General features: G+C 37.0%; 1 protein-coding gene across 2 annotated transcripts; it reads left to right on the forward strand.

Moving 5' to 3' along the window:
- Window positions 1–12,978: 12,978 nt before the first annotated feature.
- LOC146004629 (uncharacterized) lies at window positions 12,979–51,167 on the forward strand. Of its 2 annotated transcripts, XM_083143519.1 has the most exons (4): window positions 12,982–13,064; window positions 22,781–22,899; window positions 28,306–28,727; window positions 50,105–51,166. In XM_083143519.1, the coding sequence occupies exons 3-4, from the start codon at window positions 28,336–28,338 to the stop codon at window positions 51,093–51,095; spliced, it is 1,383 nt and encodes a 460-aa protein (XP_082999645.1). In that variant the 5' UTR covers window positions 12,982–13,064; window positions 22,781–22,899; window positions 28,306–28,335; the 3' UTR covers window positions 51,096–51,166. The 2 variants fall into 2 exon arrangements, with proteins under 2 accessions (XP_082999646.1, XP_082999645.1); XM_083143520.1 differs by lacking the exon at window positions 22,781–22,899 and having other exon boundaries at window positions 12,979–13,064; window positions 50,105–51,167.
- The last annotated feature ends 20,922 nt before the right edge of the window (window positions 51,168–72,089 follow it).

The following is a 72,089-nucleotide window of genomic DNA, read 5'->3' on the forward strand; positions in this document are numbered from 1 at the left end:
TTGTGCGAGTCGACTCATGAGCGCTCGCTCACTGAGAAGAGTCGTTCAAAAGAGTCGTCAAGCTTCTTTTTCTCGAAACACATGCCTGAAGAGGAGGAAGGGGGGTAGGAGGTGTTGAAGCACATGATTGTATTTAAATAAACGAACACAACGGAATATATCAGCCTCTGTCCTTCAAGATTAATAAATTGTATTGCATTTTTGTGTATGTGTGTGTGCGTGTAGCCGACTAGATGGCCAAGATTCTGAAGTAATCGACATTTGATCTTGTCACAGAAGTTCCTGGGTTCTAGTCCCGGTCTGGGCAAGGATATTCTTTATGAGTGTCCCTTCATCTATATCATCACGCATCATCCTCATCGTCGCGATTACTTAAAATTTGAAGAAAAGCGGCATAAAATAAGAAAAATACAAATACGAGTCTGTGTGTGTGGATATACATATGTGTAAACAGTAAACACACACGCACAAACAAAATTTATTGCACATACTTGTTTTCATTACTCTGCCTCATGAGTGAGATTTTCTATATTTGTATCTTGTTTCAGTTTACATTTCATGCTGCGGATAATAAAATTATGCAGTACGATAGCATACACAGAAATGCTATATAATTATATCAACCTTTTATTAGTAATAACGTGCATTTACATATTCTTCCTTTTTTTGCATTCGATCACTGGTTTTAATATCGCAACAAATGTGAGAAAGCGAGTCAACAAAATGCACTCCAGATCTGCGCTGCGACACATGCTTGCATTTCCACGAGCATCGCTCGTTCACGACTCTTGAAACAGCACGAAGAGTCACAGCACAGTCCCACGACTCTTTCCCCATCATTCGTTCACGACTCTCGAGACGGCACGAAGAGTCATTAAGCACCTTAACGACTCGCTCGCCTTAGCGACTCTTCTCCTCCCTCATCGTTCACGACTCTCGAGACGGCACGAAGAGTCATTAAGCACCTTAACGACTCGCTCGCCTTAGCGACTCTTCTCCTCCCTCATCGTTCACGACTCTCGAGACGGCACGAAGAGTCATTAAGCACCTTAACGACTCGCTCGCCTTAGCGACTCTTCTGCTCACTCGTCGTTCGCTCGCGAGTCGCGAGCTCTCTTACACAAGGCGCGGCGGCGGCAGTCTCGCCAGCAGACTGGATCTACAGTTTAGAGTAGGATCCACCCGCTCGCTCTCCGCGGATGGCTAACAGCTGTGTTTAAGAAATATATATCGCTCTTGAACATTATCCATGTCCATAGCTTTTTGTTGTTCTACAGTCATTCAATATAAGTTTCTGCCAATATCATAATGTATGATCGAATTTCTATAAAGCGGGCCAAATTATACGTATGTATTTTTTTTTAATGTTGCTTTCTACTAGTAAAACACCTTAACACGTAGGCTCACCGCAGATGGCCAACAGCTTTTTTTTTACTTCGCTTTTCTGTCACTTTTTTTGGGTAATCGCGAAGATCAGGATGAGTAATGAGGTGTACTAACCACTCCACCATGGAGGCCGGCGCTTTAGAAAATAATTAAAAGTAACAATCGCTTTCCACACTAAGTATTTTGTGTTGCAAATTATAAATTACTCCCCCCCTTTTCTGATTCACCCTAATAGCATAGTGGTTAACGCTGTCATGTATTAAAATGCTTTGCTTGGCAAAAATTGTTATAAGTCCACTTTTATGCTCCAATAGGCTAATCGGGTCTCCCCGATGGCGTAGTGATAACGTCGCCGGTAATCAAGGGGTACCGTGTTCAATACAAAGTGGAGGTTCGGATCCCACTTTAAACTGTAGGTCCAGTCCCGACTATCCTATCTGCACATAAAGTGGACTTGAACAATAACAACTCAAAATAGGCTAATCGGAATATTGTAATCAAGAGGTCTGTGCCTAACACCTTCCCAAAATTTTTACAAGACTCCCCTAATATTTTTTACTAACATTTAATTTCTTGTAATTTTAGCGCTAATGGTTTGGCCGAACTTGAAATTACAGGACAAATTTGTTGGCTGTTCTTCGCTGCCCGTCATGGGCTGGGGTTGCGCGCTCTCTCTCTGCAAACAACAGTCGCGAGCTCGCGAGTCGACTCTTTCCTTCGTTCAAAGAGTCGTGGCACACTTTAGCGACTCTTTGAACGAAGGAAAGAGTCGACTCGCGAGCATGCTCCTTCCCCTCTCATCGTACACGGCACGTTTCTGCCCGCTTCACTCAACTAGGGGTAGGGAAAAGGAACAGAGAGGACCCCCCCCCTCCCTCTCCTCTCCAGTCCCCATTTTCTGCCCGCAGAATCGACTTGCTTTCTTTCAAAAATTCCGGCCGCCAGGCGAGTATACACTTGCGCATGCGCCTTCCTCGCAAAATTCGTGGAAAGGCGAGGGAATAATGGAATAATAGTTGCTTGGCGGGCGGAGGAGTCGTGGCACACATACGACTCTGAACGTGTCGTTCAATTCTGGTGAACGAGTCGTTCACCGCTCACAAGAGAGAGTCGTTACTTTTGAACGACTCGTTCACGAACGACCCATCACTAGTTTGTTAAAACTGCGAAGTAATCGTAATGTATGCGTAACCGCAAAGTAATTTGTATAAAGTGAAAATACTCGTTGAATTAAAGCAATTGTGTGTAAATACACGAAATTTAATAACAGATGCTATGTTTTACCTTACCTTCTACTGTATGTCACTGTTGAAACATATGCGGCAGAACTAAGGAATACTATTTTTCTTTTGTTGCAATTGAATCATGCAAAATGTAAAGGGAGCTGATTTTTCATGATTGATTGATTGAGTTTATTGGTAACACCTTACTATACCGGAGACGGATTTCTTCTTTTCTCTTTACAGGAGAAAGTACTTACGCAAATCATTTTCTGTAGCGTTGTTGATGTTCGGGAATGTAGTTTTGATCCATTTTAATGCGAAACCGTGTGGTTTTCTACGAAAATCTATTTCCGACGCGCTATTGCTGCTGCCGCCATTTGCTTTCTGCACGAGAGCACAATACGCTCTCGTATTTTCCGTATATGCTAAATTGAACGAAAGGAGTGCTAATGGAACCTAACCTAACAGGCCTAACCTAACCTAGTAGGCATACCTCGTCCCCGTGATGCTTCGTGAGGCTATCGTGAATTTTTGGGGCTGCCAGTGAAAGTTTGTGGGAAATAAGGAACAACAGTAAGGACCCGTTATTGTAAGAAATAGACATTGTTTTCGTTAGAAATTCATTATTTCACCTAAAGAAATGTTCCGCAATGCAGAATAGTACGTTAGCAATGTAAAAAATTGCGAAATAAAACATTGATAGGTGTCTCCAGTATAGTAAAGTAGTACCAGTTTATTTTACTTCGCGTTTTGTGCCTCTTGGCTAATTTGCGAAGATGGGATGAGTGATGAAATAGATGAATGGACATTCACAAACAACCAAGCCCGACCGGGATTCGAACCCGGGACCCTTGGCGTCGCAGCACGATATGCTAACCACCCGGCCACAGGATCGGGCAGCTGATTTTTCATGTTTGCCATTATTCGTAGCAGGAACGTCTACGTTTTCTTAACCTGTTCAAACCCATTAAGATTAACGTTGCCAGTTTCGTACAAACTGTTTCTCTTTACTCAACTTTATGCACAAATAGCCCTGCTGAGCAGCCATCATCTTATGCTAAGCACATTACATACACATTAAAAATAATACTAAAGAAATGATTTACACATTTAATGTCTCTTCTGTACTGTTTTCAGTACATCAACAGGTGTTTTGAAACATTTTCAAGCAGATATGAAAACAAATCGTTTATCATGAGGAATGATAATTTATATTTACAGCCAATATGTTAAAGAAATGGTAGGAGAGTTGTCCATAACAGTTTTTCTGTTCTACACAATGTGAAATTTAAATGAAAATGTAAAAAAGTGGAGGACAATATGTGCTTCACTTCAACAGAATTCCATTCTTTAAAGCAACATATGATGTGGAATGAAAAAAATGAAAAGATATGAACTATTTGCCTATTATTTTTTCTCTTTGCTGTACATTAGATCTACTGTAGGTGTTTGGTAGAAAACCATTCAGTTTCAGTAGATTTCTAAGAAAACAGTAGAGTACAATTGATAACAGTTGTAAATAGAAATTCCCAGCTAATCGGGCCACTATGTACCTCCACTGAGTATCGAACCTTGTAAAGTAGAATCTGAACAATTGGAATCACTAGCGAAAATTAAGTTCAAGGTTCACGGATTACAAATGTCAGTAATTATTAGAACAAACTTTTGAATGTTTTTGTGCTCAAAAATTGTTCATGCCTTGAACTTGGCCAAACTTTTAATTGATGAATAAAATATTGTCATGTTACATGCTACATTTGTACATATGAATTTGATTTCTGACTGAATGCACATACTACGGAAACATAAAAGATAGGCCTACATGTTACTTCTTTTTTCTTTAAGGACGATTTTCATGTCCCATGTTATACTGTATGGAATTCTCAGCAGACAGTCATTCATTGTTTGTTGCCAAGAAGATGGACTAGTACTGCCACCACCTGGCCAAAAAACAACAACATACATTTGCATTATCTATAAGCAGCTAGTGACAGCAACTTGGAGTATTGTAAAAGCACCAAACCGTGACATACCTAACCTACTCACACCTGCATCTGAGATCAGAAATAAATCAAACTTAACCAGCCTAACCTTTTCAGATGTTTGTTTTTGCTATCAGATGCATATGCTAGTAGGTTTGGTGTTTTTAGCATGTAACACCAAGCTGCTGTTAGCTGCTCATGTAATATCCATGTATAAGACAACCACTCACATCTAATTTGCTTACACCTCAAATTTACAGAAATTTCATTCAATGAGAATGTCAAGAAATTCTTAAAAGTTACACACATCACAATTTGATACACTCCAGAATATACCTTGCATTCCTGTTGATAACAAAAAAGAAATGTTGACATTTGTAACAATTTGGATTAGAAATCACAGAACGACTTGAGATGACCTGACCCCTCTCCGATTTTCTTCACATTTGGCATACTCACTAATTGAGGCCTCCTAATCACGAATCCGAAGTTAAAATTTGTCGGAAACGTCTAGAAATTGCAAAATAAGCGAAAATAAAGCGTTAGTTTTCGGAATGGAAACTGTCGATTTTCGAGAATTTTTTTTGTTTCACAAACAAATATGTATATTCCTGATACTACCACGACACCAAATTTTAACTATGTTTGCCTAACCTAACTGAACTAACCTAACTATGCGCCAATGGTTCGCAATTATTTCCAATTTCTAGATCCTGATACTACCACGACACCAAATTTTAACTATGTTTGCCTAACCTAACCGAAACTAACCTAATCACGTGCCAATGGTTCGCAATTTCTAGACGTGACCGACAAATTTTAACTTCAGATTCGTGTTTAGGAGGCCTCAATTAGTGAGTATGTCAAATATGAAGAAAATCGGAGAGGGGTCCGGTCATCTCAAGTCATACCTAAAATCACACAATAATGAAAGAACCAACCATATGGGATTATAGATTTCAAATAAAAATGCTCTGTTCACATATTTTTTTAACCTATTTATTGATTTATTTATTGCATTGATCTTCTGCTACTTTTGGCTAATCATGAAGATGGGGATGAGGAATGACATGTTTAAATTGACGAAAGGACACTCACAATAACATCCATGTCCTGGGAAGGATTTGAACCCTTAACTCCTGGCATCATAGCAAACCTTGCTAACCTCGATAACAGTTCGTTATATCGGAGACACATTTCTTCATTTTTACAGAAGAAACTACTTACAACGTTCATCGAGGTATTTTCTTTCATCCTGGAATCTATTTGATCGGGAAATCATGTATTTTTCAAGAGAAACATCTCAGCGACGCACAAGTGCCATTGCTTTCGCTACGTGAACTGGATGCTACATACGTTTGATGATGTAACCCCCTGTCAGTTTCCAACCCCCTTTTTTTAACTATGCTTGCCTAACCTAACCTTATCAGAAATGGTTTGTGGGGCTATCCGTCAGCTACCCATGCATAATGTACAATTTGCACACGTGACGAACACGATAGTAGGTATTTTTTGGTAAAGAAGGTTGGAAACACTGCATACCTACAACAGTAGTCAACCTCTGCCCACCATATTGTGTGTTACGGAAGCGAAAAAAGGAATAATAAAAACTACTCTCTATATGAAAAATTGTGTTTGTTTTTGTGTAAAAAGCATTATGGCACCTTGAACTATGTTTCACAATACACAATTGGTAAGTACGAACCATGCGAAACACAAAATATCCAATTTTAATGTGTCTCCGATATAACGAACTGTTACACTAACCTCTTTACCTATTTACACTAGAATGCTTTGGTGCACCAAATTAATTTTAAAAAAATCATGTTCTAATGCAATTTCCTCTCATCGTTTAAAAAATTACTAACCATTGTTATAACTGTATCTTTAGTCAAAACGAAAATAAATGTCTGATGAAAGGAGCGTGTGTTCTCCTGAAACGTCACAAAGAAAAACTGTTTTCTTATGCTTGAAATAACCGTAAACTACAGGAAAATATTTCCTCTCATTTATTAAATATTTTGAGTTATGTTGTTTTACAATATGGAAAAGAGTATATAGAACTTGCTCAAAATAGGGAAACATGGAAGGCCTGTGTTGCTGCAGCCATGAACCTTCGGGTTTAAGAAGGCTAGAGAGTTAGTTAGTTATGTTGTTTTACAATAATTGCTACCACAATTTTTTAACCGTTAAAAGATAAGTAGTGTTACATAATTAAACATGAATGTGCTGAGGGGTTGCCAATAGAGGAAATATAGTGCTTCTTGTTTATAATAGTGATATCCCTAATATTTTATATGCATCGAAAGATGTTTTATGCTGGCTAATACAGGATTTGAACTGAGAAGTTTATGTACAATACACTTCCCAAGCACAAATCCCATACCGTGCCTTGCATTAATGCTCCTGAGTCTGGATCCCAGGGAAGCCAGAATGAACTTGAAACCTGAAAAAAATAAAAAAATATATATATAGTTTGCACATGGTAATGAACACATAATCGTCACAACAAACTCTAAATGTTTACATGTGTTTGTGTCAGTACAGTGTACTGTTTTGTTCTAGCAGATAATATGTGCTCTATCTACACTATGCCCTAAGTATACAACGTGCTCTATCTACACTATGTCCTAAGTATACAATGTGTAAATAAAACCTGCTGTAAAGTACAATTTTTATCCACATCTAATTTTTAAATGACATATGTTTCAACAATTTGTACTAATGCATGATCATTATAAAAATTATTTCATAATAAATGCATAATTATTGTGCTGTGAATTTTATTTATAAATTAAGTAAATGCTTAATAAATTTATGTAAAACTATATTTCACACAAATCTTGAGCACTGCACAAAGAAGAAAAATAGCTCTCATGGGACTTCATTGAAGCCCATTTTAACAATTGAGACGGTTAGGTTGATTTGATTTGATTTGCTTTATTTTGCTTCACTTTTCGCTAATTTGCGAAGATGGGAATGAGGGATGATATGATGAAATTGATGGATGGACACTCAGAAACAGCCATGCCCAGGTCAGGATTCGAACCCGGGATCCCTAGCATCATAGCACGATGTGCTAACCACATCGCTGGCAATTGAGAAGGCGAATGGAATGGCATGGATAAATAACAATAATAAAAACATCATCACAACGATTGTACACAACTGGCAAAAATATAGGCTGCTATGATAAGTGGTGTGTGTACTGTGAACATTTTCGATGCATGCCTTTGTATGATTTAGCAACCTTAAGTAGCCTATCAAGAGTTTTCATTTCTTTTCAGAAATGTTTTCACTATTTACTTTTGTCCTATTACAGCCATCGATAACCTATGCACATTTTTTTTCACTTAAAGTTTGTGCTGCTGCTTCTCATCCGTCTGCCTGCAAGCACGTTCGTACAAAACCAAACTGCATACTGTTGGGGCTTGACTTCCGTATAATTACGATTTTGGCATGGCTTATGGGATGCATAACATTCAAAATGAGTGTTTATTATTTATGGTCTGTAGAAGATGAAATTGCTGTTTTTAAATCGCATGAAATCCTAGGTAACAGTTCCGAATGTTTCATGAATTTTCACAAATTTTATAGAAGTATTAGGAAGTGTTTACAAAACTGGAAATGATTGTGGGACTAAGTTAGAAACTTGGAGAAACTAATTAGCACAGTTAAAAGTTGCACAAAGTATTAATTACAAGATAAATTGTGTTTTGAAATGTATTGTGCACGAGCAGGAATGCCTGCAAAGAGGTGCTAACAAATTATGCCTACCAAACTTAATCTGCTCGTGGAAGTGTATTTTCATATAAATTAGTGCAAGATATGGATAATTATTATTATTACTAACTTGGATTACAAGAGGTTGAGAGAAACAATCCTTTTGTTGGGAAAATGAGGTTCCACAATTTTGATCAATCCGGCACCTCCTGTTCAGTGACAAATTACTATGAAGATATTTTCGAAACAGAAAAAGGATTTCCGATATCTCTAAGATGTGTTTTAAGTACACGCAAATGCCCACTGTCATTTCCTTCTGCTTTTCGAAAACGTGAAAACACAGATTATGGGCCATTTTGGTAGCTCTATTTTATTCTTTGAAGTTGGATGTCATACACAAACACAGAATATGACGAATGTAGTTCGCTGTAGCCCGCTCTAGGAGGGTTAAAAAGGGTCCTACAAGAACTGTCTACAACTGTAGCCCGATATGTAGTCGACTGTAGCCTGTAGACCGCTGTAGACAGTTTCAAGAATCGCAAATTCAGGAAATGACTACAAATTTGACCACAAGCCTGACGTGGCTACATATTAGACTACATATCGGACTACTAACAGTTCGTGAATCGCGCCGCTGGACACACTCGCGCAAACATCATTGAAAACAATTGAATAGCGCTCCAGCTCGGGGTTCCCACCGTTCGGCAGGGACGGTAATGTGGCAATATAGCACGGCGTAGTGCTTGCTTCTTTTATGCAGTGCATGTTCATTGGCTAGCTAGTAACTAGTGTTGCCAACTGTAATAATGAAGCACTATTTCTGTCACGAAAGGGGAAAGGCAGGTAAAGTGGCGGTGAGTTTTGTTGGATTGGAAGCACCATATTTTTATTTTATACTAAGTATTTGACCGGTTTGACGTTGTGTGCGTGTATTGCGCGTGTGTATGTAAAAGTGTGTGTTTGCTAATGAACGTTAAATTCCATAATGCCTCCAGTTCTGTCGAAGTTGAAATCAAAAACCTTGCATAGCCAAGCTCGGGGAATTCTAAGCAACGTGCACGCGTTCATGAAGGAGGAAGCCAGTCATGGTGTTAGCATCCCAACAAAGCATTTTGGCAAGAGAGCAGCGGCTGCGACTGGAGTTCTTGAAAGAACAATCAGGGCTATCATGAACGAAAGACAATCTCTTGAGATGTCAGAAGGCCCCTCCACATCATTCCACACTCCCGGGAAAGAACGACAAAGTCCAGCGACCAAATCGTCAGTGGATGCTTTCGATGAAAACGTTATTTTCCGTTGCTGCGTAATGACCGGGGGGGGGGGTCGAAATAGAGCGGCATCTGCCGCCACATCCCAGGGAGGCAAAATGACTGGCGCCGGCCCTGTTTCATAACAAAAGAGAAAGCCGCGCAGCTTATCGTCTAGTGGCAGTATATGTACTTGTTATTGTCGTGGAAGCCGGCATCCTTTGTAAATGTACAACAAAGGCAACCGACTGTCGCCGATCTCAGAGAGGAAATAATAATACTGCTTCAGGAGGAGTGTTATGGTGCAATTGTAGCGGTTTAACACGTTGACATGTTATTATCTGCCGTTGCAGTTCCATACCAGTGTATACGGGTTTTGGGAGTGAAAAGTTAGAACGCCACCAGTGCATTAATGCAATGAAAAATAATATATATATATATTTTTATTTTGTTTGAAATCACTCAAATAAGGAATCGTATGAAGAAGTCTTCTTTGCAGCATTTTTGGTAATTTTACTTATGTGTTAGTTCATGTTTTGCGAATTTTTAGTCCATATGTATGTAGCTACATACAAAGCCACTTGTTAGTACATATTAATCCTAGTCCTGGTATAATGCATGACGTTTAAAACTCAACGTTAGATAGACCTGAATTCTCTAATTTTATTGTTGTACGTAACAGCTGTGCATCGGCGCACTGCAGCGATTTTTCTATCTGCTCCATTAGCAACACTGCTTCTTTAGTTGTTTCGCGCATCGCACGGCAGAAATATCTGCGCTGGACTCTACTGCCTTGCATTAATGATGCACTGCCTTGCTGGAAGCGTAAATTAATCTTTGAACTTCACTTGTGTTTTGTTTGAGGTAAAAGCCAGTAACAAGCAACAAGAAAATTAAAATTTCAGTAACCACCAAACGTCTCTAATTCCCTTATTTTCGTATTTTTTTTACATTGATAGTTACGTATTCTGCGTTCCTAAGGATTCTTCAAGTTCGCGTTTCGTTTTTTCCACGCAAATAATGTCAATTTTAGAAATATCGAGTATTTTTATAGTGTTCGCTTTCTTTTGCGTTACATGCGATATGGGCGGAGAAATCTTGACTAGCGTTGTCCATGATCAGTGGTTATGCAGTATTGCAACCTTCTTCATAGAAAAATACCTACTTTGGTGTTACTGATTTTGTATTTCTTTCCAGATTCGAAAAACGCACGAACCATGCACGGATATCCCCACAAACGATTGATAAATAGCCCCACGAACCACGCACGGGAAGGTTACGTTAGGTTGTGTTAAGTTAGGCAAACATAGTTAAATTGTTTTGTTTTTTTTTAAATTAGAAAAATATTTCTTTTTCGTGTTCGAAAACCCCACGAACCATTCATAAATAGCCCCACGAACCATTCACGGATAGCCACACGAACCATTCATGAATAGCCCCACGAACCATTTACGGATAGCCCCACGAACCATACACGGATAGCCCCACGAACCAAACACGGATAGCCCCACGAACCATTCATAAATAGCATCACGAACCATTCATACATAGCCCCACGAACCATTCATCAATTGCCCCAGGAACTATTCACGGATAGCCCCACGAACCATTCATAAATAGCCCCACGAACCATTCACGGATAGCCCCGCGAACCATTCATAAATAGCCCCACGAACCATACACGGATAGCCCCACGAACCATTCATAAATATCCTCACGAACCATTCATAAATAGCCCCACGAACCATTCATAAATAGCCCCACGAACCATTCATAAATAGCCTTAGAGATAACGCCCATCAACCTCACATTGAGCACGCCACTGATCCTGTGCACGTCATGTTGTCGCAAGTTCGTAATCAGAAATGATGAACAGTAACTCACGTTTATTTACGTTCTAGAAATGTTACACAGTTACAAAACCGCGTATTTGGAAACACTGACTGGTTGTTACGTCATTAAAGGCACGGAAAAGTTTGGTTCACGTAGTAGACGGACATCAAGGGAATAGCTTTCGTGCATCGGAGTGACATTGATGTCGAAAATTACATGATTTACCGGCAAAAAAATTTAAGCGAGGGGAAAATACACTTCCAAGACCTTCCTAAAGTATAAATAACCTCATTTTGGTAAGTACTTTCTCCTGTAAAAGTGAAGAAATACGTTTTGGGGAAACAAAAATTTTACCATCGAGTTATGGTAACTGGCTGTACCATAAGTGGTTCCGTGCGTTTCATTATGCTCTCCCAAAAGTTGCATTCCGTCGTGTGTTTCGTGCAAGAACGAGATTCACCTAACGCACGGGCCAGGAGGCTGGTTGTTCCGTGAGAATCGTCTGTTGCCATCAGACAACGCGCGCGCTGATGGATTCAAACGGCACTAGTTCGGAAAATGTATTATAATTTTAACAGAAAGCGATATGAAGCAACATGCACAAGTTGAGTATGACTTAACTGTTTTTAGAATGTGATTAAAATGAGTAACAGTGTCCACAGCAGAGTTTATTTTTGCGATAAGGACATTCCTTCCGCTGGACAGCATGTGGAAACATTCTCTAAACAAAACCCTGCGCCTGCGCTTTCGGCTAAAGTGTCCCATAAGTCTGTAAAATAACTGGTTTCACCAGATTCACGAGCCCAGTAATTTTCTTTGAATGCGTTCATTTCGTCAAGACTTTCGGAACGCACCTATTTTCGAATGTCTGGTCACCAACCAATTTTATAAGCAATATTTTTCGCATGGCCTGAGAACAAACACGCAGCTAAACCCTTTCATTTATCTTGCATGTGAGCAGCACGGATATTTCATAGAAGAATGATCATTGCAAAGCATAGCTTTCCTTTTTCCTATCGCTCCGCTCCTTCTTCCATTATTTAACTCGGTACAGATTTGTAAAACTGCTGCACGTGTTCGCTCACCGTGGGCTACCCATGACGCTCGAAGCAGACGACAAACGAGCTCTCCCTAAGGAGTGACGTAGAAACATGGCGGCGGCGTGTTTTCAGCGCAACGTTACCCTCGCAACTTTGGAAGTTCGTTTCTGCCTTAAATTGGACGCAGAGAAACGCGAGAACTTGCAGGGGTCATTTTTCCAGGGTGTAGTTTTTAAAATTGTTGCAAAAAAAATTGAGTGGAAATGTCCATTGTTGTAAAAAAAAATTGAGTGGAAATGTCCATTTGTGATATTTTATTGTGATGTATTGGCGGGTTGCACATTTCAGACATTACAATTGATTTGTGATCCTCAACGTGTGTAAATACGTTATCTTGTGGAACATAGTGCACATTTTTTGGGCAATTGCAGGCCGAAAAGAGGAGGGTTGTATTTTCTGAATGACTTGTGGGATGGGATAATTTGCGACTTCTTATTTTTATGATGGACCGGAAGAAGAGTGTAGTATTCTGTGGAAAAGGACAAGAAGAACTATTGATGTAGGACTTGCTTCTCTTTTCGAGTTTGTAACTTCGACCCGCAATTCAGTGACTGGCCTTGGAAGAAAGAGGTAAGTTACCTTCTGAGGTTAAATCTCAACTATAAACGGCTGTACAGTACTAAATACTTCTTTCCGCGCTCCAGAATTTCTTTCTTTACACTTAGCAACACATAACCTTCATAAGAAAAAAAAATCCTTGCGAAATCGAGGGTGTGAATATAAGATATGTGGGGTAACAGTATGGTATAGTGAAAACACATTTTGGTAACTGTTCAGATTGTTTTATGATTTCTCCTAGCACAACGTCACAAAAAGACTAATGATCGTAGTATTTTTGAAATCATGGTCACACGATATTTGAACCTTCCTTAAAGTAGTGAGCGCTGTTTGGACTCGAAAAAAGTTGTTTATGTTGGAAAAAACCTTGAAAATTACTTACGCACTTCTCATGGACAAGATATGGTAAGAGTCTAGTTTACGTCCTTTTCCTAAGGAATACGTGTCATATATCGTTGGAAAGGTTATGGTAACATTATCGTATGGGTAAAACGGATTCCTTCAAATTTACAGGAGAAAGTACTTACGGAAATCATTTTCTTGAGCGTTTTGGAAGTTCCTGAATGTAGATTTGATCCATTTTAATGTGAATGCGTGTTGTTTTCTGCGAAAATCTCTGTCCGACACGCTGTTTCTGCTCACGCCATTTGCTTTTTGCATGAGAGTGCAATGTTCCGTGTGTTAAGACGATGCAACCCCGTAGCCAGTGTTTCAGCCTCGCCGTGTTTTCACTAGAACCACCTGTCGAGTTCGGAACAAGCCATTTTTCCCCGAATGGGTGTCACTTATCGCACAACATTGTAGCAACATTGTGTTCCGACGTCACAGGAGAAAGCTGTTTTTACAATTTTTCTTTGTATTTATGCTAATGGAACCTAACCTAACAGGCCTAACCTAACCACGTAGGCATTCCTCGTCTGACGTCAATATTCAAGGTTGCAAGGAAGAGAATTAACGAATTACGAAAGAAAGATGGTTCCGACCCGAATGGGTGTCACTTATCGCACAACACTGTAGCAACATTGTGTTCTGACGTAACGGGAAAGATCTTTTTCATGTTAGGCAATACAAGCTAACGCGTCTCTTAGCGAAAATAATATTTTTTTCTTTGTATCTATGCTAATGGAACCTAACCCAACAGGCCTAACCTAACCACGTAGGCATTCCTCGTCTGACGTCAATATTCAAGGTTGCAAGATGGTTGTGCGTAAAGGAAGAGCATTAACCAATTTCGAAAGAAAGATGGTTCCGAATTGCTGTGTATGGACAATGAACGTGGTAAATCGCAAGGTTATTTTACAAGTTCTACACGTAAATGCGACGTATTAGCATAATTTCAAATAGGGGCACGAAAGTAGATATTTTCCGGTGAACGAGGTTGCACCACTGCATAAATCGACAAAACACTCTCACAACGCCCCCTAAACCAGTATGCTATCACGGTCATAATGTGTTACAGATTCGAAACAACAAGTAACAGTAAGTACTCGTAAATAGAGAAAATAAACATTATCTTAGTTAGAAATGCATTATTTCGCCTTAAGAAATGTTCTACAACGCGTTAGCAATGTAAAGAAGTCCGAAATATATGATTCGTAGGTGTTTCACCCATACGATAATAGTACCAAGGTTATTTTATAAGGAATTCAACAAAGTAAAGGTAAATATGCGATAACGCCCGGACACCTTTCACTCATTTATTTCCTTAATTTTACCACTGGTACTTAACTATTTTGCCTTGCGGAACATTCTTTAAGGTGAAGTTATGCTTTTTTTCCATAAAATACTGTAAACTTTTCATATTACGATTGATTATTTGTCTTACTTGTTCCGCTCCTGTAATAGACAATATGGCGTGCACTCGTAATGGATCATCGTGCCAGCTTCTGTTTTGTCGATTTTCAGTGCGCAAGCAGTGTTTCAAACCTTCATGATGGAAAATTACGTACTACTTCGATTTTTTTTTTTTCATGTTTACCTCCACAAACAATGCACGTTAGCCCCAAAAACCATCCACGAGTAGCCCCACAAACCATTGACATTAGCCCCAAAATCCATCCATGGGTAGCCCCACAAACCATTGACGTTAGCCCCACAAACCATTCACATAAGGTTAGGTTAGGCCTGTTAAATTAGGTTCCATTAGCACTCATTTCACCCCTAAATTCATCCAAAAAAGAAAGTGCGGCAAAAATAGAAATTTTCGTAAAAGGAAGGCACGTTTGGAAACACTACAGAGATCGCGTGACTTTCAACGCTCTCGCCATCTGCACGCACACAATGGAAACAACGGCATAATGTGGCAGGAATGCCAATTTCTTACGTAAAAAGTGATTAATTCTTGTTTGGCAGCATTAAACTACGAAGTTTTTACTTTCCGTGAAAGAAAATACCTCCAAGAACGTCCAGAATGCTAAAGAAACTAATTTCAGTAAGTACTTTCTCCTGTAAATTTGAAGAAATCCGTCCGGGCGATATCGCATATTTACCAAAGTAAATCCCAAGGCGAGGAAAAATTTCCTGGGTGAGAAAATCGAGAAAAACCGATGTTGTCCGGATATGCGTGATTGAACGTACTGAGGACATTTTTCGATAATGAAGCACATATTTAGGGGTGAAATGAGTGCTAATGGAACCTAACCTAACAGGCCTAACCTAACTTCGTAGGCATACCTCGTTCCCGTGAATGTTTAGTGACAAAGTGTAAAAAGAAAAACTTACTTACTCTACGGATGCCAGAGCGCCGGCTGTCTGCTAGCACGGTTTTGTAAACGGGCAAGAAGGAGTGCGCAAGAAAGACGTAAACGGGTAAGAAGGAGTGGGCAAGAAGGACGTAATCTAGACTCTAGCCCAAGATGTTGGTACTTGTTTACTATCCTTCAGACACATTTATTTATTTTTACAGAAGAAACTACTTACCGTAATAAGTTCCTGTAGCATTGTCGAACATCGGGAAGGTGTTTTGCGTGATGTGGGAATGTTTCATAGCTGAAATTCATGTTGTTCGTTGAAAATTAATTCTCCGACTGAGAATAGCTAGCCCCACGAACCATTGGCGCATGGATAGGTTACTTCTGTTAGGTTAGGAAACAGTTAAAATTTGGTGTCGTGTTAGTATCAGGATCTAGAAATTGGAAATAATTGCGAACCATTGGCGCTAGCCCCACAAACCATTGGCGCGTGGTTAGGTTATTTCTGTTAGGTAAGTAAATATAGTTCAAATTTCATCAAAACAACGTTGATACACCTTCAGGAATGTTCCGCGAAGCAGATACGTAAGTACGAATGTCAAAAATTGACGAAACGAAAAAATTAGAGGTGTTCGAAGGATAGTAAATTTTTACCGTGATTGCTTCTTTGCGTTTGCGGTGCGCGATCGTGGTGCGGCACCCGGCATCTCTTCAGGTAAGTACCTTTTTCTTTTTACACTTTCTGTTCACAATAGCCCCACTATCCATTCACGTGGTCGAGGTATGCCTACGAGGTTAGGTTAGGTTCCATTAGCACTCTTTTCACCCCTAAATATGTGCTTCATCATCTAAAAAATTCCTCAGTACGTTCAATTGCGCGTATCCGGACAACATTGGTTATTCTCGATTTACTCCTTCAGGAAATTTTTGCTCGCTTTGGGATTCCTTATAAAATAAGCTTTCCAACGATATATGACACGTATTCCTTAGGAAAAGGACGTAAACTAGAGTCTTACCTTACATTGGAAAAAAAACCGCTCACACATCATCTTGTCAAACTTCCGCGTAGTTGCTACACTGTGAGGGGGTTACATAACCGAACGCATGGAACATTTGATTCACGTAGTCGACAGTAATAATAATAGGCCGCGGTGGCTCAGTCGGTAACGCATCTGACTACCATTCTAAAGGTCCCGGGTTCGATCCCCGGCCGGTTCAAATCCGGGAACTTTTCTAACGGTGGAAGCGGCCCCGGTGCCCACCCAGCGTCGAATAACATGGGTACCTGGGGGAAACCCTGGGGGGTAAAGGCAGTCAGGGGCGTGATGCTGATCACATCACCCCCACTCACGACCGAATCAAGAAAGTGTGGGGCGTTACCCCCACACCCCCTATATGCCTTCATGGCGTAATGAGCTATCGTACAACGGAGATGCATGATTGACGAAAAATACCTTATTTACAGGCAAAATACGTTGCACGATTCTAATAAACATTTTCCCCGGCTTCAGAAAGTCGCCAAGAACGCAATTCCGTAAGTACTTTCTCGTCTTTTCTCCTGTAAATTTTAAGAAATCCGTCTCCGGCTTATACTATCGTTACCACCAAACCTCACCTGCCTAACCTAACCATGAACAGACATAAATTGAAATCGAACCATGTAAAAATTGCATTCGTAGCATGATGAAATTGCAATAAAACAAAAGGAACTTGGGCCATTTTCTCCCTTTGTTCAACTTATTCGGCTGGTAAATCATGTATTTTTCGACATTCATGTATCGCCGATGCACGATACCTCTTGCAACCATTACCGTCGACTACGTGGATCAAATGTTCCGTGTATTCGATTATATAGAGCAATTCCAGATGTAACGGACTGACACATTAGAAGATTTTCTTCAGCTTTTTAAATTGTTAACCACTTGCCTGATTAACCCGAGTTAACTCGGAATTTGTTTTTGCTTTACATATTATTTACCCGAGTTATCTCGTTAAAATCGTGCAACCGCAGTGCACTTTTCTGCCTACCCGGATAGACTCGTTTGAGCTTTAAAAGGTGTTAATTCCCATTTTGGCCACTAGATGGAAGGCCATCTACCGGATTCCCATGACACTACGTAGTTGTGGTCGTTCTGTGAGTTTAGTGTCAAAACGTACAGAGCGTTTTTGTGTTGTGAATACATTCTGTTCATGTTTTAGTGTTTTCCATCGTGCGAAGAACAACAAGATGAGTAACGATAAGCTTAGACAACAGTATAGAGGAGGAGAAGGAAAAATGGATGTGAGTGGAAGTGATACAACAGTGGACAGTGTGTGTACTGACGGGACAGATACAGATAGTTGTGGTGGTGTACAGTCGCCTTCTAAAATATTTTCTTTGGTATATGATTTGTTGGGAAAGGGGTACTGTTTGACAATGGACAATTATTATAACTCCCCACAACTTGCAGATCTGTTCATTTCGAAAAAGCTGATGTATTTGGAACACTGAAACGCAGTAGGAGAGATGTACCACAGACTCTAAGAACAGCCAAATTGAAGAAAGGCGAAGAAGTAGGGTTGCAATGCGGCAAAGTGACAGTCATGAAATGGAAAGATAAGAAGGATGTGACATTGTTGTCAACCATCCATTCTGTTGAAATGATGACTGTAACACAAAGTCACAAAGCCAAAATTAAACCACGAGTGGTGGTCGATTACAACGACAAAATGGGTGGTGTTGATCAGCATCTTGCTTCATACGCCACACCAACAAAGCGTGGCAAAAAGTATTATAAAAAGATTTTCTTTCATCTGTTGGATCTGTCTCTTTGGAATTCAACATTAAAATGTGAAGACATTTTATTTTCCACAGTTTATATGCTATTTTGAAACATTTGTAGTACTTTCCATGTATGTACGAGTTAACTCGGGTTAATAATTATGGAAGTTTTTTGAATAGTTTGGTAACCTTATTTGACCCCAAAAATAGAATTTCATTACTGTTCCTTAATTGCCGATATCGGTACATTACAAACACACAATAAAAAAAATGTGTAAAATATGGACCACTTTTGGGAAAATAAAGTGTCAGGCAAGTGGTTAATTAGGCATATATGCAATATTAAATTTCCAAAATATCACCATGTTAGATAACAAAAAGAGCCTTTTTAACCCAGTAACAAACTTTCCACAATTTTGTCTGACTATCGAGAAAATAATTAAAAAATGCATGGTAATGGACTGACCCATGTGTCAACCCACCGTTTCAAATTACTGAATGTTTTGATAAAATTCTCTGAAAGTTGGACACTTTAGTACTTCTCTTTTTCAATGATTAATAGTGGAAGGTGGTACAGTAAGACAGGAAAATCTGAATGCTTCAGTTTTATTCAGTGGTTCAGAAAAAAATAAAATAAGCCTGGTAACGGACTGACACCTTCTGAAATATATTCATAAACTCAACAGACTTACATATTCTTACTAAGAAAAATGTTTTTCTTTACTATATAACTGAAATTAGTTAAAGTAACACTAAAAACTACTAACAATAAGTAACACTAAAACTATTTAAACACTGTACAAAGGAAATAAGGTATATAAATTGTGCTAATACTGTATGACAATGTTACACTTCTTGCTTCTTAAAATCCTTAAATTGTTTTTCTATTTCTCTTAAATGTGGAATTTCACAAGGACCAGCACCCTTCAATTCAACTGGACCATAAAATGAAAACTTCTTGTTTAGTTTCTATATCATTAGGTCGTGGCCAGAAAAAGCTGTTAACTGAAAGATATTTCATCATTGTCTATGGTTAATATTCTGTTAATATAAAATGTCTGATCATAAAATACTGCATAATATTTCTCAACTTCCAAAGAACTGTTTTGTAATACTTCGTAACTTCCAGAACGCTGATTTTTCAAGAAGGAATGAACAAATTTCTCAGTTGATCCTGTATAGTTGGAGCATTCAATGACATTTTTAGAGATGACTTTGAAAAGGTGAATATTGTGTGTGTTTGGAATTTGTTGAATATTAAGCCAGTGTTCATCTAGTGTTGCTTTCACGTCTTCTATGTTGAAAATTGGGATTTCTGCTACTACAATTTTTGTCTTCTTTTCTTGAAGGAATGTGATAAATTCATGTGCACAGTGAACTGAAGTCTTCCCAGTCATTACATCTTCCCTCGCCATCCTCTTTACTTCTCCCCCAATTGCATCTACAGCCCCTTTACCATGGGAAGTTGAAAAAAAAACCCACTCAATGTTGTTTGTTCCTGCTGTAAAAAAAGATGTGATGTTACATAAAGTGTACCTTTGCTTAAACTGTGAAGCTGCGCCATCTGAGAAAATATGAAGACTGGAAATTGGTAATCCAAGATTCTTTTTGAAGATAATCTAAAATATACTGTAAATATACATGTACACTGTATTTATCATGATTAAGGCAGTCAGATACACTAGCAAAATACTTCTTTTGTGATGTAGTTCCATCGTGAAACCAAGTTACAGCTGTAAAAACGGTAATTTGTTTATTGCTCCAATGGGAAGATTGGATTTCATCCTGTTCCTTGCATAGTTCTCAGAAAAGTCAATTTGTAAGACATCTTCTTCTTCATTAAGTTTTGAATCCTTCCCTGGAAAGCCATCTGCTGTTTACGTTTTATGAAAGTATGATGCAGAAAGTGTGGATTTTTTCCTGACAGAGACTTAAAACAATCTTGGGCAGTTCCAGTCTTTTCAGTTTTCTCAACACTGTTAGTAGTATTTCCCCACTCATACCACTTACAGAACTCTGAATGATCTGTTTCGCTTTTATCACTATCTGTTATGGAATTTAAGTCTGGACATATTTTGCATTTGCCAGTCATACAAGGTTCATTATCTTGACTACATCCTATCTGGTCTATAAATGGCATGGCCGAAATTCTGTAGAAAGATGTATACCTGAAGAATGGAGGGCGATTAATAACAATTTAATGTTTTCATGTGTCATGCAAACACAAACATTTTGAGGTATATTTCGTAAAAGAAACACAAACTTGGGCCTGCAATCAGCAAAAGTTGAAAAACTTATTTTTATCTCAGCATGCTTCAAGCAAAATATTGCATATGTTTCCTGAAGGGTTGTAAGTAAGTACCAAATGATTGATGTGATGAATACACTTTTGTCGGTGTTTCAATGACAGGTGTTGGTGTTTCAGGAGGAACAGCGGCAGTAGTTTCTCTTTTCCTGTCTTTCCTTCCGTTTGTATTCACGGTTTTTCTTCTTAAGCTGCTGTTTACCTCTCTCACTAAGTGCACTTCTTTTTATTTTTTGTCTTTCAGCATCTTTTCTCTTTACTTCTTCATAACAAGTCTTTTTTTTTCATACACTGTCTATAATTCCGCTGCTTCTCAACATTGATTAATCTTGCTTAATCTTAGCATCTCAAAACAAAAGAAAATATATTCTGTTAAAATATATTTAAGTATGATTTGTACAATAAAAATTATTTTATAATATATCTAACTTTATTTTATTTTTTTATAAAAATCATTTTGAGTAATGAAAGTTCAAGCAGGACTGTCAGATAGCATGTATGAAAGTTTTTTAATATTTTATATAACTTCTCCTTATAATGTCAGTCCGTTACCTACATATAATACCCTAATGCCTTAAGACATAACTGTGAAATTTTTTTGTCTGAGTAGTCTGGGTAAACCTAACACAGGATATAAAGTTTTATGAAATTGTCACTTTGGATTTTCTTATAAATAAACTTTTTCAAATATTTTGGTAACGGACTGACACTACCGCTTAACAAAGTTTAGCATGCATTACTTCTTCATACATGATATTTTCAGTATACAGTTTCTGTGCAAAATAATGTTATTTTTATGCACATTCTAGTAATATAATTAACTTTCAGGTAGATAGGTTTCTGAATGATTTTATAGGTGTTGAAATAAAACCATTTTTTATACAATGCGAACTCTGACTAGCAGTACCATCATATTTTTTTATACTGCAGCTGCAAAAATCAGTTACATTAGGAAATAATTATACTACATTAATCTACATGAAGTTTTCTTTCCAACAAGGTATAATATATGCTACTTGGTTACACTTTGATTTTCACACCAGGTTGACAATTTTCTGGAACGCTCTATAGCAAGCACGTGGTTGTTTTACAAGATGACGTGTGAACTGTTTTTTTCTTTTCTTTTTCCCAATTTAATTTTCTATGTTTGCCTAACGTAACTGAACCTAAGCTAACCTTCCATAAATGGTTTGTGGATCAATTTTTGCTTAAAACCCTTCTGTGAATAGTTTGTGCGGCATTTTTCGGTTAATAAGTTTGGAAACACTGCATATCAGCTGACGATAGACAACGTGAGTCAAGATTTGTTTGCCATATTGTGTGTAACGAAAGCAAATTAGCAACGAACAATAAATACTTGTAATGTGAAAAATTACACTTTTTCAGTGAAAAAAGCAAAAAACCCACGTTCAGAAATGTTCCGCTATGCATAACAGGTAAGTACAAATCTAAATAATTAGGAAATAAACGAGTGAAATGTGTTTTTTACTATACCATACTGTTACCGGTATGTGGTTTGTTTAAGTTTGTACTCTCGGTACAGAACATGTACACAGATCCCCGCTTGCTATCTTGAATGAGAGTTGCACTAAATGCCCTCTGCCACATATCAAATAAAAATAAAATCCTCTATTAGAGCGGGCGTGTTTCGGCCCGTGTTGCTAGCTTCACTGAGGGATGTTGCAGATCAGGCTGGCGCATCAGGCTAACATCCTTGAGGGTCGCTCTGACAAACCCTTGTCTGGGTGATTAATACAAAGTAAAGTACTAATGGAATATATGAACATATCCTGATACGTTTTTAACATATCATTTTCTTCTGTAATTTATTACTTTTGTATCACTGAAATCACGTCATACATTTATTAGCATGTAACTTCTTTAATGAAACTGAATTATTTTAAATTTGAACATGATGAAGTCTACATTGTAATTTTGGTTACATGTAAGCCTGTTATATGTATGCACACAGGCCCATACCCAGGGGAGGGGCCATGGGACTCCCTCGAAGCCCAGGATTAGAAATCAAAACTTTTAAAGAGGAGGGACTACAAAGATATTTGAAGAAAAATGCTTAGCTGTCACTAATTTGTAAGTAATATTAGCATGTATTCCAGATTAGAGTAATAATAATTTCATTAGAGAGAATGATAAACAGATAACATACTTCTGTATGTTGGATGATGGTAAAAGATATGCAAAGGGATGTTAACTAATTATTAAATGTTATAGAGCGTAATGTGTTTGTTTGAAGTCGCCGGAAATTTTGACATCAGATTAGTGAATCATAGCAGCTGTAAATTTTACTACTGAATTGTGTTTTCGGTTTTTAGAAATTGAAGAGGGAAATAGAGAACCACTATGGCATTCTAAGCAAATTGGTAACTGTTCCGAATGTTTAATGACTTTTGAAACTTTAATATTAGAAGGGGAATTAGAATACTGAAAAAAGATTGCGAGAGTAATTTCGAAGCTTGGAGAAACTAATTGGTACCATTAAAATCTTTCCTAAGTATTAATTACAGGAGAATTTTCAAATTTAAAGATTCAAAATTTAGCTTACGTGAGATGACGTCCGTGGTTTCAAGTTGACTAGGGGGGTGTAAGAGGTGCTCCTTCTACATAGTGCACCTAATAGTCAGCCTCACTTCCACGTAGTACACCCTGGACTACAGACTAACGAGGCTCTGGCCCCATGGCCAGTATAATTTTGTTTGTGTTTACCTGTGTTTTGTCCTTATTTGTGCTGGGTGCTCCTTTACAGCCTCAGCTTTAAACGAAAGCCTGAAGATTTTATGATTTTAGTTATGCAACGTTAGAGTTGTTATGTGTAACGATATGGGTTGGACCCCGTATAATGTGACGGGTGCAAAATAGCCTTAGTGCTGACGCACCCACAATTTTAAATTCAAGTTGACTAGGATGCTGGTTTTCGTTGATTTTTATTGGATGGTGGAATAGGGTTATGTGCTTAAGTCTAGATATGAGATCAGTTGTTTAAATCATACAGGGTGTTGTTGAATTGCTCTGTAAACCTGACCTAACAGCATTTACAGATAAAAGACCCCTTTGCAACACACACTTGAAGTACATGGCAGCAACTATTCATATCTAAGACAACAGGAAATGAATCGCTGCTCGCAAATGAAGAATCATATTGGAGTATGTGTAAGGGAGAAATCATTATTCAGAAAATACACATTAAGGATTCACTAACACTCTGAAGAATGTGTTACTGGACATAATTAGAAATCAAATCATGTAAAAAATGCCTGTGTGCTATGATAAATTTGGATTTAAGCAATCGGAACTTGGTGCAACAAACCTGTGTAATGTACTCACCAATTCAATTTTGAATTAGAAGGCTACTTCGTTCTATTTTCTAGTACCAATGATTATATTTTTCTTGTGTTTCTAGTTGGGATGAATCATAAAGATGACATTTAATGAGTACTTTTTCATTTTTTACTAAAAACACATTTTTTTTCACATTTACCATGATCGGAGCAATAACTTGAATACCTCCATTACATGACCTGTCCTCTTTTTACATCCAACCTTCATAACTGCTTCCCTAGTATTAGAAATTGTGTACATCTTAATCAGTTGATTTTAATCTTAACAATCTATCAGAGAAACAATTCAACACTCAGTTTTGAACATCAGACTTCAGCTTTCAATCTTTGTCCCAGGGTTTTTTCCTATCCTAAATGCAGAGTTACATTTTGAGTTAGAATTCTCTGTATGAGGCACCTGCAAGGGCATTTGGCTTCCTTTTGTTAAACAATGCTTAGCATTAACCCAGATATGCCTGAAAAAAATTTCTTTAATTTTTCTTGTTTTTTGTGTTTAATGCATTAAGAAAAATCAGATTAATGTAAAAATAGTCTTTATTTTGAAATATCTAGTTTCAACAATGCTCTAGAGGGTGTCCTTTTAAAAGGACAGTAGGCATTAAGGGGTACATTATGTTAGTGTAACGAAGTAATGCACATTTTTAATTCAGCGAAAGTGTTATTTAACATGAAACAAATACATAAGAACATATTCTAATTGTTTGTGTGGTAGCTTACAACCACGCAGACTCAGTTCGGTAAGAAGAGGAATTGTGGTAAAAACATTACCAAAGAAGATATGATAAGGGTGAGACCCAATAGATTGTAAAACATCAGTGTACATGAGCACCACGGATGGGCCAAGATGAAGTAGCCTACTCTGTATTCATCAGGTAGTTTCATTTTTGCACCCTGATATGGCTCCATCCAAACAACATACCCATTACAAGTAGCACCAACCCACAGCTTGTAGCCGTACCTGATTGGTTTGCCGTGAATAAATTGATTGCATCCATGGCGACCATAATATGTAATTTTTTGTAGGGAAGGGGGTAAACAAGACATGTTCCCCATAATGGTGTCATTCTATGAAGGAAACACTCCCTCAATGTGAAGGTACGATTTTCCTGCAATATCTGTATAGTAATAACAAATGACTGTGACTGAAATAAAATTAAATGTGTGAAATACATTCTTTTAGGTTGACATTCATTTTCCAGTGAAGGGAACATAGTCCCCCTCTCCCTGTTGCCCCACCTTTCCCATATCCATGAAAACATTATTTTAATTTGCTTTATTTGTATTTTGAAGCTAGATTCTTAGATTTATATTTTCAGAAGGAATGAAAGAGACATCAATTTTATTTCTGGGTAAGTTAGATCATGTATCCAAGTTCACTTTAAAATTACATATGTGTTGTTGTTGCACCTTTCCCTTTCAATAATAATTCAAATTTTAGTAAACCTTGTTTTCAGTGCAAATGATGAGAATAATCTTTCATCAATTTATTGGTACACTAAGATATGAATGTGATATGCTATCATGTATTTTAGTGAAATCCTTATTGCTTGGTTAACATTGTTGTAAAGTTTCAAAAAGATTGAGTAATTTATAAGGGAGATTGAATTATTGTTCTAAGACAGTACAACAGACAATTGGAGGCTCTGGGAATGGAAGAATGAGGAATCACTGAAAGTTTCATGGGCTATAAAAATTAAAGTAGACAAGTTAGAGACAAAATAATATTGTACGGTGTCACCACCATGGAAGGACTAAATGTGCCAAGTTTCATTTAGATCCGAGATCCAGGGTATCATGGTTTGGTTGAACCGACATGGAATGACCCATGATTATCATGGAGAGAAAGAAAACGAAGTTATTTCCAATGTACACTTGTTAATAATAGTAACAATTCATATGTTGTTTTGTAATTTGAGTATGTCATACCTTTGTATGTATACAAATGATGAAAGGATTCAGAACTGAAATATCATGTACATTTTTGAAGAAGTGGTGTTTTAGTTGCTGCTGCAAATACTAATCTGCAATATACTGCCCAGCTGTCCATTATGCAATACACACTGTGTCCATGATACTTACTAGCTGTTCACTAGATCTATCTTGAACACAGTCTGAAGTTATTTTGCAAGCAGGCAATATGTGATAGATGGTCTTGAGATATGTAAAATTTCAGTAACTGAATCTGTGTGAGAAAAGTATTTCCTGATTTTGACGTAACCCACCATGTGATCTGTGTGTCCTGGAGTAATCTAGCAATAATAAATATATTTCTCAACTTCAAACAATAAGAGAAATATGCTTGAAGAATTCTGAATCAGGCTAAGCAAATCAGTATTAGACCACTTTTCCACGGGCTACAAGGGAGATAAATATATGAAGATACACTATACTTCGCTTATGTGTGTTATGTACTTTTTGTCCCAAGTTAGCATGGATCTGCCACACCCAATATTTCCACAATACAGCTGAGCTACCTAGGCAGTTATTACCTGGCTGAAGTGAATCCCCATTTACCTACTGCCCAAAATTCACAAACCTGGCAACCCTGGCAGATAGGTTGTGTCCATCTACAACTCACCCATCAAAATAATTTCAGCCTTTGTGGACTTCCACCTCCTGTCTCTAGTGAAATCTCTGCCTCCTACCTCTGTGGCAACAACCACATTCTCCATTAAATCAACATCCTTCCTCCATTGACTCCATCCCTTTACACCAACATACCTGACTCCCATGATCTTCGCCCCATGGAGTTCTTCCTCAGCAATATACCGAAAACCCCCATAACCCCAGCACTAACTTCCTGATCCACCTTGTCCTCACATGCAACAATTTCACCTTTGAAGATTGACATGATTATGTCTTTATGGGAAAATTCTAACATATATTCCTGGGGATTCAACCCCTAAAACCTCTCTTCCTCCTCCATTTTGTAGACAACACCTTCATGCTCTCAGCATGTGCAGAACCATCCCTATCTACTTTTCTGGACCAACTGAACACTTTCTTCTCCCTCAAGTTCACCTGGACCCACTGCACCAACCAAATTGCCTTGCTGGATGTGCACATTGAGAGAGGTCATTTGAAAACATCTATTCATGCCAAACCCACGATCCACACGCAATACCTACACTTCTCCAGCTCCCACCCATTCAACACCAAGATAGCAATCACATTCTCTCAAGTTTTCAGGGGACGCCACCTGAATGGTACTCCAAATTTCAGGCATCTTCTCTTTCCATTTCTCCACTGGCGCAAATACAAGTTTTGCATACAATATGAGGAAACCATAGCTTATCCTGATCTCCAAGCTTCACATCAATGTAAGCTACATATGCTGCTTTTAGAAACTCAGAAATAGATTTCTTATCTACTTTCAGTGTGTACTCCCAAAAAATATAGCAACAAACATTGGGATGATTCAAGCAGCTTCATTTTGAAGTAGCCATAACCTCTATATGCTGTTCCATCTGCAGAAATGAAATGAGTGAGAATAGTTGTGAAGCAAAGGCCAACTATACATAAAATAAATGTAAGCAATTTAAATACATAAATTGCCAAAACAATTACAAAAGCTTGTTATGATATCCGGATTCTGCAGGAGAGATCTTTTAAAGAATGGACTAAAATTTTATGCATTTATGCCTATCATATCATATCTCTATAATAAACCAGAGCTGATGCAGTCTATCCAATTCAATTTTCTGATTCAGCACCCTCCAAAACCCCAGGAACAGGACTGAAAACCGAGACAAACACACACAGAGAAAGTTAGGCAGTGCTATCTATACCTTCTAAGGCCCTCAACCTCAGGATCAACAACACCTCGATACAAAAAATATGGGAGAGTGCCTACATATCATCCATGAGTGCAACCACAACCCCATTGCTTGAAAAATGCTATCCAGTCACTTTCCCAACTAAACCCTCCCTAACCATCACTTTACAATTTTACATAGCTTCCATGTCCTCCATCTTTTTCTACCACTGGAGATGCAGCTCATGGCTATGAAAATGTGAATTTTTCCATTGTCTGGTGAGCATTTCCTTTCCCCTTTTTACTTGCTACACACACACACAGGTATCAGTCTTTTGTCTTCTATTTGAGCACCATCTGATGTTTCTGTGTAAATTACATTTTCAGATTGCAAGTGCCTTACCCTCATCAACATAGATGGAGTTTCATGATCACTCTTTGTCCAGCCTACTGAAGGTAGAACCTGACCTCATGAGTTGTTCAATCAAGAGTGAACCAAATGAAGAGTCAACTGAAAACACTTGGCAGCCAGCATCATCATCATCAGTTATTAAATCTGAACCAAAGGAGGTACAAATGAAAGTCAAAGAGCCAGGGGATGCTGTCTTTCACATATACTTGAACTCTGGTGTTCGGATGAATGAATTCTTACAGGAGGATAGTAAAGATTTGGCTACAAGTGATGACATTGCACAGTTTGGTGCTTTTGCATGCAAAAGAGATGAGATTGACAATGTTAACGTAGAGCCTGATGATGTGAAAAGTGAGCTCACTATTGAAGATGAATGTCCATATGCAGAGACAGAAAGGTGAGTGCATGAAGTATTTCACATTAATAGTACCAAGTACCATAATGCTTCCATCATACTTCCTCAAAATTTCCTTGACTTGAATATTTAGTAATTATCAGAATTGCTTCTTGTGTATAGGCATAGTCATGGAGTGAACACTTTCAGTTGTAATTTATTTTACGTCACATTTCTGCCACTTTTGGCTAATCATGAAGATTTGTGATAATAGAGTTACATTGAGGAAGGCATTGTCTGATCCATCATATGATGCGGTGCCCTGGCACTGGTTGAGAGCAACCCTCATTGGATCTTCGTTGCGGTGCCTGCCATGTTTACCGGAAGGAACCCATTTGGATGAATGCCTCTACTACCATGATTCGTGTCTGAACCAGCCAACGTTCCATGGCAAACTAATTACCAGACTTGCATCTGCGTAAGCGTGGGAACCTGCGTTTTGACAGGTTTTCCAAATTATATTGGAAGATACAATATGCCCCACCCTGTACTTTCATGTTACTTAACGATGTTAGATTCGATTATGTTAGGAGTTTCATGTATTTTTGGATTCATGCATGCACATATAATGATATTTTGTTTAAAAGAAATGTGAAAATACTCTTGAATATACTGAGTTGGGTAGGTAAATGCCTGTCACATAGATTCTTTCACATATTCTTTAACATCCTTCAGCATATCACTGAATGATACACTTCTTACAGATGATTGTTTTTACCTGTTTGGGAGTGTTAGATTAAATGGAGTTAAGAAATTCATGTTTTTATGTTTTAATACTGACCACAATTTTGCTTTATGTTGGATTAGGTGTGTTAGGTTTGATTAATTTTGCATTTTGGTTAGGATAGTAATATTTGGTTTTATGGTATTTGCATTTACACTACTTTTTCACTTTTGAGTGTAGAACCAGGTTTAGGGGAGAAAAAAATAGTGCAAATTTTTGGGAATACGTTTCTCCTATGTGGGTCACATTTTGAAACAAATGTTTCTGTTGATTGTGTTTTGTGTACCTTGAAGCAAATGTTAGATCACAAGAGACATCAAAATCTATTGGTTTAAAAGTATTCAATGTTTTATTCTGGGGGATACACTTTGTTACTGGCCCTAAGTTGTTTCCCAAGATTGTAAGATTAAAGGCAAGTGTCAATTGCTTACTAAGATATATCACATAGAAACAGAATTCTGCCGAGATTCAGCATTCCATTTTAGCTTCTACTGCAAACACCTCAATTTTGTCAACAACAACCTTGGAAATGATATTTATAATAGCTTGTAAGCTAATGTTCTGTAGCTACAATTCAAGGTTAGTGTTTGCAAAACTTTACTTTTGTTCCAAATAAATATATAGCAATATTATTTATGTTGTAAACATGTCCAACAGTGTTTTAATCAACAGCAAACTTGTTTTGAATTAATAACACAAGAAAACTGATTTCGTGAGCAGATAGTTTCATGAGAAATCTTGCTATCGTGTCATTCTTTAGAATGAAGGGATCTGAACCAGTTAACTGATGGGGTGATGTAAACTACTCATCATTCATCCTCTTGATGAGACCACTCGTCATTGACATGACGAGTTATTGCTTGGCATGCGAAAGGTACAAATTACACAAAGGAATTAAACTACTGAAAAGACAATGGCAACTCGTTGTGTTTTGTGAACCGTTGAACCTGTATCATGGCTGGGTGTAGGATAATTACCTGTCTAACTGAAGTATCTGAGCTGAATCGAAAATAGTGAAGTCCTCTGTAAGCTTCTCTCTTATGCTGACCAAAGCGTGCTTCCACTATCGACCTCCTGTCTTGCTGACCTCCTCTCTCTACCAACTCAATTCCCAAAGTCCAGTCACTTCCCAGCTTGTCTCACCTCTATATTCCCTGGCCATCGAGCTCTTCCTCGATGCCGAATCGCCGAATCGTGTTTATTATAATTGCTACCATGCAAACCGCTGACACCAAACCCAGAAGTGTTACCTGTTTCCTGAATGCTCAGGAGGTTTGCATGGCACAACACAATGCATTGTAAACATGCCTAAGAGGCTTGAGACAGCTGAGAAAAACAAGTGAATGCCCTGGTCAACATGAAGCGTTCAGAGAGACTTAATAAAATAAACATACAATCTTAGGGATTGATACGTTCGCGCCTCCTAGGAAAAATTTTCTCCTTTGAAAATTTAAAAGTCAAATCGCAAAGCTTGACATGACTCAGGTTCGCCAATTCCATATATTTTCTTAAAAAACCCAAATATACAAAAGAAATACACCATAACTGTCTGTTGTTTACTGCATCCTGAAGGAAAGAAATTTTTCATTCCCTAAACTTTATAATGAATAATACCCTTAATACTAACAAATTCGTATGTTTATACGATGTAAAAAACAATAATATATACTATTATAAGACTAGAAATCACAAAAGTTCATGTCGTTAAGCGAGAAAACTCTTAATGTATCACATGTGCGTGTACGTAATGTGTATTATGTATAATTGCTCATCAACCTGCTCCTAGTCAAGAGTCTGTGATGCCTCGCCACGCGGTAACGACTCTGTGTCTCCCGCGAGGCCAACGGCTGGAGCGTCTTGCAAGATGGAAGGGAATTCACAATGTTTATTTATATTGCCACTTGATATAGACTCTTCAAATAAATAAAAAAAAAACCTTAAAAAGGTGCACAAGTAAGTACACGTAAGTAAGCATGTAAAACATTGTCACTTCTCACTGTTTTGTCCGTGTGAAAACCTGATCATATCAAAGTGCGTATGTTTTACGAACTACGTAGCACTGCACTCCTAACATCGCCAAATATATAAACTTGCATGGCTGTGTTGCACATTCCAATGTATTATTATACAATATTCAAATGCATATAGTGAGTTACACTGAAAACTGTCGCTGGTAAAACTTAATTATAGCGTTCAATTTTCTTTTCTACGTTTAAACTGTACACTGTATACACATCTATGGCGTGGTGAATACCTTTGTATGACTGCACACAAAATTAATAATCTTCCAAGTGACAAAACTATGTGCTTGAATTTAAATATCAAATAAATGTTCTGCGAACAAATGTGTCGCTTTCAATATTCCATGTTGGTGAGAAGAGGGAAAAAAAATAACAATAATACCTGCATGCGACAAACATATGCATAAAATATTGTCACTAAAGCATGCTTTCTAAAATGTTCGAAAGTGCTGGAGTTATGTTTTTTATTGCTTGCATGTCCGTTTATTATTCAAAGTGCAAAATTTCATCTTAAAAAAAAATTATGCACTAATTGCACTGGTCAATTGACACCACTGGTGCTTGTCGCTTCCTTGTAGTATAATATAAACTTGAATGCATATAAAACTGGTTCTCATGCATGGCACAAAACTGACAATGTGTATAAGGGTTATGGAAAAGTATTGTTTCCCATAATGCATGTTAAATAACCAAATAAATACACATGATAGGAGCTCACATGTATATGTGTAGAAACACTGTAGCACAATTCTGTAATTATTGTTTGTGACCAGAACTGCTGTTTGTAGAAAGTACGTTTTCTACGCTTCTTCTTCTTTCTGGATTGCTTGTCGTCTTGACTGCATGGGGCAATGTAAAAAAATGTGGTAAATTACCCGTAGAACTTGGGAGATGGGGAAAAGTTGTTGTTAGAACTGCAAACAGTGTTGAGGGAAATTCTGTCTAGCTCCATCACTAGGTGTTGTTGATAATGTATAGTCCGCTATACTGGGAAATGTATGGTTGACTACATCCTTCCTGTAAAAGGTAGTCTCCGTGTAGTAATTAGAAATGTCTGCATGTCTCCCTCAAATTGGTGGTGACGAGTCTCTTCTTGAAATAGTACTTAAAATGTCTGCATGTCACCCTCGTAGAATGATACTCAGTCTTTCTGCCTGGTAATAGTAGACTGCCTGCGGATGTCCGTCATGAAAAATGCCCATGGATGGTTTAGGCATTGCTTGTCCATGGTGCTCCGTATAGACAGGTTAGGTTAAAAGGAAAAATTATGACAAAGAAAGGAAATTGCAATAGGATGGGTATATATAATTCAAGTATGCATGTACACAAAACCAACTTATTTCCACTGCCTTTTCTTTAAAATCAAATTAAATTGTCTCATCAAAATAAAATAAATAGATAAAATAATTGCCATAACTCTTTGAAAATAAATAAGGAAAATATAAATAAAATATCCAACTGTAATTAAAATATTAATGTACATGATTAATGTGTTGCCTTAACCTATTAATTATTACTGCGCTGCTCTAAATGAATCTGTTTCGCAAGCTGATGATGCTTATAAAAATAATATCCTAGGGTTGCGGTTAATAACACATTCCAAATAACAAAAACTAATATAGACATGGGCAAAGGGTTTAAAACTAATTCTTGAAATGAGATGTTCTTACTAATTGATTGATTAAGTTGCTTTAAAGCAAGTTGAAGCGGAGTCCATTGGGGAATAGTGAAATCAGATAAATTCTTGGGAATATTAGGTAGTAACTCAATTTCCTGCATTTTGACTTGTTCGAAAGCTAAAATTCTTGTGTGTAAAATTTGTTGATCCACAATAATTTGCGAAAAATCCTGATAATTAAAAAATAAAGATTGGCCTTCGGTAAGCTGAACTGATCTGTGCGTGTTCAAATTATTATTCAAATTCTGAATCACAATAAATTGACCTGAACCTGATATTAAAATACCATTGCGTGTTCTAATAAACTGAAATAATTTATTGTCAGTAATAGACTTCACTCCAAAATTACAAAATGTAGAATTAATAAACAAAGATAAGTGTTGCAAGCATGTTCTAAAGTCTGTTGAAAATTATAAAATAAATTATGTTGTGAACCCTTAAAATAAGTATACAAAATTTGTGTTGCGCAAAGCAAGCTATTAGTATCTAAAAGGTTGCTTTGACAAGCCTCTAATGGCCTCCTAATAAACGATAGGCCGGTGCAATTTGCCGTGGTTCATTAATATGCAATGTAAAACAAAAAAATCAGTAAAAGCTACTTCTGACTTTTGTTGAAACTCCAGGTGGTAACAAATAAAGCATCAGGGAATTAAAAAAGTGAAATTCAAATTTTAAACACAATAAGAATAATGAAAAACTTTCTCAATTTCAAATTTCCTTTAAACAAAAGAAATTTATCCACTCAAAACTTCTTGAGTCCGCCGTATACCTCAAATCACTTGGCCGTGTAAACAGACCTGCCGCGGAAAAGTATACTTGACCCATATAAGAATAGTGTGTCAATTCCTTAGGTATGTTTAAACAAAATAAATATAGAATAGTTATGCAATATATTAAAATATAAATACAAATTAATAGTTATTACCTACTGTACTAACATTAACATGAAGTTAATCAGTAAGAAGTAATGAATTTATTGCTGCATTGTCGAATAAGGTGCAAATTGGGTAAGTGAGCTAAATTTCCTAATAATAATTATTAATAATAATAATAAATTCTCAAATTCTAACATTTGTGGCAAACCACACTGTTTAAATTTGGAAAGGCTAACGATGCCGTGGCGACTTTTGCTGCACATGCCTGTGCCAATCACCGAGGCTTAGCCTGGCATGTTGCTAATAATCTTGATTACTCTAAGTGCATAAAGTGCTAAAATTGCCCTTTTGTAGAAATTTCCCTGATTTTTTCGAAATTTTGTTTATGTCTATCCTGATCCTGATGAAAAAAAAAAATACGTCGATTTCCCAAAAAATTTACTTACTATAAATATCTCTATGAAAAACGGGAAAATTTGGCGAGAAAAACGCAAAAAAAAAAATATTTCGTCTTGTTGTTCCTTTGAAAATTATTAGTCGTGATTAGTCTGAAGTGCATAAATGCGACGTTTTACGGAAAAAAAAATTGTCTATATAGAACAAAATATCCCTAACATTGTTTACATAACGTTCTATCGTAAAAATCAAATTCTGATGGCTATATGCATAACTAAACTGTTCCCATAAAATTTTAATGAATGAACGCCCCTGGTTGTTGTAATCTCCATGCTAAGTGTTTTCTAAGCTTCCAGCGTGTTCAAAGTACTCGGGAGAGAGCTTCAGTGCGGAGAAAGGAATTTGCTGATACCAGACAATCTAAATTGTGCAAAGTTGCATTAGTGGTCGCTGGACGCAACTGAAAATTTCTCTATGGCGACAACGAGAGCTCTTGCAAGTTCGCTGCCGTGATCGGCGACTTCGGGTACGTTCGGGGAGCGGTCGGAGAGGTGGAGGGGAAAAAGTCGCTGCTCCAGGCAGCGGGCAAAGGAACAGAGGAAGAAAATGCAAGCTCTGATTCGCTGACCACCAGCATGACGCGTTAAAGTTTACAAAACTTTAACTTACTACAAACAAGGTTTAGTAAGCGCTGCGGGAGTTCGAAATAAAGTCAAGGACTTTTGAAATGACGTAATAAATGGGATAGAAAGAGAAAAAACTTCGTTGCGCTTGCGACAGCGTGTTTACTTGAACACTTCCGCGCTCGTAAAATAACAGCAATTGGGAAGCTGTTAGCAAACTAAATGACTAATAAACCTTGCATAAGGTACAATCAAACGTAAAAAATGAATTATACTTAAAATTTAAAACGTAATTAATATAACATTTCTAGGCGAACATGAAGTCGTAGAAAATATGGTCTGTAAACGATACAACAGGTTCGAGAACCTGAGAATTTGGTTTACTTTCTGCTTTAAAAGTAACACTTGAAACTTTCTCGGCTTTTACTGGTGACTGATTCGCAAATAACTCTTTAATTTTTACAGCTGGCTGAACACAGGGTGAAATAGGCAATTCACTTTCCATTTTGCGACTGTTTTGAACAAAATTAGGACCCTTGCTTACGGCAAATGTCTGAACTCTATCTTTAACGGATAAAATATTCTTCGGCAAATCTATACTGTCGTCTTTAGTGACTAAACTATTTCTGGATACGTCTTGAACTTCTTGTTATACCCTAGGTTGAATAATAATGGACTGAGGCAGTGGAGGGGGAATTGGCGAGCGACTCGTTTTCAATGGTACCACTTCAACAATCGGTGCGACATCGTCGTAAATCTGACCAATGGGCGGTGAATCATTATTAAGTTTGCTTAACTGTAACTCGTTGGTACACTCATGGTCATAAGTAATAGATTTCTTGCGCTGACATTGAAAATAACAGATTATGAAAATTATAAAAATACTAATAATAAATGTTGTTAATAATAAAATTGTAATTATATTATAAGGATAGTCAAAGGACTTGTTCAACAGATAAATAAAATGAGAAGCTTTTACGTATGGAAGAAATCCGTTTAAAATAACTAAAATCGCAATGATTTTCATGTTGCTTAGGCAATCAAAACAAACAGTTCTTCAGAGCTAATACGTACTTTAAGCTTGCCTAGTCTAAGTAGTAGATATTTTAACTCAACTTTTAATTATTTCTGACTCTAGGCTCAATTTATCTGCGTAATGTATTTATTTATTTATTCTCTAAATTTATTAGCACTGTTTGACTTATCTTATTTTGAATTTTACTGCAAACTTATCTTATTTAATTTCAGGTGTTAACTTTACGTTTAAATTCTTTGAAATCAATCGAACCGTAAAAAATTGAGACTGATTTACTCCTGACTACCTGAAATAAAATAATAATTATTATTTATGCGATCTTTAAATGCATTAAAATACTAACATCACTAAAACTTGAAGAATCTTTAATTCTCTCTACTCATTCTAAAATATGCTTAGCATATTATTGTGGCAAAGCTTTAAACTAAAACCGTTGTGGTTTAATCATAATCATTCTGCGATGGCAGAATGGATTTCCAGGATTTTGGTCATGATCCAATATCCGAAGGAAAATACTTGTTAGTGGAGCGCAATAAAATGTTGACGTCGACGTCTACATATTCATATAATATAAATATTCTCATAACTGGCGCTTAAAATAAACTTTGCTAATATAATCATATACCTTCTTCTGAAGAGTAACTATAAAATTCTAGTGATGTATTCGCTGAGCTAGTATTATTACATACTGCAAAAAAAACTTTTGTGCGTAAAGCACATTATTAAATAATAAGTCTGCTTTTAATTGTTAATATTATTAGTGCTATTTTATTATAAATTATTATTATATCACGCGAGTGGATTTAAAATATTAGACCTGTTTCACTTTAATAAATGCCGTAACTCAGAGCAAACTTGCAATATTTATATTTAAACTTTTAAAACAATCTGCATTTTAAAGTTTTTAACATTCGAAGCTACAACGTGCTAAGGATAAATATTCAACTGTTGGCTGTGCCTAACTTTGCTTAAAGCATATAAGTATATGTATATCTGAGTACGGACTCATTCTCGTCACTACTGCTTACCTGTGAACGGACATCTCTCGTCACTGCAGCCTAATTATACATCTATTACTTCTCAACTAGAACTTTTAATTAATCGGGCGGTTTATACCCTAAATCACGGTACGCCACTCTAACTATATACGCTTGGCGTAATAGCGGACATATATGTACAGCGTGTTGAGGAATATAATTAGTGTTTCGTTTCTTTACATATTAGCATGAATTAAAATTTTCAGGCAATGTATGCGTAAGTTAAGGTAACGTAAGGCAAGTGACTATCTCGTATAAACTTGACTATCTCCTTAATCTAAGCTCCCTTCATGAGGTGCTAGGAGACTTCAGTCATTAAGAATATAAATGAGTGGTCCTCGGGGCCTTATACGTTCCCAAAACTATATATGTATAAAAATGTAATATCCTCGTTGCAAAAATCTTAGCAGTCATAGTTCAAGCATTCTAAATCCTTTACAAGTTACGGTCAGTTTTAAACCAAATTTAAATTAAACTTTTAAAAATTTCAATTAATAATAATAACAAAATATTGACTCAAACAAGCATACTCTGTGCCATAACTCGTTAAAATGCACCATAGTGCCGATTAACTCTGACTCGGTGGCACTAATTTATTTTCCTCATTCATAAATAACTTTAAAATCCACTTGTAATCCATGTTATTAATTAATTAAAATGTTAAGGATAAAAATTCGTTTACTGTTTACTGTAGCTTACTGCATCCTCATAACCAACGTTGTAATAATTTTCGTATTCAAGATTATGTAAAAAAAATTCTAAAATCACTGTCAATGCAAGAAATCATCAAATCTAAATGCCTTTTCCTTGTTCCTTATTTAAAATTCTGGATGGTAAAAATTTCCCAGGTGGGAATTTGTCATAGCCATGGTACCGGGTTCGTGAGTGAACCACAGAGCTACCAGGAGCAGATTGATAGGAAAACGTCCACAGACGTCCCTGGCCGACCGCATTTTTGGCAAAATGTGGCTGCCTGAAACCCGACATCGAACCTTCCGCCACGCGGACTGCCGGACGCTCCTGATACCATAGCGCCAGCCCAACGCGGGTAACCGCGACGGAACTAGGGCACAGTTTCCTCTGCATTTTACATTTTGCTGATTATCGACCCAGACTTGAAGTCGATAAATTTAATCAAATTCATCCTCATGTTAGACTAAACATCTATCATGGCATATATAAATTCTTCTCCCCCCCATTAATGCAAAAAACTTTAAGCCCTATGTATTTTCAAAATTAATTTTGGCAAGGACATACTAACGAAACTAAATAAATGAGCAAAATTTTGGGGTGGGATTGAATTTAAACTGGTTAAAAATTTCTTTTCATTTCTACAAAAAAAATGAAAAGACCCGCAAATCTCCACCACGTGTCAAAATTTGGGGTGGGGTTGAATCCTAAACTGGTTAACAAACTTTTTTCTCATCGCATTTCCGAAAAAAATGCATGAGAAGCCCTAGCAAATCCACCACGTGTCAAAATTTGGGGTGGGGAATAATTCTAAACTGGTTACAAAGACTAATCTTTCAATTTTCATTTAGTTCATGAAGAAATAAATGAAAATCCCAGCACCTCGACCACGTGTCAAGCTAGAGATAGGGGGAAATTTCTAGGCTAACAATTAAATGTAACTCTTTTCATTTCCGAAGAAAATGAAAAGACCCAAAGCAACTCCACCACGTGTCATTCTTTAGAATGAAGGGATCTGAACCAGTTAACTGATGGGGTGATGTAAACTACTCATCATTCATCCTCTTGATGAGACCACTCGTCATTGACATGACGAGTTATTGCTTGGCATGCGAAAGGTACAAATTACACAAAGGAATTAAACTACTGAAAAGACAATGGCAACTCGTTGTGTTTTGTGAACCGTTGAACCTGTATCATGGCTGGGTGTAGGATAATTACCTGTCTAACTGAAGTCTCTGAGCTGAATCGAAAATAGTGAAGTCCTCTGTAAGCTTCTCTCTTATGCTGACCAAAGCGTGCTTCCACTATCGACCTCCTGTCTTGCTGACCTCCTCTCTCTACCAACTCAATTCCCAAAGTCCAGTCACCTCCCAGCTTGTCTCACCTCTATATTCCCTGGCCATCGAGCTCTTCCTCGATGCCGAATCGCCGAATCGTGTTTATTATAATTGCTACCATGCAAACCGCTGACACCAAACCCAGAAGTGTTACCTGTTTCCTGAATGCTCAGGAGGTTTGCATGGCACAACACAATGCATTGTAAACATGCCTAAGAGGCTTGAGACAGCTGAGAAAAACAAGTGAATGCCCTGGTCAACATGAAGCGTTCAGAGAGACTTAATAAAATAAACATACAATCTTAGGGATTGATACGCTATCACGAAATTAAGGACTCTTTGTAGTTGTACAGTTTGGTCGAGAAGTAACATTTAAGCAATCTGAATGAAACTTAATGGACATATACACTATGGAATAGGATTACATATGTGCATACAAATTTCACAATATGATTGTTTTGTTATATTTTCAGTAAGATGACTAACCACTTGAACACCCAGGAGCATTTCAGATTGCGGCATGCTATGAGGCATGGAACTGAGTGATTGCTGTGCAGAGGTTGTGGAGTACAGTGAAGAGTAGAAATGGAACTATCCGGCTAGACACAAGAACTGTCTTATGACCACAGGCTCGGTTGCACAGCAATTACTGAATTCCATGACTCGTAGCTTGCCACGATCTATGCTCGCCCCTGGGTGGTCAACTGGTTAGTCATCTTACTGAAAAGATAAGAAAACATCAACGTTTTGGGATATTCATATGCATAATGAATCCTATTCCATAATGTATAATGTATATGTGCAGAAAGTTTCACTCAGATTGCTTAAATATTACAAACTACAGCAAATTTTGAATGCCTAGTTACTTTTCTCCCACCCTGTACAGCTGACCGCTGCAGAGAAGATCCCTGATGGAAGTGAAGTGACGTAGCAGCAGGCGACTCCACTATTAAGGTCCGGGATATGCACCCTGACTGAAAAACACATGTGGGCTCGCTGTAACCAGTGCAGCGACGCAAGTCGTTTAGGGTTACCAGAAGTTCTCTTTTACATGGACAAATCCTGTTTTTCGGGTACAAAAAATGCTCCAGGCAGGTTTTTAGGAAAATTTGGAAATATCCTATTATTTGGGGCATAGACAGCTGCTTATCTTCAAGATTATTAACAAAATGTTATTTGTAAATAATTGTTAATATTGTTTCAGTTTTGAATTACAAAGTAAAGAAATACAACACTCTCAGTTGAAAGCGCAAAGAAAATAAACTTTTCTTGCAACAAAGAAAAATCGTTGGACCTATGAGTTTCTTCTGTTGTCACCGCCGCGCCACGTGAGGTTTTGATTTCAAACCATTTGTGACATCTACCACAGCTCTTGGTGAGCAACAAGTTTCTGACAATAGGTAAAGGGTATGCAATTCGCCGCAGCTTACTTTCTTACTTTGATTTGATTTCATGACAGAATTCAGAAATAAACAGTATTTTTTTAACTCTTATTTGTTACATGGGAGTGGAGAAGTGAAATTCTGTCGATCAGCAATCTGAACCATGCCAAAATGCAAATGTGTTTTTAGTGACATCTTACAAAATCTGTTTCCTGACTTTAGGCATGGAAGAAAAAACTCCGAGGCAGAATGTCAATTTATATTATTCTTTTAATGTACGAGACCAAGCTTCACAACCGTATAATATTAGGAGCATAGTGAACAAATATTAGAATATTAAGACATTTGCCTACTATTAGTTATACAGAAATGGTGTAAAATTATTTTACAGGGGTGTGTGATCTATAAGCCCACCAAAACACCAGTAAGCACAAAACATGTATCTTGGTCTAAAGTTAACAACATTTTGCTATCTAAAAATGCCTTCTTTTTTCAAAGTTTGTCATCTGGTAACCCTAAAGTCGTTGCTGTATATGCTTTTAAAATTCTTTGAAATACAGTAAATAATGCACAGGATAAGCAATACAAAACTATTCTGGCCACTGAAAGAAAAGCAACAAACTGTTGCTGCGGACACACGCTCTGCATGATTGATGCAAATCAACTCCCACGCACTTCAGAAAGCCACAGAAGAAAGCTTTCTTCTACCCCTAAAATCTGCAAATGGACCTGTCCTTTCCTTCACACCCGCTCCTCGTTGGGGATCTTCTCGTGAGCAGTTAGCTGTTGTCCTATCATCCATATGTTGAAATGTGTGTGTATTTTATTTGAAAATCTCTTGTGTAGGCTGTTTGGCATAGTCTACAACATTACCCAGTTGGCAATGGCCCACTAGTTTCCACAATGGCTACACCATGCTTGAAAGATTACATTTTTTTGCAAATGCAAGAAAATACATTGAAGTTACAAACTATGTATGTTACTATAGGGAATGAAAGTTTGTGATCGTTGAGTAGATACTTATATCGCTTCCACCAATTTCCTTATAATTGGGAATTCTGCAAAGTGAGTCTTTTACTTGCAGAATGCAAACTAAGACTCAATCAAGCATTAATCTACCCATTGTTCGACTATTGTGATAATCTTTACAGCCCTCAACTCTCGCAAAAGCTCAGTAAAAAAATACAAGTGGTGCAAAATGCTTGCTTCCGATACGTTTTTCAAGCAATAACATCTGATTATATTCTTCCATATTTAAATATTAATCAGGTTCTTACCGTGGCAAACAGAAGGAAGTTGCACTATCTCTGTTTCATCCGCCGTATAGTGACAGAAGGTAAACCGCAGTACCTGTTTGAGAAGATGCATTCCCGTAGGGAAATCCATCAGTATGTTACCTGCACCTGGCATGGGGACCCTGACCTCTACCAGGTGCATCCCTCGGGTGGCGAATGAGGGATCCCACCAGATATGGTGGGGTGGTCCAAATATAGAATAAGGACCCGTGGACCAACAGGGAGCCCAGTGCCTGGGGGCTTAATACTGGGCCATCCTCTCTCTATGGATTAAAATATAGAGAGCCGGCCCGGACGGTGAAGACCAACGGTTCCAGAGGCGGAAGAGGATCATAGAGAAAATCCTAACGGCAATGGAAGCGGAAGAGTTACGACCTTAGTGGCCAATATGAGCCACTAAGAAGCGGATTGGATATCTCCGTCAAATATCCAAAACCAACTGCTGCCTTGCAGGGGTGTGGGAGCACCAAAGGATATGGGAGAAAACCCTGAAAATAAAAATCAGCCTGGTCGTTGGGCTAATCCCCCACACCAGACTAAAACTAGTGGATTCAGAGAAATAAAGGTAGCCTCGGAAAGGATGGATTTAGTAGAAGACGACAAGCAAGGAAATGGAATATCCGAATTGGAACTTGGAATATGAAAACAATTAATGGAAAAGAAGTGGAGATTGTAGGAGAAATGGAAAAGTATAAACTAGCAGTACTAGGACTAAGTGAAGTAAGGAAGAAAGGCAGTGGTATAATGTGCCTTGAAAGAGGATATGTCCTGAGATATGTTGGAGTAGGTAGAGGAAGAAGAGCTAAGGAGGGAGTTGGAATAATAGTTAATGAGCAAATGGAAGAAAGGGTGGAATCATGGGAACCAGTGAATTCAAGGATAATAGTAGTTAGACTGAAAATGGAAGAAAGAATAACAATAATACAAGTTTATGCCCCGACAAATGATCAAGACATATTTGAGAAAGAAGTTTTCTATACTCAATTACAGAGAGTAGTGAATAAAGAGAATGAAGAGAATAGGAAGGTAATATTGATGGGAGATCTTAGTGGTAGAACTTGAAACAATAGGATAAGGTCACATGATTGTATGGGACCATATGGAGGGAAAAATGTGATAAAAGAAAATGGACAAAGATTAATAGAATTCTGTGTAGAGAACCAATTGCTACAAGGAAACTCCTTTTTCCAGCATAAGAAAATTCATAAAATCACTTATGAAGCTGAGGGAAGGGAGGCAAAGAGTATAATAGACTACATAATTTACGCAAGAGCACTTCGATATGCCTTTATGGATGTAAAGGTAATTCGAGGTGCTGAATTGAGTACTGACCACAGACTGCTAATAGCTATAACAAGATTTAAGAGGAATAATAGAGAAAGAGATAGGAAGTTTGAAAAGATACAAGTAAAGCAGCTGGCTAAGGAAGAGAAGAGAAAACAGTATAAGGAACTAGTAGAAGAAAAATTGAATGAATTGGAAATAAGAGGAATGGAAATTGACAGTATGTGGGAAAAATTTAAGGAAGTGATACTATATGCAGCAATTGAAGTATGTGGCAAAGTTAGGGTGAATACAAAAAGGAAAAGAAGTAATTGGTGGACGGATGAAGTAAAGAGGAAAGTGAAAGAGAAAAAGAAAGCATGGAAGAATTACCTAGAATTAAGATCAGAGGAACATAGGTTAATATATGTGCAAAAAAGAAATGAGAGTAAATTGGCTGTAGAGGAGGCAAACCGAAAATCATGGGAGAAGTTTGGAAATGATATTGAACAAAGTTTTGTCGAACATAGAAAGCAGTTCTGGAATATGGTTAAAAGCCTGAAAGGAAAATGGGGAAAAGCAGCAAGAGCTATAAGGAATAAGGAAAATGTACTAGTCATAGGAAGGGAGAATGTGATGGAGGAATGGAGGAAATACTATGAAGAAAAGTTCAAGGATAGGAGAAATAAGCAAGAACAGGAACAGGAGGAGGATGAGAGAATAAGAAACAGAGAAGAGGAGGAGCTTGTAGAAGATATGATGATAACAGAGAATGAAGTGAGAGAAGCAATTAAACGGATACAAATTGGGAAAGCAGCAGGATGGGATGGAATAGCACCAGAATTTATAAAATATGGAGGACCAAGAATGGCTGAAATACTACTGAATATATTAAGGGAAGTTTGGGGAACTAAGACTATACCAGAAAAGTGGAAAAGGAACACAATTGTGCCAGTACACAAGAAAGGGAGTAATAAGGAATGCGATAATTATAGAGCAATATATCTATCATCAGTGGTATATAACATGTATACGAATATATTGGAAAGGAGGCTGAGAAAAATCATAGAGGGAAAACTTGAAGAGGAACAAGCTGGATTTAGACCTGGGAGACAGACTCAAGATCACATTTTTATATTAAGAACAAGGATGGGGAAAATGCTGGACAAAAATAAACGAATATACTTAGCATTTCTAGACTTGAAAGCGGCATTTGACTCGGTACCTAGAAAATATCTATGGGAGGCATTAGAAAGTAAGGAAGTACCTAAGGAACTTATTAAAGCAATAAGAAGTGTATATAAGGATGTAAAAGGAATAGTAAGAATAGAAGGAAACGAGTCTAAGGAATTTCAAATAGAAAAAGGAATTAAACAGGAAGATAGTCTCAGTCCTTTACTTTTCATTAATGTAATTGATGAAATAACTAAAATTTGCAAAAGAAGAACCCCAAGAGTACAAATAGGATATTGGAATATGAGAGTAATACAACTGCAAGTACTGCTATATGCTGCTGATATAGTCTTAATTGCTAGCAGTGAAGAGAATTTACAGAGGAGCGTAATAGAATGGGGAGAAGAACTTGCGAGAAAAGGGATGAGGATTAATATTAAGAAAAGTAAAGTTATGCAGGTGGCAAAAGGAGAAAAAGATCATGAAATAGCAATTAGATATGGAAACGAGAAGTTGGAAGAAGTAGATGAATATGAATATTTAGGAACCATCATAACAAGTGATGGTAGGTGTGATGAAGAAATCCTAAATAGGAAAAGAAAAGCAAATACAGTATATTATCAGTTCAGTAAAACAATAATGGGAAAGAAAGAAGTGGCAGTAAAGACAAAAATGCAGCTATACAAATCAGTATTGGTCCCTACATTAACATATGGAATGGAAAGTTTACCACTTCAAGATAAACATCTGAGTAAAATTCAGGCTAGTGAAATGAAATACCTGAGAAGAGCTCTTAATAAGACTAGGAGAGATAAAGTGAGGAATGAAAGAATAATAAGAGAAGTGGAACAGGAGTCGCTAGAGAAAATAATTGAAAAGAGACAGCTAAAGTGGTGGGGACATGTATTCAGAATGAATGAAGACAAAAAGGTAAAGCAAATTCTAGAAGTAAAGGTGGAAGGTAGGAGAGGTAAAGGAAAACCAAGGATAATGTTTGAAGACAGAATGGAAAAGATTGGAAGAGAAAGGAATAAGACAATAAATATGATGATGAGAAACAGACAGGAATGGAGGAGATGGATCGAGGCAACCAACCCTACTCTATGATGACAGAAGGGGACTAGAGGAAGATGATGTTACGTGCAAGCGGAACAATTTCGATTTACCACATCATTCTACCCCGGCATACAAATCGTCTTTCTCCTTTTCGGCTCCCAAAGAATGGAATGCATTGCCTGCAAACATCGCAAGTGTAAATAACCTAATAAATTTCAAAGGTAAAGTAAAAGATCTGCTGTTACTGGCACAATGGCAGAGTTGGGCACATATTGAAGGTATCAAGTCACTCACTATATGGAATTGTATTTTTATTACTATTGTCTTTTGTATTTGTAGTTACACTTTTTTTGTATGCAATTAATTTTTAGGTATTTTTTTTATTTTCTTGTATCTCTGTATTATTTTACATTTAACTTACTGCTCCATATGCAGTTTATCTCATCTTATATCCATTATCATATTGACAAGGGTTAAGTGGCAGAGCAGCCCTCGGCTGAACACCACCCACTTAATGAAGAAAATTTATTATTATTATCTCTGGTGAAAAATTGTTCAGAATTCTAGCACGAGTTTGTTTCCACTGTGACGAACATGTTTTACAGAGTTTCTCCTTAGTAATCTCATGGAGCAGTTTGGTTAGTTGCCCTGTTATAGTTTTTCATCAAGAATGAAACATCAGAGGTTCAAGTTCTACCCTCTCCTGTTTATTTTTTCTTGTTATTTACCAAGTGCAAAGTGTTGTAATAATATAATGTAAAATTATGTTAAATCACTGCAAGTATTTATGCATTCCTCGAGAAATGCTTATCCTGAGCTTGCTTGCTTTTTCTCTAGCACAGTACTCATCCCAAGTTCAATGATATTCAGTGATTCACCCGGATTTTAGGCTAGACATTTTTTTTTACTCAGCTGTCATAAATTACGTTAATACACATTAAGAATTTGTCATAAATATCTGTTGTTAAGAGCTATTATTTTGAAATTCGAACAAAGTGAGATAATTGTATTTTTTGTTTGGCGTAATTTTTTTTTATATGTTGAAGTAGGTAATGACAAATGAATATTGTACAAATTTGAAACCGTGAAATTATTTTCCCTCTTCTATTGAAAGTGTTAAAGTTCAAGGTCATATCCTCCATATTTCATGAAAAGTGAAATGTGATTAACTTTCGAGTGCTGTAACTTTGGAAAGCAACATCATCCCAAACTTTAGTTTTGATATACTGTTAATATAAGACTGTTTGCTTATATACATTCAATTGTTTTGATGAGGCATTCTTGCTTTCCATTGTTATGCAGCAACAAAGGGGGTCCAAATGCAATTTTTTCCTGTTTTCGGCACTTAATATCTTAAGCAACAGTACCCCAAAGATTTGTTTACTCGACATTGAATCTCACTATTAGAACAGGCTACCTGGTATAGCACATTACTTGGATATTGATGCTGTTAGCAGATATAACCCTTTAAATACTAAAAAATTGTGAAATCCACAACTTTAGAATTAGGCTTATCTCAAAATAGCATCAAGCGAAAAATGAACGAAGTGTGCCGTCTTGTAGCTGAATATATGTACTAACACATGGGAATGGAAAGAGAAAAAAAACATTGGGGCCTAGTCCCTTTCCCAAGAAAAAAATAAATGCTAAGAGATGTCAATGTAAATTATCACACTTTCTCCCCTATCAGAATGTGGGACAGTTTTCATTTTTCTTCCTTTGATGTATAGCGTAGTGGTAGTGGTACAAATCAAATAGTCCTGGGTTTGATGCAAAGTTGAGGTTCAAAATATTCGAATCTCACTTTAAAACTGCAAATCCCCAGTCCCGATCAGCCTTCTTGTGCATAAAGTTGATTTAAAGACAAAGCTCTACCAAAGTTATTATTAGTTTTTATGCAAATAGTATTTTTTTTTCATTCTTCATGATTTGTAGCATTTTGAAATGTCGAATAATTGTGTTATACCTACTAATTGGTAATTTCTATTGTGAAATTGCTATAATAAATTTCAAAACCATGTGAGTTAGTAGCACACTTTTTCTGAAATATCCTCTTATAAATTGTCTTTAACCCTTAACCAGGTGTGCTTCTTTCGTCACCTTAAGTACTCACTGGGGGGTAAATTGTCTCCCCAAACATAAGATAATATCTGTAATTCAGTAAGATTCATATGGATAAAATATAACATTTATGTTATTAAATTGACAGTTTTCAACAAATTAAAATAGTTTTTAAATGTAAAAAAAAGGTAGCAATTAATTTAAAAAAGTAATATAGACATACATTGTGTTTTCAGCAGTACTTAATCTTTGATTTCAATAGTTAAATCAAATAATATTAATGAGGAATTCAAAAAAAAATTTCAATGCATATCAATTTTTACAATCATCTTTTTCTACACAACTAACTAAATGTGACCATTGTATTTGGTCTAGGAATTAATTCGTGCGCCTGGACAATAGATGGCGTAATGAGCGTATCGTCCCACAGTTCTGTGTATCCACACATGCATTGAAAACTCCTGTCAGCGCACATCGTTCGTAGTATAGGGCAGTTGATTGATGCGTCAACAACAGCATTTTGTAGTCAACTGAACATGGCGCAGTTCGTGCCAGATAAAGTGTTTTTGCGGGGTGTTCTGCTTCATTACTTTAACATGCAGAAAAGTGCTACCGAAAGTTATTGTATTTTGGTGGAAGTGTATGGTGACCATGAGTTAGCTGAGTGAACGTGTCAGAAGTGGTTTGCACAGTTTAGAAGTGGTGATTTCGGCCTGGAAGACCAAGAGCGACCTGATCAGCCAAAAAAAATTGAAGACGAAGAATTGAGAGCATTGCTCGATCAGGATTCGTGTCAAATGCAGGAAGAACTTGCAGAAGCATTAGGCATTGATCAAACAACAGTTTCCAAATGCCTCAAAGCCATGGGAATGATTTAAAAGATGTCACATTGGGTTCCACATGAATTGAAAGACAGAGACGTTGAAAGACGAAAAACCATTTGCGAATTGCTGCTTCAAAGACAGAAAAGAAAGGGGTTTTTGCATCGCATTGTTCCTGGCGATGAGAAGTGGATCCATTACGAGAACCCGAAACGAAAAAAGGCCTGGGTGAAGCCAGGTGAACCAGGTCCATCGCAACCGAAACGAGATATTCACTGTGCAAAGGTTATGCTGTACATATGGTGGGATATGAAAGGTGTGGTGTACTATGAGCTGCTGCAACCGGGTGAAACTATTAATGGAGAATGTTATCGACGACAATTAATGCATTTGAAGCAAGCTCTGGCCAGGAAACGACCAGAATGGGAGAACAGACATGATAAACTTCTTTTTCAACATGATAACGCTCGCCCACATGTCGCAAAACCAGTGAAAACCTATTTAGAAAATGTCGGATGGGAAGTTTTACCAAACCTGCCGTATTAACCAGACGTTGATCCTTCGGACTACTTCTTGTTCGATTGCATGAATAACGATTTGATTGGACAACGGTTCACTTCTTCAGAAGATATCGAAAAATGGGTCTCTGACTGGATTGCTTCAAATAATGAGGACTTCTTTCGCCACAGAATCTGTAACTTGCCTGACAGATGGGCGAAAGTGGTGGTTCGCGATGGACAATATTTTTCTTAAGGTATTTATGTATTTTGTGTTTGAACTGCAGCTTCAATGTGTTCGTAACAACCGCACAAATTAATTTCTAGACCAAATATTATTTTCCTACATCATATATTGTGTCACATAAACATTTTTATATATATATATATATATAATTCTGTTGCTTTGGTCCCTTTGGCATCGTTTTTCCTTAAATTCTCTCTCCATATTTTTTCTAGGTACCTATTTGCATTTTCTACAATGATTCTCACAGTATTGCCATTTATGAAAAATAAAACTTCTTGATAGCAGATTTATCATTTCTGGCAGCTGCACATGGTACAGGATGCCGTAAGAATGTTAATGCTTCTTGTGCAAACATTTGGACATGAGTGGGAAACTTTCTTGCATCGAGTTATCCTGTCGATTTCCAGTAAATAATGTCCATCTTCTTTCAGGATATTATTCTTTTCAGCACCACTTGTCTCATAATTAGTATAATGTTCTCTCACTTTTGCATGATTTCTTTCATCTTGATCTGCTTCTCCAGTCAATTCTCCATCTTGAAATGCTTCACATGAAGTATGTCCATTCTTGTTCGAAACTTTCTCCTTTTATACTCCATTGTTTTGATCAATTTCTTAGAAAATGGAAACATCCACTTTAAAATCTGGTCACGAAACACTGAGCAAGATAATACTGCTAAAATATTTCACTCATAAAGCACAATAAGCAAACGTTTCAAAAGTATTGACAACAAAAGATCACACATGTTACCAGGTGCACAGGGGTAAATTTGACCCCAGCAACTTTGGAATATTTTCCCTTGCTTCAGTTACTTACATATTGGAGGAAGTGATCTTGACATTTGAATCAGACTGTTTTAGGAAGGTACTGGTAAGCTAGCAGTGTGACCAGCCCACGAGTGTCTGGGCATAAAATATACATCTACCTGGGGGTCAAATTTACCCACACATGCCTACTTTAGAGTTAATAACATATGGCTCCATCCAGGTTATCACTTGTGTGTGTGTGTGTGTGTGTGTATATATATATATATATATATATTGATTACATGTGCTCTTTTATAGAAATTGTTGAATAATGTTACACATTCGTAATTATAGACTTATTATGTTTCAAATCAAAACTTCAGACCCAAATCATTTCCAATGGGTTTTCTTTCTTGCAGCTCAACACTAGTGACAACATTCTGCTCTGTAACAAAGAATAGTGGAACTAATCTAGAATCTACAAGGGAAGAAGAATCTACAAAATCTTCAAATTCTGAAGGTTTTGCTATTTGGAATGATGGAAGTAATTTGTTTAATTATAAATGTGAACTTGCGGTTGACGTGCAAAATCATACTAGAACAAAATCTTTTGAGTGTTCAATGTGCAAGGAATCATTTACGGAGATGAAATGTCTCACGGAATATACAGGAGTTCATAGTGGTGAAAAGTCTTTTGTGTGTTCAACCTGTCTCAATCCTTTTGCATTGAAACATAGTCTTAAAAAGCATTGGAAAACTCATAGTGTTACAAGCAAGAAAGATCTTTGGAATCATTCCAGAACTCATACTGGAGACAAGGCCTTTGTATGTTCAGTGTGTAATAATACATTTGCATTTAAGTCAAGTCTTACGAAACATTTAAGAATTCATACTGGAGGGAAACCCTTTCGGTGTCCAACATGTAACAAATCATTTACACGGAAGGAAGGTCTTGGAAATCATTTAATAATTCATTCTGGAGAGAGACCCTTTGAGTGTTCAACATGTAATAAATCATTTAAGCGGAATGCAGATCTTACAAAACATTTAAGAATTCATACTGGAGAGAGACCCTTTGAGTGTTCAATATGTAACAAATCATTTTTACGGAATTCATATCTTGCAAAACATTTAAGAATTCATACTGATACTGGAGAGAGGCCCTATGTGTGTTCAACATGTAACAAATCATTTTTATGGAAGGAATATCTTGAAAAACATTCAAGAATTCATACTGGAGAGAGGCCCTATGTGTGTTCAACATGTAACAAATCATTTACACGGAAGGAAGATGTTGAAAGACATTTAAGAATTCATACTGGAGAGAAGCCCTATGTGTGTGCAATATGTAACAAATCATTTGTACAGAAGGGAGCTCTTGGACGACATTTAGAAATTCATACATCTTAAAAGCCCCATGTCTATTCCATATTTAATAATTTTTTCAACAGAATTCAATTATTTCAGGGTTTCATACTGGCCACAAACCTTTTGTCTTGTGGCATGTATTTCATGTGCAATAAAGAATATGATAAATTATAAATTTTCAAAATATTTTGTAGTGAAATGAATGTTGTGACAATCCGTTTTTTCACCTTACTGGGAGGTTGTTCTTTCATGAGACTGCAACTTACCTTGATTTACCAGGACCACTCAAGGATAAACAGCCACTATGCCACCATAAGCATGGAACCAAAAGTTCTCGACTGTCCTCATTTATACCTACTACCACACCTATGTGATGTCTTAGAATTGTATATCTTCAGATTAGGAAACCTAGTAAAAATGAACTCTTAATCTAATTTAACAACTCGTACATAGTTTAGATTATTAATACATTTTGTGAATGATACATAAGTTGAGAAACACGCAGGCTTCCATGAATCAGCTCTTTTCATATTTACATTATACTTTAATACTTCCAATATGCAATTGATTAAACATTGGTTTACAATTTTTTTTCACACATGGTTTACAACTTTTTTTTTTCTCCCCACACATTGATAAGGGCTTATATCTGTGGAACATTATCATAATATGTAGGTAAAAGTACCTACTATACCTTCCTGTTTCTGATGACATGCAGTTCATGTGTACTAAACATTACATGTTTTGTAGACTGATAAACATGATCGCTTCACTAGTCAATAGCTCAATATTTGTTATGTTCGTAAATGCATAAAACTGTGTTATATATGCATAATTGAAAATAGCTTAACTTAGGCATGACTCCTGAGACTCAGATTGCAAATCTGAGGTTGACACTAAGTAAACATATTGAGGACATATTAGTAGGCCTCAAAACTGACAGGAAACTTATGAATTTAGAAATAAATTAAATTAGACTCGCTGTTCATGTTGTTAATGAGCCTTTTTGTGGAAATCTTTATTTTCTTAAGCCATGTGATGTAGAGCAGGGTTTCGGAGCAGAGCGGTTCAATGCTCCAGCTGTTGCCCATGCTCCGGAGCGAGGAGCGAGATTCTAAGAAATGGTTTGCTCCGAAGCGGAGCGATGTCTTAGCCTGCTCTACTCCGGAGCGGAGCAGTGGGAGTCGGAAAATTTCTCGCTCCGCTCCTGAGCGAGGAGCGAAATTTTAGAAAATGGTTCACTCCACTCCGGAGCGGAGTGCTACCTTGACACGCTTCACTCCGGATCGGAGCAGAGGAAGTTGGAAAATTTAGCAAAATTTTTGGGGAACTGTTCACTCCGCTCCGAAACGATATTGAAAGAACTTGCCCACTCTGCTCCAGAGCGCTCTGAGGTTGGATAATACGAGTGTATACAGGAAACTAACGATCAAAGGTTCCCAGTACATTAGTAATTTTGTTTCTGGAATTTGTAAGGCAAATGAACATCACCCATTATTGTTGTTATAAAACTGATTATTACTAAAGCTAACACCAAGGAAACAGTCCAGACAAGATTACGTCACTCACCTACAGTTTTGCCAATAAGCAAGTAATAATCCTTACACAATGCACCAGGGAAGGCACAATGAACCGCATACGTACAACGTGCAATGTGTCAACTGTGAAGCGTAGAAGAAGTGTGACTAACCTGTAGGGTCAGGGGTGTGGAGGAGGCAAGGGGAAGCTTTGATCTTCACTGTATTGTTTTTGTGAAGAGAGCCATATTATTATTATTATTACATTTTCATTATCACTTTTACTACTCTACTACTACTTCTGGGGACAATACGAGGGTCACTATTTATATTTTGAGCCTAACAATGAAAAAACAGGAATTTGGCATTGAAAACTGCTTTATTGTTTTTCGAAGTATTCTCCTTTATGGTCAATACACTTTTGCATTCGTTCGAACCATTTGTCAAAGCAGTTTTTCCAATCTTCTTGAGACACTTCCATAATATGGTTTTTGAACGCATCAACGGCATCTTCCGCCGATGAAAATTGTTGTCCACGCAATTTAATTTTGACATTCGGGAACAAGAAGAAGTCATTGAGTGCCAAATCAGGACTGTACAGCGGATGACCCATCAATTCGATTTTTTGACTGTTCATAAAGTCGGTTGTTAGACGAGATGTGTGACAGCTGGCATTGTCTTGATGAAGAATGATCCGACGGCGTTTGTTTGTTTTCTGTATTTGACCGAAGACCTCTGGCAAACAAATTGTTGTGTACCATTCAGAGTTGACTGTTCTACGTTCCTCTAAAGGCACAGTTGCCACATGACCAGTTTTCCCGAAAAAAACAGGCGACCATTTGTTTCGATGTGCTTCGAGCGCGAACAACTTTTGTTGGATTGGATTCATCTTGAAACACCCATACAGTCGACTGCTGTTTACGTTCCGGCTCATATGCATATATCCATGCTTCGTCACCTGTTAAAATCTTATATACGTCTTTTGAAGCACCACGATTGTATTTATTGAGCATTTGTTTGCACCAATTGACGCGAGCGTCTTTTTGAGTTTTTGCCAAATTGCGTGGGATCCAACGAGAACATACCTTTCTCACAGCTAAATGATCATGTAATATTTTATATATGCTGGTGGAACTAATGCCTATGGTTGCCTCAATCTCAGAGTATGTCACATGACGATCTTGCAGTATTAGGTTTTGCACAGCATCAATGTTTTCTTGAACAACAACTGATTTTGGACGACCTTCGCGAATCTCATCTGTGAGCGAATGGCGGCCACGATTAAATTCGTTATACCAGCATTTCACAGTGGCAAAGGATGGTGCTTCATCGCCAAATGTGGAAGTAAGTTGATCGATGCACTCTTGTCTTGATAATCCTCGTCGAAAATCGTAAAAAATCATTGCACGAAAATGTTCACGAGTTAATTCCATTTTCTTGTTGTCGCGCAATCTCCAAGGCAACATAAACAACACAAATGGAGCTATTGACAAAACATTTGAAGTACATTATGGTCAATAATGCCAGACGATTCCGTGCAAACGTCAAATCGCGCCTAACTTCAATCAGTGTTGCCAAGGCTCAAAATATAAATAGTGACCCTTGTATATTTCAATAGCAGGTGTGCCACCTGTGGCTTTATAAGTTAAGAGAATGCAACCACTCTCTCATTTCCTGCTACCAGGGATCGCGACTGAAACTCATTTCGGTTCAACTTCTGGTTCGGGCTAAGCACTTCGGCATATCGGCCCTACGTTACAGTTCATGGAATGGGAGAAGTGAGTTATTCCGGAATATTGGTTCGAGTAACACTGGCGAAACTACTGCAGAGAATCCATTCGACCTTCTGAAGGCCAGGAGCACGCAGAGGAAAGGCGAAGCAACTTGTACGGAGGAAGTTAAAAGGCAGACAGATGTTCATGCAAAACACTCACTGGTGCACGATTGCCATATCTCACTTTCTTTTATGCTGGTTATGTATGATACTTTGAATGTAACAAAAAGGGAAAGTTTAAAGTAATTGAAAATTCAGGTTGCTCATTTTAACTTTTCGATTTTTGAATGTATGAAGTTGAAAATCGGAATCGTGTTTATTAATGTAATGTAATGTAAACACGGGCAATTAGGAAACGTTTTAATTTGAAATACATAGTTTTCATATCTAACATTTTTAATAATCCTGACACTAGAAAGTTGAAAACCGGCTTAACCAAAAATGTAAGTTGCCACATTTATTTTAATTTTATGAAGGTATAAAGTAAAAAATCGGGATGCTGTTTGTATATAGCCGAACAGGGGAATTTAAATAGTATGAAATACAGGGTTGTCATATTGATTCTTTTTCCCAATTTTAAAGGCAGAAAGTTGAAATAGGTATTTAATGGTATACTACTGCAAAAATTACAAAATGTCTGGTTTCCATATCTAACATTTCAAGTTTGTAAGCAGTAACCTGGAAATAGGCAAGGTGGTTATAATAAAATTGCAAAAATTTTGGAAAAACAACGAATGGAATGTTGCTATATTTAACTTTCCGAGTCTAGAAAGCGAGAAAACGTATATGTATAAAATTAATATTTTTTTTGTATTAAGTACGTTGTACACAGGAAACTGAAAGCAAGTTTTCAGTAATGAACAATGTGTAGTCAGCAGATAAGTCGAAACAAGATGTTTAAACCTTAATAACCGTGATAAAAACAAAATGTAATATTATCTACTTGGATAGGGGCATGCCCTGAATTTTATGGTTTCATTTTGGAAAACAGGGCTGCGAGCAATACGTGCCTTCCTCACTGATGGCATTTGATTTGATTTTTGTTACTTAGCTTTGAATTTTTGGATAATCGCGACTATAATAATGAGAAAATTGATAAATGTGTACTAAAAAAAAAAACAACAGAAAAATGTAGCACGCTGTAACCCGATAACATAGTGGTAACAACGTCACCTCGTAATGAAGGGGCACTGGAATCGATACCTGATGGAGGGACATAGTGGCTCGAATCCCACTTTAGGTAGGATTTAAACTAGGTCTATTCTCGATAGCGTATTGTTGAGTCTTAAATCCACCAAAAGTTCATAACAAAAGGCATTGTTTCAACGTATGTTGAATGTATAATGGCAATGTATATTGCGATAAATTAATCCTTGAGCAAATATACATTTGTAATTCTGTTTAACAATAAGAGACTTCACTTTCCTTTACATCTATTCACAAGAGCATAAAAATACAACTTGGAAATTAATTTCCAAATGAACAACCTCTTATTCATATCTTTTACGTATGTGTGTGTGTTTTTTCTGAAATCTGGCAAAGTCCTAATAATGTATTCACTTCTTAAATGTCTATTACATAACAGAAAGCATCATTGGGTATTCAATATCAGACGATTAACGAATTCCATGGGAATATTTCTGCGAGTTCGTGGATGTGAGTTCAGCTCTCAATGACAAATCGTGTTGGTTTGACCTGCGTTAATGTCATTGGTGTTTCCTTTACGTTTGTTTCTCTATCACAGTATATTTCTTTTCCATAGTTTCGGTGTCCTATTTTTTTACCGACTTATCTAGGATTTGTTTAAAATTACGGATCATGAGAAATATACGATTAAAGGCAAGGCAAAGGTAATAGTCTGGAAAAGACAAATTGAAACTTATACTTAGTTGAAAGGACAGTTGTTCATTGTTGATTACAATTATAGAAATAACTTGATCGAAATACTTGGTTTTTTACATACATTTTTGTAATTCTTTTTGTGCACGTTTCCATTCCTACTTGAACAGGTAGACTATAAATAAAAACTCGGCATGGTTTCCTTCAATTCATTATTAGAGTATAGATCTTCCATGATTCTCGTGGCTTATGATGTATAGAATTAACAATTACGGATTTTTCTTTGTTGTTCTTGTATATTGGTTTAACAAATCTAGTCACCTTATAATTCCATTAAGGTGGCCGCGGTGGCTCAGTCGGTAACGTGTCTCACTACCATGCTCAAGGTTCCGGGTTCGATCCCCGGCCGGTTCAAATCCGGGAACTTTTCTAACGATGGAAGCGGCCCCGGCACCCACCCAGCGTCGAATAACATGGGTACCTGGGGGAAACCCTGGGGGGTAAAGGTGGTCAGGGGCGTGATGCTGATCACATCACCTTCACTCATGACCGGATCAAGAAAGTGTGAGGCGTTACCCCCACACACCTTGATGGCATGGTGCTAAGCACAGGGGAACACTTTACTTTACTTTTTATAATTCCATTAACCGAGACTTTTTGGAATGATTTCTCCATTTGCATGGACGTCTGGAGGGTAGGGGGCCACGCCACCAGGAAATGAAAGTCAATCAAGAAGTACATATTTCACACATATAATTTCATTCCAGTCACAGTAATATATGTTAATTATTGCAAGGGCGTTGCAGGAACATGATAACTTCAAATTGTAGAATTTTTTTTAAAGGGAGTAATATTATTTTGGGGAAATTCTGCCTCATTCTGCCCCCTCCCTTGGAAAAATACCTTGCTTGTCCCTTCCTGGCAAAAATCCTGAAGACGTCCATGTATCAGCGGTGTTAAAAATTTCATTAAATGTCCATACACCACCGTTGACAAGCGCACATAATATGCATGTAATGATACAAGAGAACACAGCTTTTAAAGGCTTGTGTTTATGACAGTGAAGAGAACAACAACACGTGCAAGTAATACTTTTAAAAGACAACAATCTAGCCAGAATTGGTGTAGCATAATTCTAGTACAACTGGCAACACTGGATCTGTCTAGCAAAGGCGATGTCTCTACGATGTACGGATAAGTCTGTGACCGCCTACCTATTCTCATAGCACTTCTGGCAACTGGAGAATGGCAGGGGACCAACTTCCTTACTGGGATGTTTACCTTTCAGGTTTATGTCACATGCACTAACTCATGCAAAATGTCAAAAACAAGTCTCGGGTTAGTAATTTCAGGTTTTTATTAATTTTCACATGCAAATATGCTTGAAATTTATTAAAAAACAATCCGATTCACATGCATCGCAAAACTTACAACCACGGCTTCCATTCAGCTAAGCCACCGAATATCTCCACACTCCAATTCCTCTATTTTATACAATGCGATTGCCAGTATGACTTTTCTTTACATTGCTGTCAAAGTTATAATTCATAGAGCGTGATTGCCATTGTAGTTTTTTACACATTGCTGGCAAAGTTGTAATTTGTACAGCGTGATTATTTTTATATACAACATTTTCAACTAGAGAACTTATGATCTGTCATAAATTCCCCGGGGTTGGGAAATTTGACTTTCTTACTGAGAATCAAGAAGAAATGTCAAATACTTCATGCATTACTAAAATTATGACATTGTTTACATGCAAGAAGTTAGTTACAAAACAAACACCACATAAACAAAAATATAACATGTAAGATTATGACAAAATGTCAGATTCATATATTAAATAACCTAACATGCATAAACACAAAACAGAATACACATATGTACAGTGTGTATGCATAATCGCAGAACCAAATTGTACAATTTTTATGCATAAACACAAAACAACACATGTGCAGTTCACATGCATCAGTAAAAAAAAAAAAAGAGAACACATCATGTACAATTTGCATGCACAGATAGAATCATCACATATGCATCTCGCATACATAAATAAGCATAATTTAGCATGCATACATTTAAAACATGCAATAAACAACATGTATGCACAAACTCCACATATCACAAATATGGTGCCACTAAAATTTACAATTTGTTATCATGCTCTCATTAAATATAGTTAGACAGCATCATACAACTGTTCCAAACCTAACTCATGAAGTTACAAATCATTACGCATGCTTAAAAGTTTGTTTATCCAAAGTTTTTGTTTGTCCAATGAACAATGCCAAACTTCGATATTTTTTAAGGAAATATTTCCAATGTCTTTTCCAGTGTTGCAGCATATGGCTTTCACTGTGTTATCATCATGAATTTGCATACAAACAAAAGGACCTTGGTATAAATTACAATATTTTTTTTATAATGCAAGTGATAGTGTCACTTTGAGGATGCAGTTTTATGAAGATCAGATCGCCTTGCTTTACTGGAATTTTTGTTGCTTGTTTTTCATGCTGTTTTATAATATGTTTTTGTCTCCTATTGAAACTACATGTTTCTCCCATAAGTAGCTTATTTTTCCACGTCTCTACATCAGGAATGCGATCCGTTAGTACTTTTTTACAGATATTTTGAGGTTCAATATTTAGCCTGAGTTCTATAGGAGCATAACCTGTACTGGAACAAACTGAATTATTTAACAGATGTAAAATGGCAGCAACATGGCTAGACCATTGCTTATGTTTACCATTGCAAAATATGCGCATCAATCTATTTATTTCCTGGTGATATCTCTCCACTAAGTTGGCACTTGGATGATAACTGGGTATGTTAAAAATTTTTACATTGAGAGCATTCATACCTTTTGTAAAATGTTCTGCACGAAATTGTGGACCATTGTCACATAAAGTATAATGATTGTTGGTATTCCCAAATGGATGAAGTAAGAACATGTTAGTTTTCTAGTTACGATGGAAGCTGTACTATTGCCAATATGATATGCCACAAGATAACGGCTAGCAGAATCTAATACTGTTAGTAAATATTTTTCACCTTTGGAAGAACGTATGAATGGACCTTGTAAATCAATAAATAATATTTCACCTGGTTTTGATGGTTTGTGCATGATTTCCAGATACTTAGGAGGATGTTTATCTGGTTTATTTTTCATGCAAATTTCACAATCGGTGATGTAAGATTTTGTGTCCCTTTTCATATGAGGCCAGTAAAATATTTGGTAAATTTTACCGAGTGTCTTGTCTGTACCAAAATGACCACCTTGATCATGATACTTGTGCAGTACAAGATTTACTAATGATTGAGGCACGCGTATTCTTATCCGCTTTGGATTGTGAAAATCTTTGATGGTAAGTAGATCATTGTGAATAAGGTATATATTCTTCCAGTTTCGATGTTTGCTCTGTTGTGAACTTTCACAACCAGCGAGAACAGATTTAACACCACTGCAATACGGATCACTATTTTGTTCATTAACAAAATTGTTTTTATCACATATTAATGACTCATCAAGATACTCAAAGTTATTCATGAATATGAGTTCATTATTATGGTCATTAAAAGATCGGCTCAACAGGTCTGCCAAGAGGTTTTCTTTACCTCTACAATACTCGATATGGAATGAGTACTGTTGTATTTGAATAAACCATCTAGTCAGCCTATTGTTCCAAGTGAGTGCAGATTCTAACCACGTGAGGGATTTATGATCTGTGATAACAGTAAATTTTCTACCTAACAATAGTGATTTAAATTTGTCCAGTGTAAAGAGTATTGCTAATACTCCTACTTCAGTGGATGTATATGATTTCTCAAAAGGTTTCAAAATCCTTGACACGAATCCAATCGGATGCATGTTGTTGTCTACCAGTTGAAAACAATATCCTGCAATGCCTATATTTGATCCATCAGTTTGAACAAAGAATGGTTTGTTCAAATCTGGATGGTAAAGCATTGTTTCTGCAATAATGGACTGTTTCAACAACCAAAGGAGCATTGTGCACTTTCATCCCATTTCCACTTTTTGCCTTTTTTCAATAACTGGTACAAGGGATGTGCCATGATGGCATAATCTTTAACATATTTTGATAGCCAATTGAAACTTTCCAAGACATGCTTTTGACAATTACATCGTCTACATAACATACTGTAAAAGATTCCGTACCTTCCAAGGTTCGTGTCAGAGCATTAATGAAAGCAGACGTTCCATGGATTGACCCGAACACTACCCTTGTGAACTAGTAAAGTTTTCCCTGAAAACTGAAAGCAGTATACTTTCTTGCTTTGGGGTGTAAGGGGACCTGCCAGAAACAGAAAGCATTAACCAAATCTAGGGAGGACAAACATTGACATCCATGGAAACTCATTAAGAGTTCATTTATGTTCATAGGATGTAATTGCTCAAGCTTAACATGTTTGTTGATATTTCTTTGGTTTAAGCAGAGACGAATACCTCCTCCGGGCTTGACTACAACTAGGAGAGGACATAAGTACTCTGATTCAGAATATTCAATAATGCCTAAGTTGAACATTTGTTGTATTTGCCTGCCAACTTCGTCCCTATATGCTAATGATATTGGATAGTTTTTGTTAACTATTGGTATGGAAGTATCCAGTTTTATTGTGTGTGTATACTTGTTACAGAGACCTGGTAATTCAGAAAACAATGTTTTATATTGTTTTAACAACTTAAATAAAGCTATCCTTTGTGACTCATTTAAATGTTCACTCTTTAACCCTTTTCCACAAGTCTTCATCAGAAGGATGTGAGGATGACTGTGGAGATATGTTAGATACAGAAGGTCTGAAATCTAAGTCTTCTTCAGGACAACTTTCATTAAAAACAGCAATAAATTTGGAGAATTTGCTTCCTTCACTCGATTCCAAGAGTAAGCCTCACTGGACAAAGTCTAAAGTACTGTCAATATTGTATAGGACATCTAAACCGAGAATAATGTCTACTTTTAAATGTCTGACTACCAGGAATTTAATGTAAAAGGAAAGTCCACAAATTTCAACGTTCAAATGAGTGGAACCTATTAGTTTGTCTTTCCTTTTCCCTGTATAGTCAACTAATTTAATTCCCGTAACTGGCAATAGCCGTGGTTTAGAAGCCAGAATACAAATAAGACTTCCACAGGATTTCCGAGAGAACACTGACCTCAGCGTCACTATCGAGTAAAGAAGTATATTCATTAATGTTTATTTTTTACTTTTATGTGAGCAGAAGGTTTAAGCTTGCTATTAGTATTTATGGGTTGCTTACAATTTTTAATTTCTGCACTGCAATCTACTTCATCACATTCACTTAAGTTTATGAAATGAATAGCAGGATTTATTGTATCACTCACATCACCTGCTTTTTGACATGAGCTCGTAACTAGTTTAACGAGTTGAACTGGTGTATGTCTGCCTGAACTGTGATTTCATTCTGATTGACATCATTGAACAGACCCTTTTGTTTCAAGAAATCAAAAACTACATTCATCCCAGACTTTGACCAATGAATTAAATCAATTCGGCCATTCCTTGGATTTCCTAAGTGTTTTTCAAATATATCCAGTTTTATACTAGAATCTGATTTCAAAAACTGGTCACTAATATTCACTACAATGAGATTCTCATTATCTAACTCCACTAGAAAATTATTCCACTGACTCCACTTACTCCACAAATCAGGATTGTCAGCAGTTAATAATTTTGTGATTGGTGGTAACGTGAGCAATATCAGTTGATTAGTTAAAGGTAATAACTTGTGTATTAAACCTTTGAGGTCACTTTTCATTTTGTGTAGCTCTCTATATCTCAATTCACTGGTGCCAATAAGCAACCACTTTTTTACCAACTTTGGTATCTGGATGGATTTTTTTATATAGGTTGGAAATAGTTTGACCACTAGTACATAACCCTATTTTCCGTTAGCCTATTGAATCATATGAAACAGTGTAGTTTGCCAAGGTTTCAGCTACGCGGATCATCATGGAATCACCTAGCAAATGAACATTGTTGTACAAGGGTTGAATGACCTGTGCTTCGGTATTGGTTTTGACTGAATTATAAAATTTTTTGTGTGTATGATTTAGATTACTAGAGTTGGGTTGTTGCAAAGGAGGATTAGTAGGTACATTCATGACACCTCCCTCTCGACATGAGCGACTTACTCGTTTCCCGAAAAAGTAGACTTATTAGCATTGGTGATTACATTTCTTTTCGAGTTACGCTGTGTGCTGGCATGATCAACAACCTCGCACTTGAGTTTGTCATCTCTGTCTTTAGACTGATCAGTACATTTAGTTTGAATAACTGCTACGTTTCTATTATCATCAAAGTTTTTAATTCTACTGTTAAATACTGCCTGTGGCCTTTCACGTAATGAAGCTTTGCTAAGGGCTTCAGAGTTTTCTATTACCGTGATGGCTTCACTCAGCTCAGTAACAGGTTTCTTAATGAAAATTTCCTTGATTTTCAAAGGCATCAAAGTAGCAATTTGAGCTAGCCTTTGTGCTTCATCCGTGTTAGGTTGAACAATCTGCAAAATTTTCCATTGGTCCATGAAAAATGTTAGCAGTGACCCATGAACAGACTTTTGATACTGGGAATTCTAAATTTTGGTGAGCATCGTTGTTTTCCAATTAGAATTTTGATAATGATTCAGAAACTGAATCTTGAAAGATTGGTAATCTGAAAATTTTTGCTTTGAGGTCTTGTACCATTGCTTAGCATCCTTTGTTAGCAGCGTTGGTACATAAGTCATAAAATCTGTTTCTGCTATTTGAAATAACTCGAAATTCTCTTCAACATCATCTAAGAATTCAGATGGTATTAGTTCACTAGAAATTCCAGAGAATTTCGGAAACCTATTTAATTGATCTGACTTTAAGTAATTTCTTTTAGTAACATGTGAGGAAACTTGATTTTCTTTGCACCTAGAAACACTCTTACTTGTTCCATTAGGGAAAAGTGTTGTTACACTATCATTATTATTCACATTGGCTAAGGGAGACTTTTTCGTAGACCTATTCTTTTTTCTACTTTTAAGCCTAGATGAATGACAGCTAATTGTGCTGGGTGAACTATCTGAATCACTTTCCCGAAACCTATGTAGCATGGTAGTAGTTGAATTCTGTAGAACTTTAACTTGTTGAGCTAGCTGCACCTGACAAAACGGGCAACACTGTATTGTTCACAATACCCACTAAATGTTCTACCTCATGGGAAACATTACCATTTTGTAATTCACTAGTTTCGATGGGAATATTTTAACTTGTATGGGATTTACCAGCAATAAAATTAAACCATTCTTCAGCTTCTGATGGTTCTTCAGTAGATTCTTGGTGATCTACAGTTGAAAATGCAGGCTTCCTTTTGACAGACTCTGGTACTTGTACTTGACGATGACACCATACAGTCTTGGCTTGATTGTTTTCTATTCTTTCTTCCAGTTCAACAAGTTTGTTTTTCACAACCACCAGTTCCTGATGCAATTCATCCTTTTCTTCTATCAATTTTCTCACTTCCATGTCAACTTTCTGGGTTTCACTCCTAACCTTCTCATTCCTAGAATGCATTCTTGCCTGTATAGGGACACATCCTTCTGCATGACATTCAGTCGGATGTTCAGATCAGCTCTTATATTTTTTCTAGATTCATTAAATCACTCTTAAATTCTGCTTTCACTTGTCCTAACTCCTGTTTAAGTTCCTCTTGTGACTTCGAGATAGCTCTCAAGTCAGCCAATATTTGCTCCATATTTCTTATTTTTCACGTAAAACAACTTAAAGTTCACTTTGCACCAAGCATAAGAACAAGTTGAACACTATCACAATCGTGGAATCACTTATTTAGTTTTTGCAAACTAGTTGCGATGATAATGTAAAAAATTTCACATTCTAATCTTTAGACGAAAAGTCTTTGAGACAGCGTACTGAGTCTCATAAAATCTTTTGTGACTGCCTACCTATTCTCGTAGCACTTCTGGCAACTGGAGAATCGCAGGGGACCAACTTCCTTACTGGGATTTTTACCTTTCAGGTTTATGTCACATACGCTAACTCATGCAAAATGTCAAAAACAAGTCTCGGGTTAGCAATTTCAGGTTTGTATTAATTTTCACATGCAAACATGCTTGAAATTTATTAAAATAAATCCGATTCACATGCATCGCAAAAATTACAACCATGGCTTCCATTCAGCTAAGCCATCGAATATCTCCACACTCCAATTCCTCTATTTTATACAATGCGATTGCCAGTATGACTTTTCTTTACATTGCTGTCAAAGTTATAATTCATAGAGCGTGATTGCCATTGTAGTTTTTTACACATTGCTGGCAAAGTTGTCATTTGTACAGCATGATTATTTTTATATACAACATTTTCAACTACAGAACTTATGATCTGTCATAAGTCGAACGCAACGTATAGCACAGCGAACGAATTTCTCAACCCCGAAAGCACCCTTCTACTCCATTGAAACGGCCACAAGACCAATGCGCTAGCCGATTGCACTGAGTCATCTGCAAGGAACATGGAATAAGGCACAAAACGAAGCTGTCTGTTGCATGGGGGAGGTGGGTCGGACAAATCCGCAAAGCAGAAAAACGGATTGCTTGAAATGATTTGTAACCCATTCAACACAGAACATTCAAACTCTTATATCTAAGAGTCACAATACAAAATAGTACATCTCAATACAGAAATACTATTTACGTAATTCATATTTCAACTTACATCAATTGGACAATTTATGTACTATAGCTCGCTCGCTCTCTATTGAGCCGAAACGGCATTCTTGTATTGTTTTACCAATGTTTAATGTGCATGATTGATTGATTGATTTAGTTCATTTTACTTCTCTTCTCTGTCGCTTTTGGCTAATCGCGAAGATGCAGATGATCGATGTTATGATTTAATTGATGAACGATACACACAAAGATTGTACACTCGCCTCACTTAGTACTCTGGCAGTTTGTTTCTTTATACAACATATTTGCAGAAGATACAATTCAACATACAAGTGTATCAATGTAAGCTCTATAAAACAAACTTATTACTAACTTCGTTGACCCTGTACAGTCACGGACACTGCTGGGTTGTAATGACCTTATTGAAGAAGCACTGAAGCAAGCCATCCATGTCTGACCACCAAGCACCTTGTGACTAGACAACCCAACCAGCATTGCAATTCTGTGGCTTGTATACCAGTCACAGGTATACATCTATGTAAATTGAGTAGTGATGCCAAAGAGAAATACGAGATGAAGATTGTCGATCGTAATGTCTCGTGTTCTCGACATGGAATAATACTCGGTCCACGTTACGTTCCATTATTTAATGTTGTTTGACAATGAACCTGACGGACTGGGTTTATATTTTCACTCCTTGCATTACAGTAAATTCCATATTTTACAATTATATTAATGCTTTGAACGAAAATAATACCTAGAACAACATCGAACACACGTTCACACCACTCTTCTCACACACATGCACGTGAAAACGCACACACAAAGCTAAGTTTTAACTTCCAAGTGAATGTCCAAATGACAGTAAACGGAGAAGCATGATGTGCGAAACATGTGATATTTCACAGAAAAAATGCATCTATTTTTGACATATGTGGTTTCTATTAATAGAGAATGAGACAATTATCAGAAATAAGATGCATTTGCTTTTTCATGTGCTGAGGAAGGAAACAGACTGACTGGAAAAAAGAAAATGTAGTGCTATTGATAGTGTGTTGGTTAGCGTGCAGAGCTTTCATCAGTGAGGCCTGGGTTCGATCCTCACCATGGGCAAACTTTTTTTAAAATTTTCTTGCAGTGAACAAGTTTATTATATTGTTTTCTAGGCATTTTAACGAAAGAATACACATCAAATTTAATATTTTAATCTGTCCTTTTATTCTTCTAATAGGTTCACTATCACAAGGGATATAGAGATTCTCTATCTTGGCGAAGGTTATTTTCTCAATAGTTCCTTAGCTACGATTCTCCAGCCCCTTCCACCTACTTATTTATTTACTTTCTTCATATCTACTCACGAAATACCATGAATCTAACGGAAACACACAGATATAGTTAGAACAAGAAACACACCTCGTGTCGAAGGTTCCAGACTCGAGTTGTGGCTTTTTTTGCGAGGGTGATTATTCCTTTGTGTATGTTTATCATCTTTGTCAAAAAAATATTCCTCATTATTGCCGTGATTAACCTAGGGAGAGACCAAAGTGACTGAAATAACAAAAGTACAGAAAATGTAAGACACATCTAGCCTAGGCATGTTTTACCTTGGGAATTAGTAATCTGAAAATTAACTTGTGTTTCAGTCGACTACTTGCAAAAGAGTTTCGCGTTGTCTCATTTGGAGTGTTGGTTATCGTGTCGGACTAGCATGCAGGCAACCCGAGTTCAAGCCCAGTGTAAGGAAAGTAGGTTTTTTATTTTTTTATTATTTTTTATATATAAATAAAACTGAGGTTTCTGCAAAAGTTTTGAATTGCATGCCACTTCGTATGTTGGTAATCTGAAAGCAGCAAAGATGAAAATTTGATGTTCCAAAGCGACAATGTATTTGTGTATGTGTTGCAAAAAGCAGTTATTTATTAGCGAAAAACATGTAGCCACGTGATCATTGAGAACGCTTCCTAGTTGTCAATGCTAATACGGCAGTAGCTACAGTCTGTCAACACACTCCAACTTTCACGTTTCCCGTAAAATGATTACCTTTCCACGTTTCAAAATCATGAGTGCTGTCTAAAGCAATAAAAACTTTGATACTTGCATTTGCATGTTCGAATCTAAAGTAATACGAAGCTTGTTTTCCCAGCAAATGACATTGAAACCATTAATAACTGTTTGCAATGTGATATTGATATCATATATGTAAAGAATAAAAGTGGAGAATTTCGCTTAAAACAAAACCACTTATAAATATATTAAATTATGTGGATACCTGATGTGAAACGTACGATGCACGATCAGAGAGCCTCAATGTTGCATTGAAAACTGCAGTTGGTATGATGAACTAAATTGTAATCTAAAAGTTTTAATTGAAGAAACAAACCACGTTCACAGTCAAAAATAGGGCATTCAATTTCAGGCACATTACACTAACATGAAGAGTATTTTCAAACTTTTCCTCAGTTGTCACACATGTCAATTTCCTCTATATTCTCTGTATTCTCATTGGGACAAACACCCACATTCATGCCCAAACTGAGTATTGGTAATATCGCACGCTAGCCAACAATTCCCGAGGAAAAGTTTGATACCCGGTTTAGGCACAAGTCGTTGGAATCCCACTTTAAACTATAGATCCAATTTTCTTACTGTGCATAATGTGGACTTAAAAAGAAGAAAAAATCGAGGAAAAGCGCTTGAAGGTTTCGATGAGTTCCAAGTACCTTGATGAGGCGAAGCTATTACATGATTTTCAAGTGATCAAGTGGCCCCGTGGTAACGGATAAGTTTCACGTAAAGAAGGCTTTGAGTTCGATTCCCATTCTATTGCCCTATTTTTTAAAAATAATTGGAGCAACTAATTATTTCATTTTAATTAATAATTTATTGGAGTAAAAGTTAAATACATTTTTACTTTATTTTTGGGTGGAAATGTTTACTTTACCGTTTTAAATTTTATTTGTGAAAATTATTTTTACGACAGTTTTTTCACATTTCTCATCATTTTACAAACATACTCAATAAAATGTTATGCCTGGCGAAAAGTATACATTTCTTTCGAGAAAATGATACAGAAATACATATAATACTATTCACAAGAAATTATCGTAATCGTTTGGAAAACAAAATTAAATTCAAATTTCAACAATTCACACAGCAAATAAAATAAGAATGTTCGCAATAAATAAATTGAAATATATAGTCGGTCGAGTTAAGAAAACAAATGGAGGCAATCAAACGGGAATCGAAACCAGTATCTCCTGCATGTCAAACTAACACGCTACCACCCCACCACCTGGTCTTCTATCAGTTGGGCAATATAATCGTCTTGTGAGTAATGCTTGCTAAGTTTCTAATCTTTGAAGAGCTTGTAATTGTTGTTGTGTGTCACGGAGTTATTTTTACTGCAACATTTGAGCACACAATCCAAACATACGTAAATTTTATACACAGAAAACATGGGTTTTCTGCACATAATTACGGAGCATGCGCACTGTCAAGGACTAGAAGGAACCTCGCAAAAGTTACCGAAGCTTCTCTGCGGTTCTGACAGTTGGCCCGGGAGTCACGTGGTATCTGCTTATCAGTCGACATGACCGTGTGCCTGCAGAACCAGCACACTGAAGTGAACGAAGGTATTTTACGTGATTTGTAAGCTGGAAGAAAACATGCCACACTTTACAACAGACAGAGGTTTGTCTTCAGCTTTGGGACAGACAAACCACACTAGGCATACAGACAGAGTATAATGTAAGATAAAAGGAATTATTTCTCCATCTCCTCACACTGACAATTTAATTGCCTTTTTTTGGAGTTATTTGACTACAGAAATGGATTATATTACTGAAGTCGTATCTAGTCTTTTATATCTGCTTCCTTCATCATCCGGTATAATGCAGACAAGCACATACCACAAATATGTAAGAGAACTATTGCTAATTTGGTAACTTGTCTTGCAATTGAATTTCTGTCATGAACAGCTGCAAAGAAACAAAGGCTTTCCTTTTTAAATATTACACTGAATAATTGTTATTTGATAAGGAAACTAAAATGACTTCAGTATTCCCATGCAGTAGGCTACACAAGAGATTCTAAACACATTCTAAAACATACTACTTTTGTTTCAACTTATTATTTCAACAATCAAGACACAAAATAAAGGCCATGGTCAAGAAAAATTATGTTTCTTTGATTATCAAGTGCATTACGTGGTTAACATCAAGTTTGTATTTGCCGGTTATCCAAATATTATTAATTTTGAAAATAGTCTTTCAGTTAGTGTAATGTGCCTGAAATTGAATGCCCTCTCTTTAACCGTGAACATGTATTGTTTCTTCAATTAAAACTTCTAGTTTACAATTTAGTTCATCATACCAACCTGTGTCCTTCTTCATTATTTATATTTTTTTAAAGAAAACAACAAGAACAACTTTCCTTACGCTGGGCTTGAAGGTTGCCTGCATGCTAGTCCGACACGATAACCAACACTCCAAATGAGACATCGCGAAACTCTTTTGCAAGTAGTCGACTGGAACACAAGTTAATTTTCAGATTGCTAATTCCCAAGGTATAACATGCCTAGGCAGATGTGTCTTGCATTTTCTGTACTTTTGTTATTTCAGTCGCTTTGGTGTCTCCCTAGGTTAATCACGGCAATAATGAGGAATATTTTTTAGACAAAGATGATAAACAGACACACAAGAATAATCACCCTCGCAAAAAAAGCCACAACTCGAGTCTGGAACCTTCGACGCAAGGTGTGTTTCTTGTTCTAACTATATCTGTGTGTTTTCGTTAGATTCATGGTATTTCGTGAGTTAATATGAATGAAGTAAATAAATAAGACAAGTGGGTGGAAGGGGCTGGAGAATCGTAGCTACGGAACCATTGAGAAGATATCCATTGCCTAGATAGAGAATTTCTATATCCCCTTGTGATAAAAGAAATTATTAGAAGAATGAAAATACAGATTAAACGAACAAATTTGATGTGTACCCTTTCTTCAAAATTCCTAGAAAACAATATTACATACTTCTTCACTAATAGAAAGGAATAAAAAATTATCCTTGGTGGGGATCGAACCTAGACCTCACTGATGAAAGCTCTGTACGCTAACCAACACTCTTATCAATAGCACCATGTTTGCTTTTTTCCAGTCAGTCTGTCACCTGAAGACGAAAATGCATGTTAATTTATCTCATAATTGTTTCATTGTCTATTAATAGAAACCACGTATGTCAAAAATAGACACATTCTTTCTGTGAAAAATCCCATGTTTCGCACATCGTGCTTCTCCATTTACTGTTATTTGGACATTCACTTGGAAGTTAAAACTTAGCTTTGTGTGTTTGTTTCCACGTGCATGTTTGTGAGAAGAGTGGTGTGCACGTGTGTTCGATGTTTTTTTTGGGTATTATTTTCGTTCAAAGCATTAATATAATTGTAAAATATGGAATTTACTGTAATGCAAGGAGTGAAAATATAAACCCAGTCCGTCAGGTTCGTTCTCAAAACAACATTAAATAATGGAACGTAACGTGGACCGAGTATTATTCCATGTCGAGAACACGAGACATTACGATCGACAATCTTCATCTCGTATTTCTCTTTGGCATCACTACTCAATTTACATAATAGTATACCCGTGACTGGTATACAAGCCGCAGAATTGCAATGCTGGTTGTCTAGTCACAAGGCGCTTGGTGGTCAGACATGGATGGCTTGCTTCAGTGCTTCTTCAATAAGGTCATTACAACCCAGCAGTAACCGTGACTGTACAAGCGCTTGCCGGGATTTGAACCACCCCATGGATCCCTGACGTCATAGGGTGCTGTGCTGTAGAGCGAACACAAACAAAAAAGCTTCAGCCAAAAGTCCCTGCACACCTCCCCCTTCACCCGTTTGACTAGGGCCATAAGGAAGCATGATCCACTCTGTCCCTCCCCTCCAAGCAGGGGGCAATCATACAGACAAACAACTAGAGTACGTGGAAACAGGGCTGCAGGCTCTTTTCCATTTGGTTCTACTATAACCACTCCATCACGCAAGTCGGCTTTAATGTGCACATTCTTATTATTCATAGTTGCATTACAGCATTCGTGTAAAAAAAAACTCCTAACCGGATCAGAGCGTGCTGTCAAAAGCACCACGCTCCGGAGCGGAGTGCTGTTGTCTCACGCTCTGCTCCGGATCGGAGCGTGCATCTAAAAGATCTGAACCACTCCGCTCCTGTGCGGAGTACTGCTGTATCACGCTCCGCTCCGGATCAGAGCGTGTGTCTCAGAAAGCTGAACCACTCTGCTCCGGAGCGGAGTGCTGTTGTATCACGCTCCGCTCCAGATCGGAGTGTACGTCTCAAAAGCCTTTTTGTTAACAAGACATATTTCAAAACCAGAAACTCGAAATCTCATTGTCAACACTTAATTCTGCACCATAATGCATAGCTCCGGACGGGGCCACACTCCCCCATGTAAAATGCATGTTACCGTAAAGTTACACATTATATTTCATTTCAGTCACAGTAATTTTGGTAATTGTTGCAAGGGTGTTGAAGGATCCTTATAATTTCAGTCCGAAAAAGTGTTTTCTTTAAGGATACACTATTATGGGGAAAGGGAATTATGCCTTGTTTGCCCCTCCCTAGAAAAAATCCTGCGAATGTCAATCCCTCTACACAAGTAATATATAATATAACCTGCACATTTCTGGACACCCAGATTTCAACCAACTGTTAAATACATTATTTTAAAAAAAATGTTGAGATTCATCGTCCTTTACTTGAATACTTGTGTGAATTTCACTTGCACGTGACCAAATGTTTCAGATGTTTTGCTCTGGCCTAGCACCTGCTATGCATGTCTACAATACTACCTACAAAAATCATTGAAAATTGTTTATTGTGCATGCTGTTAGCAATTTTGCTAGGGAATTTGATTTAAAAAAAAATGGATAAACAATGCCTTCACTAAGAATGTACATTTTGTCTAAAAAATACCTGCTTCATTATACTAATCTACGATCACTTTCTTCAAAAGAAGAAGAAGATAGAGTGCGATACCTGCTGAAAAAACTACACTGCATAATTTCATTTTTCTCTCCAATTACACTGCAATTTCCACACACACATATATATATATATATATATATATATATCACGCATTTCACCCATACTCATCATCCTAACAGTCCATCGTTTTCTGCAGTATGGAGAGGCT

The sequence above is a fragment of the Lepisma saccharinum genome, chromosome 22, assembly GCF_977018435.1.
Source record: "Lepisma saccharinum chromosome 22, izLepSacc3.1, whole genome shotgun sequence".
Taxonomy (NCBI): Eukaryota; Metazoa; Arthropoda; class Insecta; order Zygentoma; family Lepismatidae; genus Lepisma; species Lepisma saccharinum.

What these genes read in the sequence shown, in the direction of transcription:
- LOC146004629 (XM_083143520.1), top strand. Translation starts at nt 28,336, where the DNA reads ATGGAGTTTCATGATCACTCTTTGTCCAGCCTACTGAAGGTAGAACCT. An exon ending in CCATATGCAGAGACAGAAAG is followed by an intron (nt 28,728 to 50,104) that starts GTGAGTGCATGA and finishes TCTTTCTTGCAG; the next exon opens with CTCAACACTAGTGACAACAT.